This window comes from Nicotiana tomentosiformis, chromosome 10 (assembly GCF_000390325.3).
Source record: "Nicotiana tomentosiformis chromosome 10, ASM39032v3, whole genome shotgun sequence".
NCBI classification, from domain to species: Eukaryota; Viridiplantae; Streptophyta; class Magnoliopsida; order Solanales; family Solanaceae; genus Nicotiana; species Nicotiana tomentosiformis.
The window spans coordinates 31179468-31251556 of record NC_090821.1 but is presented as its reverse complement, the minus strand read 5'-3'; the positions used below and the strand labels follow the sequence as shown (position 1 = coordinate 31251556).

Genomic DNA, 72089 nt, shown 5'->3' with positions numbered 1-72089 from the left:
GCACGTGCATGGTGGTGTGTCAGTACTAGGGATATCCTAACCTAAAATGATAATACTTACTTGAAATTTTACATGTTTTAAGTTGGCATTTAAGTTGGCATTTTACATGTTTTAAGTTGGAATTTATAAACATATATGAAAATTTCTTCTTATGTTGGTTTTTCATTCCTTTACAGGGTATTTAGCCTTACATACAAGTACTATTCCATATGTACTAACGTTCCTATTGTCGGGGTTGCTACATCTTTAATGGATACGGGTGGTTCCTCAGTAGGCAGCGTTGATCCTTGATAGCAGCATACCCTCAACTTAGCGGGTTATGTTGTATTGTATTCACGTACATTACTTTTGAGGTATAGCCGAAGCCTCGTCACCGGCACTCCCATATTGTCCTCATGATAACTTAGGGGCTCTGTAGACATGTTGTGGGTTGTATTTTGATTGGGGTAGCAAACTAAAAAATGTTGTTGTAATTGTTAGATGTTTCCACTTTAAAATATGAACTTGTAATCTTTTGTTAACTCTCAATGATGCTCTCTTAAGTAATGCTTTACGACATTGTAAGCTTTATGCTCTCACTGATTTTCTCATGTCATTTATTCTCAAATCACTCACGGGAAAGTTGGGTCGTACGAATCAAGTAGGCTTGGTTGACTAGGATATTTCCGTTGAGCGCCGGTCGCGCTCCCCAAGGTTGGGGGTGACATCTCAAAAATGATGGGGCCTCTTATCAGAGGTCGTCTCTCTTGCTTGGCCTCTAATGCATTCAATCCTCCTAGCAATCTCCAGTGAAAGAAGACTCAGTCTTCATCTCTCTTGCCATCTAAACTCTGATTCTATAGGTTAGACCCTCTATGAACCTCCGCACATTTTCCCTTTCAGTAGGAATCAATATGGTTGCATGTCAAGACAAATTAATAAATCTAGTCTCTCTTTGAGTTACGGGAATAAACTTCTCCAAAAACAACTGCAAAAACTGAGCCCATGTAAGAGGAGGTACTCCTGCTGGCCTGTCCACCTCGTAAACTTGCCACCACCTCTTGGCAGAACCATGCATCTGAAAGACAATGAAATCAACTCTATTGGACTCAACTAGTCCCAGGTTGTGCAAAATCCCATGGCAACAGTTCAAGAAGTCCAGGGCATCCTTTAAGGTGCATCGCTCAAGTGAGAAGGAGACAACATGGTGAACGTCTCCAACCTCATCAACTCATCAGCTGACATCGCGGGCCTATCCCTGGGCTGTGCGGCAACAATAGGCGGAATCACCCCAACTGTAGAACTCTGAGGGTTTGATAACCATGGTCTATCTACTTTAGGGTATGAGTAGTTGGAGTCTAAACTTCTCCCCCAGCTTGAGAAGCAGTTAGTGCCATAGGAACCACCCCGGCTTAAGCAATACACTTCATGAATCCAACCATGCAGACTAAGGCATCCTGAAGCACTAGGGTATCAATAAAGCCCTCTAAGACCTGAGCCAGTCCTAGTGGCTCGACCTGCACTGGAATTGCATCATCCTGATCTAATTTCATCATCCTGAGCTATTTGGGGCTGGACTATGGGTGCCACCGCACGTGCTCTAGGCTGAACTCTACCTCTAGCTCTGCCTATCTCCTTGCCCCGGCCCCTACTCCTGGTAGTGGCTACAATCTGAGGCTCTAGCTCCTGATCAACTGCAGACGAAGCACGTGTCCTCACAATCTGTGAGAGAATACAAGAAGAAAGATTCAAACTTTATGATAAAACAAAGTGGCATGATACAGAAAGAAAGAAAGTGAAATTTCCTAAAGCCTTATATCCTCTAGAGGATAAGTACATATGTCTCCGTACCGATCCTCAAGACTCTACTATGCTTGCTTATGACTCGTGAGACCTATGCAACCTAGAGCTCTGATACTACCTTGTCATGACCCAAATTCCCAACCAAAGAAATCGTGATGGCGCCTAATGCCACTTGCTAGGCAATCCAACAAATAGCAATAATAAAGGTAATGTGAAACGTAAAGAACACGGTACTATAAATAAAGGATAGAATTCGGAAGAATTAGATCAAGTATGAAACACACAACCATCTAACATCTCTCAGAAACTGGAGTCACTGAGTACATGAGCGTCAACAGATTTAACTAAATACAAAATCAGGAATAACAATACACTAATAAAAATAAATAAGGTGACTTCAAGGCCCGCGAATGAGAGTGTGGTTCTACCTCGGGTCTTCTCTGCCAACTAGTTAGTCTGCCCTCTGAGTACCACCAAAGCTAGCATCGAAATCGACAGAAGTATATTATGAGTACAACCAATCTAATGTACTCCGTAAGTGTCGAGCCTAAACATGATAGCGTAGTGACGAGGCTATGACAAGATATCTACATATAAGCCTGTGCAGTTAAGTAATGAGAAATAATGAGACGACATAAAAAGTAAAATAGCAAGTAATATGACAAAATAAATAATATATGAGAGAGATAACAAGTATAAAAGTAAGAAGATAAAGAACGATAAAATAGAGGAAGATACATCTAAAGTAAACCACTATTTATGCTTCCATAAGAGCCTCCGACCAAGCCTTTCAAAGATAACCACAAAGAAACATAGCCAAGTCCTCAATCCGCACAGTAAAGTAAAGAACAAACACTACAAACAAATGGTACGACATCACCCTTTGTGCCTTCACTCATTCTCACAAGCACAATATAATAGCAAGCACGGAAACACACTTCGTGCAATAATATTGATATATAAAGAAAGCACGGAAACACCCTTCGTGAATACTCTCTCTTCCTCTCAAGAATGGAAACACCCTTCGTGCAATCACTCTTCCTCACCAAGCATAAACATGCAAGGAAATACCATGCAAGGTGGGAAGCACAAACAATATTAAGAAAGAGCGATTGGACATAGCTTTTCATTTAGAAAATGTTCATCAGTTTTCACAAATAGCCAAATCAACAATTAATACTTTCATTACCCCAATATCACAACAAGCTTAACACGGCTACTAACACAAACGAAAACAATCAAGGAGTTTTAAAATCTAGACAAAGCATGAAAATATAATACATGAAGCAAAAATGTAAGGCCCCGTAAAATTTCACCTAAGATAGACTTATGTGTTGATGCCAGGATAACTCGCCACGGTGCAGACTTTTTGGGTTGAACAATGCGTTGGGGAGTTAAAGACAATTTTTGGGCAGAGTAGGGTATTTCTGCGATCCATTCCGGGGTCCACTCAAGTAGAGAACTGGACAAATTTGGGATGATATTTTTGCGGTCAATTATACGGCCGTATACTCATGAGGGCCGCACATTCATCGTAGAAGCCAATGTGAGAAACTTCAGAAGGAGGTTCTGCGCTCCATTATGTGACCGCAGAACTGGTCTGCGGACCACGGAACTGCCACAGACCCAACTCGAATAGCCCAGTTTTAGGCCGCTTTTCTACGATCCCCTTTGCAAGCCGCATACCTATTTTGCTGTTCGGCCTTCGACCACAGACCCGTTTCGTAAAGTTTAAGTTTGGAAAATTTCACCCTACCCCATTTTTATAAATACAACTTGTGGGTTATTTTCGCTGGTCCTAACTGATATTTAGAGAAAAGGGAGTGGTCTAGAGTGAGAGGGAAAGTTCCTAAGGCTATTGTTCATCAACTATTGCTCAAATTTGAAGAATTCAAAAGAAAAACTCACTAAGGCTTCATCCTAGAGGTAAGATTCTACACCATGATCCTTAATTTTGAGATGTAACCAAAAATAAGTAATAATGCAAGCAATTCTTGGGTATGATAGTGTATCTATGCATGTATGTACAATCATGAGTGTGGGAAGGTAGTTGAGCCCAAATGGGTAGACCTTGTGTTGTGGGGTGAGGCAAATCCACCAAAGGAGGACCTTGAGACCTTAATGCACACTTAGTATTTGATAAAATACTCAAATGAGCTGGAACCATAAACTCCTTTCTAATTTGTGTTCAATTTCTCTATATATCTAAATAGATCGAAGTGGCTAAGAATTCCGGAACATTGTAGTAATTTAAAAAGCTCGAGGCAAGGTATGTTGGCTAAATTTCTCTTTTAGAATTGAACCCCACAATGTCCTTGTAAGTCCCAAGTTGTTCATTATAAATTGATTATTTCGAATAATCCTTTTGTTAAAAGATATATGTTCAATATGTATTCCAAATGTTCTTGTTATGTTATGTTCTATTTGAAAATGTGCTTGAAGCATGGGTTGCAGGTCTAAATGTTATAACTTCAAGTCGTGATTCAAATGAAAGCTATTATGCCAAATTGTGTAAGAAGTCTCAATGTTTTTAACATCCTTATTTGCTCATACTTCATATTCCAACTTTTCACTTTAAGCACCAAAATGGCTTGGGTTAACCCAGGACCCACCAAACATTTATAGAAGTGCAAAATCAACATACGAACAATGATCTGAGGTTGTTTACTAATAATGTTACTCTAACCATCCTCATGTTCAAAAAATTAAGTTTTCTTTGAAAATCCAAATTTAAATGTTCTGAAAATCAAAGCGGACCGCGCACGCAAGTCATAAATCATCAAATAGTGCTATGAAAGGTCTCAAATGATGAAATGGGGAGCTAGAACTCAAAATAACCTATCGGGTCATTATTGTATCGACATCAATTGCATGTAAACTAGCTCAATTATTCCTTGCAAGAAAGATATATGTGGTAAGATAAATTGTGGAAGATGAAGGTAAGATAGTTTAACCTCAATGACATAGGAGGATCCGCATGTATAAATGGTTAGCCACTTATCTAAGGGGGCGATGGTACGACTAAATACCGATGCAAAATCCTGTGTTCCACCTATAGATAAGTTTCGAGGGAGATTACAGGAAGAGTTTAGAATGTACGATGTGGAATCCACCTCCACTCCACATACATATTACGGCTCTAATTTAATAGATTTCTTGGCTTGATGTGCAAGTGTTCAGCAACTCCAATTAGACATTGGGATTTGGAAAGTTAGTATAATATATGAGGATCGCAGCTCAGAAGTAAGAGCAAATGATATAGTCTCAATGAGAAAGTTACCTAGTATGTGTATGAAACACGAATTGACTTAAAAGATTATTGATCAACATATGTAGAGCCTATTGATGGATAGTCAAGAGACCCCAGATAAATCACCATATTTTGACAAGGTACATATTAAAGATGTATACGGTTAAAACCGAGCCCACCCGATTTTACTATTTGATCGAGACCGGGAGATTGCATCGAAGGACGACCTCATAACGGAACAGACTAAATCACGAGGACTAGGTACCAAGTTTAGAATCGAGGTACCTATCGAGATCGAGGCTAGTAGAGATCGAAGCCAAACGAGACGGACATCGAGCAAGATAAAAGATAGCACAATAACAGAAAGGTGCGATATCTGTGACTGGTCGAGGATCACGGCATAAACCTAGGTGACTGGTCGAGGATCATGGCGTAAATCTCGGAACAGATCAAATCAAAAATGGTTAATTAGTTAATCATGGAATTTTCTTCTGTAATTATAATTATACCATAAGTAGAACTCCTCTACTATATAAAGGGGAGTATTAACCATTTGTAAGATACATTGTTCTCGCATAAAAAAGTTAATATAACTCTCTCTCTTTAGCTTATAATCTCTTGTCCATTAGCTTGCTTTATTCTTAACCGTTTTGGTATCAATAAATTTGATGGCATCCTAGCTCGAGGGTCGAATTTCGTTTCAAGTTCGCTTTACTTTATAGTTTATTTCTGTCATTAATCTTCATATTTATCTATTGGTATTAAGTGAAATCACATATCCTTAGAACCTCATTATAAGTTTAATTGTTATCCAATTTTAAGGGTAAACAGTTTGGCGCCCACCATGGGGCCTAGGATTATAGTGATTACTTAATACTAATTCTGATAACACACACTTCTTTACACTTGTTCTCGTAAGAAACTTTTTTTTTTCAGGATAAACATGTCAAACTCACAAGCAGCGCCTACACATGGTGACAACAGCCTCAGATTTCACGGAAAAAATGACAACATAGTCGCCTCAGGAATCGAGGTGCCACAGGCCGACCTCGAGAAAGGACCAATTGCAAATCCCGTCGATGTCAGTTCACATATCGCCCTAAATGCAAATTTGGGTGTTGAGCCCGAAGGTAGTATACGTAAGGAAGTTCTATCAGGTGGTCGAGGTATGAAGGGCAGAGAAGATAGTGGAGTTAGCCTCCAATTGATATTTGAAATGTTACAGGCTCAACATGCCGCTATAGCACAACTACAAAATCAATATCGAACACCGAGTAGGATCGAACCAGAAGTCGTTCAAAGGACCGAGCCTGTGCCAGAAAAGTCGAATGCCAACGAATCGGGGACTGACCCCGCCATTATGAAAATATTCGAGGAGCTCACTAAACGGATTGAATCGGGAGAACAGAAAATCGAGGTAAATAACAAGAAAGTAGAGACATACAACTCCCGGGTTGACCAAATACTGGGGGCACCGCCGATTCTAAAGGGTGTAGATTCAAAGAAATTTGTACAGAAACCTTTCCCTCCAAGTGCGGCACCGAAACCCATTATGAAAAAAATCTTAATGCTAGAAATTCCTTAGTACAATGAGACCACCGACCACAATAAGCATGTCACTTCTTATACATGCGCAATAAAAGGGAATAAGTTGGAAGACGATAAGATTGAATCTGTTTTACTGAAAATATTTGGAGAAACCTTGTCGAAAGGAGCAATGATATGGTACCACAATTTGCCGCCTAATTCCATCGATTCCTTTGCCATGCTTGTAGACTCCTTCGTAAAGTAACATGCCGGAGCGATAAAGGTTGCAACTAGAAAGTCGGACCTCTTCAAGGTGAAACAAAAATACAATAAAATGTTGAGGGAATTCGTATCTCGATTCCAGATGGAACGCATGGAACTACCACCAGTCACAGATGATTGGGTTGTTCAAGCCTTTACTCAGGGTTTGAACGAACGCAGTTCGGTGGTATCACGACAGCTAAAATAGAATTTAATTGAATATCCAGCGGTAACCTGGGCCGATGTACATAATCGGTACCAATCAAAGATCAGGGTCGAGGATGATCAATTGGGGACCCCTTCCGGTTCCGTTTATCCAAACAGGCCCATCGGCAGAACTCAAAGGGATATCGACAGAGAACCCCAGTCGAACAGAGATCGGTATCAACCATACAACGAAGATCATAGAAACAGAGGCCCAGGACGCAATCCCATACGAAATGATCGAATGAACGATTGAGGATAGAGCTCTCGAGGGCTCATGAGCAAAAGTGGCTTCGATAAACATGTCGATCCCACAGAAGGACCACGATTATTAGAATACAACTTCAGCATTGACGCATCAGGTATTATGTCAGCCATTGGGAGAATCAAAGATACTAGATGTCCTAGATCCCTACAAACCGATCCATCATAAAGAAACGCCAATCAAATATGCAAATACCGTCGTACACCTGGTCATAGAACCGAAGACGGTAGACAACTAAGGGAGGAGGTGGCCCGTCTATTCAACGAAGGTCACCTACGAGAATTCTTGAGTGACCGAGCTAAGAACCATTTTAGAGACAAGGATGCTAATAGGAAAAATGAGGAAGAAGAACCACAGCACGTGATTCATATGATCATTGGCGGGGTCGATATTCCACAAGGGCCCGTGTTCAAATGTACTAAAGTATCAATCACCAGGGAAAAACAAACTCGAGACTATGTGCCAGAAAGCACTTTATCATTCAATGATGAGGAAGCAGAAGGGATCTCATAACCCCACAATGATGCTTTGGTAATCTCTATCCTTATGAATAAAATTCAGGTTAAACGTGTTTTAATTAATCCAGGAAGCTCAGCCAATATTATTCGATCGAGGATTGAGGAGCAGCTCAGATTCTCAATGGCTTCAACATGGCGAGTGAAACAACTAAATGTGAAATCACCCTACTAGTAAATGCATCCAGAACTATTCAAGAAATAAAATTCCATGTGATCGAGGGTGATATGAGATACATCGCACTGCTCGGAAGACCCTGGATTCTTAACACGAGGGTGGTCCCCTCAACCCTTCACCAAATGCTGAAGTTACCAACACCAGATGGAGTAAAAACGGTGCATGGGGAACAACATGCTGCAAAACGGATGTTCACGATCGACGAAGTATTATCGGTATCGGCGCTTTTGTCAACAAAGGGATCGAAGTGCAAAGGAAAACAAAAAGCTAAATAGCAACCACAGCCACCAGCCTCGACTCAGTCGGAGAAGCATTGAACAGATGAGGATGATACATACTGGATCCTCGATCCTTTATAATCCCCGAGGATTCCGACGCCACTAAATTGACTGTCGAAGAATTGGAGCAAGTCATACTGATCGAGCATCTACCCGATCGAAAGGTATACTTGGGTATGGGTTTAACCCCCAAGCTCAGGGAAAAATGCATCAGATTTCTTATCGATAATATGGATTGTTTTGCTTGGTCCCACCTAGATATGACAGGGATCCAGTCGGAGATCACTACACATCGACTGAGCTTGGACCCGAAGTTACGCCCGGTAAAACAAAAGAGAAAGCCTCAGTCTGAGGTAAAGCATGCATTCATCAAGGACGAGGTAACCAAACTTCTCAAACTAGGATCCATTCGGGAGGTAAAATATCCCGAATGGTTAGCAAACGTAGTCGTAGTCCCTTAAAAGGGAAATAAACTTAGAATGTGCGTAGACTATAAAGATTTAAACAAAGCATGTCCTAAAGACTCTTTTCCTCTGCCGAATATCGATCGTATGATCGATTCCATGGCCGGCCATGAGATACATAGTTTTCTCGATGCCTACTCAGTGCACAATCAAATAAAAATGAACCTGAGTATCAGGAAAAGACTTTGTTCATCACTAAGTACGGTACCTATTGTTATAATGTAATGCCATTTGGACTAAAAAATATTGGTGCCACTTATCAACGCTTAGTAAATCAAATGTTCGAAGAACAAATAGGTAAATTAGTGGAGGTTTATATTGACAATATACTAGTTAAGTCCCTGCGAGCAGAGGACCATTTGACACATTTGCAGGAGACCTTCGATATACTAAGGAAATACAACATGAAGCTCAGCCCGGAGAAATGTGCATTCGGGATCGGCTCGGGCAAGTTCCTCGGCTTTATGGTATCAAATCGGGGAATCGAAATCAACTTTGATAAAATCAAGGCAATCAAAGGCATCACGGTCGTGGACAATGTTAAGTCTGTACAAAGATTAACAGGGCGCATAGCTGCCCTAGGCCAATTCATCTCGAGGTCTTCAGATAGAAGTCACAAGTTCTTCTCACTACTCAAAAAGAATAACAGTTTTGCATGGACCCCGGAATGCCAACAAGTGGGGTCCTAGTTGTACTTAGCAGTCTCAAAAATCGCGGTAAGTGGGGTCCTAGTTTGAGAAGAGCAAGGTACGCAATTTTCTGTTTACTATGTTAGTCGAACTTTAGGTGAGGCCGAGACTCGGTACCCATACTTGGAAAAATTAGCGATTGCCCTAATAAGCGCCTCTAGGAGATTAAAACCATATTTTCAGTGTCACCTGATCTGCGTGGTGACTGCGATATCGAGTATCGACCCCGAACGGCTATCAAGTCTTAAATCTTAGTAGACGTCGTGGCCGACTTTACGCCAGCCCTCGTACGCGAGGTTAAAAAAGAACTATTAATAAAGTTGGGTACATCATGTTAACTAACAATGAGGCCGAGTATGAGGCTTCACAGACGGTGCTTTGAACGTGAAGGGGTCCGGGTTAGGCATCATTTTGAAGCCACCCACGGGTAATACAATTAGACAAGCTGTCAAAACTGCTAAGTTAACTAACAATGAGGCCGAGTATGAGGCCATGATTGCAGTGTTACATCTCGCATTTTCATACGTTAAAGTTTCTTCATAAGTTAATTGACATAAATTTGGGAAGTAAGTTATTTTGAGATTACAAGTATTATGCAATTTCAAATAACGGATAAGTAAATTCGTGAAGGAGAGAGGGTAAGCGAATCGAAGAAAATAAGTTTCGTCAAAGTTTGGCAATTTGGGATAAAATACGGTCCGAGTTATAATACCCGATATTTATGGACTAGTACCATACAAAGTACCATATGACCATGATAGTAAGATGTATGAAGTATATTAAAAATGAGTAGTATTTTAAGTAAGTTGAGATAATTCGGTAGCCAACTAAAAGTTATACACATGACACTTACGTGTAAAGACCTAATGAGAAGTTTGGCATTTTGGCTTCATTTGGCCTTAAGATAATCAAGTAAGTAATCTTATCATTTTCTTCCTATTTCAAACATTACAAAACAGACGTTAACAATTCCTACAAGGATTCATAACACCTTCAAAGAGAATTCATAACATCTTCAATCAATTCCTATAAAAATTCCAACGAGATTTCTTAGCACATTAGCAACGTGAGATTTTGCGATTCTAAGGGAGTACGATGCAACCTTTTCCAAAAATATCATACGAATTTTTTCCTACTCCAGGTATGTTAAGGCTAATCCCTTTCTTAATTTTTGCATGATCTCGTAACTACATGAGTTTGATAACGATGTATAAAGAGAAGTTGATAACTACATTTGGTAGTACCAGGTGTAAGATACCTAGCTCGATACACTGCATCTTTTTGGTGGATATTACTGAGAATTATATTCCCTCTTCCTAAACCTGGAATTGTTTTTCTTGGAATTATCTCTTAATAAGAAAACAAAGATAAGTTAATTTATTTTAACTTAATGCAGGAATTGGGCTCACAAAATTGGAGGGTTGAAGCCTTTAGTTTTTAATTTACTTTTATTTAGTTGTCAGGTATCTTGAATCCTAGTATAGCGTAGTTTCCTATACAATTCTAGTCTTCTTTTCATGTTTTCATACCGGATTCATAATTGACATTTTCACTGGTAAAGGATCTTTTAATATTCTATCTAGCAATAATTGACAAGCAACATGTAAGATGACGATTAATTCGAGACAGTTAGCTATTATCTCCATTACTTGAGCCAGTGAAAGCTAAACTTCGCTGAATTTATATATATTATCCTACTCTCATAAATTACAGTATTCTCCCTTATCGGGACATTATATTCAACTGAGTATTGTCTTCTTCAAGTCAAGAGAGAAGAGGTTCCATATATATATATATATATATATATATATATATATATATATATAGAGTATTATAGTATTTTCACCACCATTGAGCTATAATCGGTGGGCAGGCCCCTATTGGGTAATCTCTGATCAGATGGGACACATTGTATCCGATGGTGGTATAAAGGTAGACACTCAGAAGATTGAGGCTGTGTAATCCTAGCCTAGACCTACCACTCTGACAGAGGTTCGTAGCTTTCTAGGCTTAGCATGATACTACTGGAGGTTCGTAGAGGATTTTTCTTCCCTTTCGGCACCATTAAGGAAGTTAACGTAGAAAGTAACTAAGTTTCAGTGGACGAAGGCTTGCGAGCAGAGTTTCCAGAAGCTTAAGAACAGGTTGACCTCAGCGCCAGTTCTAGCACTTCCAGAGGGTCCAGATGGTTATGCCATGTATTGTGATGCCTCAGGTGTCGGGTTAGGATGTAATGGTGTATGCTTCAAGGCAGTTAAGGAAGTACAAGCAGAATTATCCGACCCACGACCTCGAATTAGTTGCGGTTGTCCATGCACTTAAGATATGGCATCATTATTTATATGGTGTTCATGTTGATGTATTCACAGATCATAAAAACCTGTAATATTCTTCAAGCTTTAATTTGCGACTGAGGAGATGGATTGAGTTATTTAAAGATTACGATGTTAACATTCTCTACCATCGAGACAAAGCCAATGTGGTAGCAGATGCCTTAAGTCGCCGATCTATGGGTAGCTTAGCACATGTAGAGGCCGAGAAAATACCATTAACTAGAGAGGTTCATCAATTAGCTTGTTTGGGGGTTCTGTTAGTAGACTCTAGCAATGGTGGAGTTGTACTCCAAAATACTGCAAAATCATCTCTCATAGCTGAAGTAAAGGAGAGGTAGTATGAGGACCCAGAGTTGGTCGAGTTGAGAGAGCGAGTTCCGCAGCAGAAGAAGCCGTTGTACAGCTCAAGGGAGATGGGGTTCTTAGATACAAGGGTTGTTTGTGTGTTCCAGGTGTAGCAGGGCTACGAGACAGGATTATGTCAGAGGCACATTATTCGTGGTACTCTATTCACCCTGGGTCAACGAAGATGTACCATGACATTAAGGATGTGTACTAGTGGAACGATATGAAGAAGAACATTACTGAGTTTGTCGCTCAGTGTCCTAGTTGCCAGCAAATGAAGGTAGAGCACCAGAAGCTCGGAGAACTAATGCAAACTATAGAGATCCCGACGTGGAAATGGGAGGCGATAAAAATGGATTTTATTACGGATTTACCTCGTTCTCATCATAAGTTCGATTCCATATGGGCGATAGTCGATAGGCTTAAAAAATGAGCTCATTTCCTGCCAGTCAGATCTACATATACAACAGAAGACTATGCAAAGTTATATACTAAGGAGATAGTGCAGCTACACAGGGTACCAGTATTTATTATATATGACCGTGGGGCCCAGTTTACAACACATTTTTGGAGGTCATTTCAGAAAGGTCTAGGGAGTCAGGTGAATCTCAGCACAACTTTTTCATCCACAAACTGATGGACAAGTCGAGCGCACAATTCAGACACTCGAGGATATGTTACGAGCATATGTGTTGGATTTTAGAAGAAGTTGGGATGAACATCTACCTCTAATCGAGTTTGCATATAATAACAGTTACCACTCCAGTATCCAGATGGCTCCGTACGAGGCTTTGTATGGGTGTAAGTGCATATCTCCTATAGGGTGGTTTGATGTTGAAGAATCTGAGTTACATGGGCCAGACCTGGTTCAGCAGGCCATAGAGAAAGTAAAGCTTATCCGGAAGCGACTGTTGACAGCCCAGAGTCGTCAGAAGTCATATTCTGACATGCGGCGACGAGACTTATAGTTCGGGGTTAATAACTGGGTATTCTTAAAGGTGTCGCCTATGAAGGGCGTGATGAGGTTTGGCAAGAAAGGCAAGCTTAGCCCACGGTATATTGGTCATTATAGGATCATTCAGAGAGTGGGCCAAGTAGCTTATGAGTTAGAATTGCTGTCAGAATTGGACTCTATCCCTCCGATTTTTTACGTATCTATGTTACGGAAGTGCATTGGTGATCCTACCCGAGTGGTGCCCACGGATGATGCACAGGTTACGGAGGACTTGTCTTATGAGAAAATTTCGGTTGCCATCCTAGACCGAATAATCCGCAAACTACGGAATACGGAGGTAGCCTTTGTGAAGGTTTTATGGAGAAGCAAGAATGTGGAAGAGATGACGTGGGAAGCAGAGGAAGAAATTAAGTCTAAATACCCCCACCTATTTCAAACTGAAGATATGGCTCGAGGTGGGATACCTCAGCACAGCTCTATTCAGGCCAGTACGTCATCAGGTAAGCTCTTATTTTGTTGATTTTCAGAATTTATAATGGACAGCTGTGTGAAGCCAAGTGTTTCTATTTATAGACATTGGCCATGTATGGCATATATAGTATGTTTTCTAGCTGCGTACAAGTTGGTTTTAATCTAATGTACGGAAGAGACTATGGTAAAGTTTTCCCAAAGTCTCTAAGAATAAACACTCGAGGACGAATGTTTCTAAGGGGGGAGAATGTTACATCTCACATTTTCATACGTTAAAGTTTCGTCGTAAGTTAATCGACATAAGTTCGGGAAGGAAATTATTTTGAGACTACAAGTATTATGCTATTTCAAACAAGGGATAAGTAAATTCATGAAGGTGAGAGGGTAGGCGAATCGAAGAAAATAAGTTTCGTCAAAGTTTGGCAATTTGGGATAAAATACAGTCCGAGTTATAATATCCGATATTTATGGACTAGTACCATACAAAGTACCATGTGACCATGATAGTAAGATGTATGAAGTGTATTAAAAGTGAGTAGTATTTTAAGTAAGTCAAGATAATTCTTAATTATGTGGGTAATTGGTTAATTATTAGGTAATGGGATATTACCTAATTAATTGGGGATATATTGGATAAGAATTAAAATGGCATTATGTGGACCCCCCCCCCTCCTTCAGATTAAGTGACTCATGATCTAGATTGAAGGTGGCCAACTAAAAGTTATACACATGACACTTACGTGTAAAGACATAATTAGAAGTTTGGCATTTTTGCTTCATTTGGCCTTAAGATAATCAAGCAAGTAATCTTATCATTTTCTTCCTATTTCAAACATTGCAAAACAGACGTTAGTAATTCCTACAAGGATTCATAACATCTTTAAAGAGAATTCATAACATCTTCAACCAATTTCTACAAAAATTCCAACGAGATTTTAGCACCTTAGCAACGTGAGATTTTGCGATTCTAAGGGAGTACGGTGCAATCTTTTCCAAGAATATCATACGGATTTTTCCCTACTCCAGGTATGTTAAGGCTAAGCCCTTCCTTCATTTTGGCATGATCTCGTAACTACATGAGTTTGATAACGAGGCATAAAGATAAGTTGATAACTACATTTGGTAGTACCAGATGTAAGATACCTAGCTCGATACACTGCATCTTTTTGGTGGATATTACTGAGAATTATATTCCCTCTTCCCTAAACCTGGAATTATTTTTCTTGGAATTATCTCTTAATAAGAAAACAAAGATAAGTTAATTTATTTTAACTTAATGCAAGAATTGGGCTCACAAAATTGGAGGGTTGAAGCCTTTATTTTTTAATTTACTTTTATTTAGTTGTCAGGTATCTTGAATTCTAGTATAGCGTAGTTTCCTATACAATTCTAGTCTTCTTTTCATGATTTCATACCGGATTCATAATTGACATTTTCACTGGTAGAGGATCTTTTAATATTCTATCTAGCAATAATTGACAAGCAACATGTAAGATGACGATTAATTCGAGACAGTTAGCAATTATCTCCATTACTTGAGCCAGTGAAAGCTAAACTTCGCCGAATTTATATATATTATCCTAGTCTCATAAGTTACAGTATTCTCCCTTATCGGGACTTTATATTTAACTGAGTATTGTCTGCTTCAAGTCAAGAGAGAAGAGGTTCCACTATATATATATATATATATATATATATATATATATATATATATATATATATATATATATATATATATATATATATATATATATATATATATATATATATATATATATATATATATATATATATAGTATTATAGTATACACAGTATTATAGTATTTTCACCACCACCGAGCTATAATCGGTGGGCAGGACCCTATTGGGCAATCTCTGATCAGATGGTATTATAGTATACACAGTATTATAGTATTTTCACCATCACCGAGCTATAATCGGTGGGCAGGACCCTATTGAGCAATCTCTGATCAGATGGTAAGTTATCTACCGAGCCTTCTATGGCCGAACGCATATGAGAGAGCCTAGTTGGTCGAGATACAAAGTCTAGTCTGGCTGAGCGCCTATGAGCGAGCCTACTACGACAGAATAGTTATATATATACCGAGCCTTGAAAGGCCGGACATTTATTTAACTTACTATATTGAGAGAGTTGAGTCAGTATCAGCAGGTAAGTATACCTCCAGATCATCTTTGACTCCCAGTTACTTTCAGTTATTATATTATTAGTTCAGTTGCAGCTTTCAATTATTTTATCGCCTTGCATACTCGGTACATTATTTCGTACTGACATCCCTTTTTCTGGGGACGCTGCATTTCATGCATGCAGGTTCAGACAGACAGACGAGTAGACCTCCTCGGTAGTTGTTTTCCGAGTTCAGCTTTATCGGTAAGCTCCACGTCCTTCGGGGATGCTGGGTCTAGAGTTTTGTATACATCTTGTGTATATACGTATATAGGTTATGAATAGGTCGGGGCCCTGTTCCGATCACAGTACATCCAATTTTAGAGGCTTGTAGACATAACCTGTCAGTTAGTTTAGTATGTTGGGCTTGTAGGCCTTGAATATATATTTTGTTTGTTTGTCAGCTGTAGTAGTTAGGATGGCCTTGTCGGCCCAGCTTCATATTGATGTTAGTCAGCGTTAGTTTCCATTCAGTTTTATATTTTGCTTCGCAAATTGTCTTGCAATGTAGCCCATGACCAAAGTATGACATTATATGTTTAGAGTCCTTAGTTGCAAGTTGGTACGCAAGGATAGGTGAGGCACCGGGTACTGGTCTCACCCCCAGGTTCGGGGCATGACATGCAGGTCTCGAGCTAGCTAAAGGTTTTGGAGCAGAAGTCATCGAGGCCAAATGTGACTCCTTGCTTATGGTAAAACAAGTCAACAGAACCTTCGAGGTTCGAGAATATCGAATGCAGAGATATTTGGACAAACTACAGGTGACTCTACATCGGTTTAAAGAATGGACCCTACAGCATGAGCCTCGAGAACAAAACAGCGAGGTCGATGCCCTCAAAAAATTGGGGTCATCTGTCGAAGACGATGAGATTAGCTCGGGGACTGTCGTACAACTTTCAAGGTCAGTAATCGAAGAAGGCCACGCCGAAATCAACTCCACAAGTCTGACCTAGGAATGGAGGAACAAATATGTCGAATACCTAAAGAACGGGAAGCTTCCATCGGATCCTAGGGAATCGAGGACTCTACGTACGAAGGCTGCACGATTCACATTGGCCGAAGACGGAACACTATATAGAAGGATGTTCGATGGACCATTGGAAATATATTTGGGACCAGGAGATACCGACTACATCACACGAGAAATCTACGAGGGCACTTATGGAAATCATTCCGCTGTCAAATCATTGGTTCACAAAGTCATCAGAGCAAGATTGTATTGGGCCGGTATGAAAAAGGATACAAAAGAGTTTGTTCGAAAGTGTGACAAATGTCAAAGGTATGAGCCAATGATTCACCAACCCGGAGAGCAACTCCACTCAGTCTTATCCCCATGGCCATTCATGAAATGGGGAATGGATATCGTCGACCCTCTACCATTGTCCTCGGGTAAAGCTAAATTTATTTTGTTTATGACTGACTATTTCTTTAAGTGGGTTGAAGCACAGGCTCTCAAGAAAATTAGAGAGAAAGAAGTCATAGATTTAATCTAGGACCACATTATATGCCGATTCGGGATGCCTGCCGAGATCGTATGCGACAATGGAAAGCAATTCGTCCACATCAAAGTGACAAAGTGTCTCGAAGATCATAAAATAAAAAGGATCCTGTCGACGCCATATCATCCTAGTGGGAACAAGACCATCATTCAAAATCTAAAGAAAAAACTGAACGATGCTAAGGGAAAATGGAGAGAAATATTGCCCGAAGTCCTTTGGGCGTATCGAACAACATCAAAATCCAATACGGGGGCAACACCGTTCTCTTTAGTATATGGCGTCGAAACTCTAATCCCGATTGAAGTTGGGGAACCTAGCACCAGGTTTCGATATGCAATATAAGAGTCAAATCATGAGGCTACAAATACAAGCCTCAAATTGCTAGATGAAATACGGTAAGCGGCCTTCGTTCAGATGGACGCAACGAAACAGCGGATCAAAAGGTACTACAATCGAAGAGCCAATCTTCGACACTTTAAAATCGGGGACTTGGTTCTGTGGAAGGTCACCCTTAATCCTCAAGACCTAAACAAAGGAAAACTTGGCCCGAACTGGGAGGGACCATATCAAGTCCTCGATATCATCAAAAAGGGATCCTACAAACTTGGCACGATGAACGGCGAACAGTTACCAAACAATTGGAATATATCACTCCTCAAACGATATTACTGCTATGGTACGACCTTCTCCATTTTCATTTATATTTCATACTAACCATTTGCAGGTGTTTAATCGAAGACATCAAAGGATTCTTCAAATACAATGTCCTTAGGTCTGAAAGCACGCGTTGCACTCTTTTTCCCTTAGACCGGTGTTTATCCCAAATTGGTTTTTCCGGTGAGGTTTTTAACGAGGCAACCATTGTTCGTGCTAACTTAGAGAAATTCAATAGTATCCGAGGCTCCTTTATAATCAACCTCGAATACTGGGGGGCATAACCCTCAGATAGGAAAATACTTCATGCCGACAGGGTCTCGATAGGCAAATTTTGTAAGGGTCAAATGGTTGAACGAACCATGCCCATGTAGATTACTCGAGCCCTAATGGAAAACATGTACACATGTTAAACTATTGAAAAAAAGTTTTTTTCCTTGCTGGATATTTCATGCCTTAGAGAAATTTTTACTTTACAATATCGTGCTTGTGATCTATTGTGGAAACCGGCTTAAGGGCCGGTCACAACTAAAGTTCGAACAATTGACCCCGCACTCGGGGACCACCATCAGAAAAATCGACATGATCGAATTACTAAAACCTCGAGATTGTAAGACCTTAAAAAGGTAACCCTTGATTTTATAGGCCACGTCCACCCCACTCGGCCCAAAAGATGAGTCCCAAGCTAAAGGCTACGGCCAAATTAACACGGTTCGGAGACGTCCGATTTCCGTTATAAAACAGGCCTTCGAATATTTTTATAAACCGGTTAAAAAGGCTACCTTCAGCTAAATTACTAAAGGTCTCGATAATATCGACCCTCGAAAACCCTAATGGGGACAAAGTAGTTCGAACTCTCGAACAAATTCTTTCTTTCATGCTAAGGCACAACAGATTTTATATGATCAAAAAATAAACTTTTCAAGCCGAAAAGGGGGAGAAAGCCATTCTTTTTACTATGGCCGTATCGGCCTAATTCAAGTGCCTAAAGGGCCATTTTATTTTTGAGTTCGAGAAATCATCCTCACTCAATTAAAACCTAAGTGTCACCCTACTCCGAGTTCGAGCAAGTACTCACTCGAATATAAAAACCGCACTAGTATGTCTTCGATCAAATTGTCTAAGCCTCGAACTAATGAATAAAATTTTCATAAGGCATGAATGAAACAAAATTTTCAAAAGGAAGAAAATGAAATAAATAAAAGTTGGAAAGAGATCTTTATATATATGAGAATATTTTCAAGGTCCGATCATGATCCTACACAAAAAATCAAAAGTAAAAAATCCTAAGGTTCCTAAATTTCTCCGGGGGAAGCTTCTTCTCCGTCGAGGTCCCCCCCCCTCCGCTGTAGGACCCGCTTTTGCTCTCAGCGTCATTATCATCGGAGGAAGAGGCTAGTGCTCCAGCATCGGCTTCATGGTCTCTAGCCTTTATTATATCGTCGGTAAGATCGAAACCTCCAACGTGGATCTCCTCGAGGGTTTCCTTTCGAGATTGGAATTTAGCGAGTTCAGCAATCCAATATGCTTGAGTTGGAGCGGTTTCGGATGCCTCTCTCGCTTGGACTTGAGCGGCTTCAGCATCAGCCCGGTAGACGGCCACGATTGCATCTGCCTCGGCTTAAGCCTTTTCGGCTTCAGATTTGGCCTTTGCAAGTTCGGAAGCCAACCGAGCTTTGATCTCCCCTATTTGCTTTTCCTGAGTCGAGCTCTTCTCCTTCATGCCTCAAAGATGACTTTCGGCCGATGACAATTGGGATAAAGCAGTCTCATTTTCTGCAGCAAAGCGGTCCATACCTTCTTTCCACCCCAAGGTCTCCGCCTTCATCATATTGACCTCCTAGCGAAGCTGCTCGATCCGCTCAACCTTCTGCTGCAGCTGTGAGATTGAAATGTTAGCCACCATTCCAGAATCTAGCCCATGAGCTTTTAAGATTTTCATTACCTGCTCGATCAGGTCGGTCTGATCTTGGTGAGCCTTGGTCAACTCGGCTCAGAGGTCCTTGGTCTCCTCTTTTTCTTCCCTCAGAGAATTCTAAGGGAATTTCTCTCCTCCATAACCCTCAGAGGTCGGCCACATACCGACTCAGCTCAGCTCGAGACAGAGAAAATGCTTCTCGATGAAGCGCTGAGGCTAATACCAACAAGGGGAGTTAAGGTATACCTGATTCAGAGATTGCTGTGCTTTGTTGAAAAGGATCGATGCCTCGCCCGAGTCCTTCCTCGAGACCTCCAAGTCGCTCAGGCCGATAGTGGTAGCATCTTCGACCCTAGTAAAGTAATCACGAAAGGGATCTTCCCTTCCGTGGGCTCCTTCGATGGAGAGGGTCTTCAAGGCCCGAGCCTCTTGAATCATCTCCTCAGAAAACTAGGGTAGCAGCGGGGAGCCTCCAATTTCTATTGCCCCAAGTTTATCACTTGGGGCGTTCTCTCCATCTCGAGGGGCCTCGAGACCAGCCCCTACAGCCGCACCCACCGTTGGCTCATTATAGTGGGAGGCATCATCAATCCTCGATGATTCAGGGACTTTGCCCATGTTTCTTCCAGAGACCCCCTCATCTCGAGACGGAGTCTCTGTAATCTTCACCGATTCAGTGGCTTTTGCGGCCTCGGTGCTCATTCCCACTCGGGCCACCAGCCCGGAGTAATCTTATTCCTCTTCTTCATCTTCATCCCTTAGACGCCGAACATAGTCTTTGGTCAGGAGGATGATGTTCTTCCTCGGCTTACGAGCCGCCTTCTTCTAAGGTTTTGGATCCTCAGAGATTGAGATCTTTTTCCTCTTTTTGTCCTTCGCCAGTTTTTGTGCCGGGACCGAAGTCTCCTCCTCACCAGATAAGGGCCTCATAACAACATCTTTGCCAAAGAGAAAGTAAGAAATGCTTTAACAAAATCATCAAAGACGTGGAAAAGGGGCTTACCATGAGTTTTGGCCTCCCATCGGCCCTTTGATAAATCGCGCCATGAGCACTCAACATACGTAGAGGTCGAGGCCAGGTCCCCAACCCAGTTCTTGAGGTTAGGAATTACACCGGACATCCAAGCGATCGCTACATCACGGAAAAGGATGTCGATCAGAAGAAGTAAAGGAGCAAAACAATAAATAGGGGCTAACAGTGGGATTCTACTTACGCTTCATATTCCATTTCTTGGGAAATAGAATCTTCTCGGCCGGGATTAGGTCGAAAGTACTCACTCAAACGAACAGACCCATCCAGCCTCGGTCCTTGTCCCTGTCTATGCTCAAGAACAACACTTTGGTAGCCCGGCGTTGGAGTTTTATTAACCCGCCTCGATAGAGGCGGGGGCTGTACAAACTGATGAGGCAGGGGCTTTATCAGTTTTAAAGTCGGAAGTGAGAACGCACCCCCCGGGAACACACGCCTCAGGGCGCGGCTCCACCGTTGTTTTGTCGCTGGCCGGTCATGATGAAGAAGCATTTTCCTTTTAAGGAACAGTTTTTGACGTTTTTGCCATTTAGATTTGAAGTTAAAAATAGATGGAGATGATAAGATTTGGTGTTCTAAGAAGAGGTTAGTAGTAAAAATCGTAGATTTGCAGATGAAGAACATAAAAGATGTAAATAGCTTTGGAGATTGGAAATTTAAAAGTAAAAGTTTGAAATGGTGAAGAGAGGAGCTATTTATAGATTTCACAATGACGGTTCAAAATATGGCGGTGGAAGACCAACGACTGACGGTCATTTAATGCCTAGGTAACTGTACAGACGGGACGTTTCGGTCACTTCTGTCGCTTACATCACGAGGATGACATCATGAAAGGTCGTGGTAGAAAAATCAAAGGCTCAATTCGTTTCTTCTCATTACACTCCAAAAAATCGAGGGGACTATCTGTATACAGTTGAAACTGGTCCCACCCGATTTTACTATTTGATCGAGATCGGGAGATTGCATCAAAGGACGGCCTCATAACGGTACAGACTAAATCACGTGGACTAGGTACCAAGTTCAGAACTGAGGTACCTGTCGAGAACGAGGCTAGTAGCGATCGAAGCCAAACGAGATAGACATCGAGCAAGATCGAAGATAGCACAATAACAGAAAGGCGAGATATCCGTGACTGGTCGAGGATCATGGCGTAAACCTCGGTGACTGGTCGAGGATCATGGTGTAAATCTCTGAACGGATCAAATCAAAAATGGTTAATTAGCTAATAATAGCATTTCCTTCTATAATTAGAATTATAACACGAGTAGAACTCCTCTACTATATAAAGGGGAGTATTAACCATTTGTAAGACACATTGTTCTCGCATAAAAAAGTCAATATAACACTCTCTCTTTATCTTATACTCTCTTGTCCATCAGCTTGCTTTATTCTTAACTGTTTTGTTATCAATAAATTTGAGGGCATCCTAGCTCGAGGGTCGAATTCCATTTCAACACTAGTTCACTTTACTTTATAGTTCATTTCTGTCATTAATCTTTATATTTATCTGTTGGTATTAAGTGAAATTACATATCCTTAGAACCTCATTATAAGTTTAATTGTTATCCAATTTTAAGGGTAAACAAAAGAGGTGGTCTAAGTGCATGAGACCTCGATTTTCCAGGTGCATAGTTCACAGCATTCATGAAGTATCTCTGGAAGAAGCAAGTAGCATACTAATTCTTGTACAAGCATTTCAACTACCAATAACTGACTTGGTATTACCCTTGTCTTCATTTTTCTCTTCCTGTCTAACGTTTTTTCTTCTTTTTGCCTAGGCCTCAGCGCTTTATCGGGAAGCATTTTCTTAGTCTCGAGCTGAGCTAAGTCGGTACGAGGCCGACATTTAAAGGCTTACCGAGGAGAGGAATGCCCCCAACCTTCTTGGTGGGAAAAAAGAAGAAAAGATCAAGGACCTCCGAGCCGAGTTGGCCACAGCTCACAAAGATCAGACCGACCTGATCGAGCCGGTAATGAAAATCTTATAAGCTCGTGGGCTTGATTCGGGAACGATGGCTAACATTTCAAGCTCACAGCTGCAACAGAAGGTCGAGAGGATCAAGAACTTCCGCGAGAAGGTCAACATGATGAAGGCGGAGACCTTGGGGTGGAAAGAAAGTATGGACCGCGTTGCTGCTGAAAGAGAGACTGCTCAAGCCCAATTGTCATCGGTCGAAAGTCAGCTTCGAGACATGAAGGAAAAGAGCTCGGCTTAGGCAAAGAAAATAAAGGAGCTCAAGGCTCGGTTGGCTTCCGAATTTGCAAAGGCCATATCTGAAACCGAAAAGGCAAAGGCCGAGGCAGATGCTATCATGGTCGTCTACCGGGCCGATGTTGAAGCCGCTCAAGTCCAAGCAAGAAAGGCAACCGAGACCGCTAAAACTCGAGCATATTGGATTGCTGAACTTGCCAAATGCCAATCTCGGAGGAAAACCCTCGAGGAGATCCACGCTCAAGGTTTGGATCTTACCAACGAGATAATAAAGGCTAGAGAGCATGAAGCTGATGATGGAGCACTGGCCTCTTCCAATGATGATGTTGATGATGGCAGCAAGAGCGGATCTGAGAATGGAAAGGACCTCGATGGAGAAGAAGCTGCCCTTGAGGAAACTTAGGAATCTTAGGCTTTTTCTTTTTTGATTTTTTGTGCGGGACCCTGATCGATCCTTGTAAATATCTTCGTATATATAAAAGATCTTTTTCTGTTTCATTCATACTTTATGAAAAATTTGCTCATAAGTTTGAGGCTTAGGCAACTTGATCGAAGCAGGACTAGTGTAGTCTTAATCGAGTGAGTACTTGCTTAAACTCGGAGTAGGATGAACCTTATGTTTTAATTGAGCGAGGATGATTTCTTGAACTCAAAAATAAAATGGCCATTTAGGCTCTTGAATTAGGCCGATACGGCTATAGTAAAAAGAATGTCTTTCTCCCCCCTTTCGGCTTGAAAAGTTAATTGTTTAATCATATAAAATTTGTTGTACCTTAGCATAAATAAGGGGTTTGCTCGAGAGTTCGAACGACTTTGTACCCTTAGTAATTCAGCAGAGGGTAGCCTTTTTAACCGGTTTATGAAAATATTCGAAGGCCTGTTTTATAACGAAAATCGGAGGTCTCTGAACTGTGTTAATTTGGTCGTATCCTTTAGCTTGGGATTCGCCTTTTGAGCTTGTTTCCCTGTTATACTTCGAACTTGTTCGAAGTATCAGTCCCCGAGTGTGGTGGCCGTTGCCTATAAAATCGAGGGTTGCATTTTTAAGGTCTTACGATCTCGAGGTTTTAGTAATTCGATCATGTCAATTTTTTGGATGGAAGTCCCCGAGTGCGGGGTCAATTGTTCGAACTTTAGTTGTAACCGGGCCTTAAGCCAGTTCCCACAATATATCACAAGGACGACATTGTAAAGTAAAAATTTCTCTAAGGCATGAAATATCTGGCAAGGAAAAATACCTTTCTCGATAGATTAACATGCGCACATGTTTGCCATTAGGGCTCGAGTAATCTACTTGGGCATGCTTCGTTCAACCGTTTGACCCTTACAAAATTTACCTATCGAGACCCTATCGGCACAAAGTATTTTTCTTGTAACTATCCGAGGGTGATGCCCCTCCAGTATTCGAGGTTGATTGTAAAGGAGCCTCAGATACTGTTGAATTGCTCTAAGTTAGCACGAACAATGGTTGCTTCATTAAAAACCTTGCCGGAAAAACCCATTTGGGAAAAAAACCGGTCCAAGGGAAAAAGAGTGCAACGCGTGCTTTCAGACCTAAGGACTTTGTCTTTGAAGAATCCTTTGGTGTCTTCGATTAAACACCTGCAAATGGTTAGTATAGTATAAACGAAAATGGAGAAGGCCGTACCTTAGCAGTAATATCGTTTGAGGAGTGATATGTTCCAATTATTTGGTAATTATTCACCGTTAATCGTGCCAAGATTTTAGGATTCCTTTCCAATGATATCTTGGACCTAATATGGTCCCTCCCAGTTCGGGCCAAGTTTTTCTTCGTTTGCGTCTCGAGGATTGAGGGTGACCTTCCTCAGAACCAAGTCCCCGATTTTAAAGTGTCCAAGATTGGCTCTTCGATTGTTATACCTTTCGATCTGCTATTTCTGTGCGGCCATTCGTACGAGGGCGGCTTCCCGTTTTTCATCTAGCAATTCGAGGCTTGTATTCATAGCCTCGTGATTTAACTCTTTCGTTGCATATCGAAACCTGATGTTGGGTTCCCCAACTTCAACCGGGATGAGAGCTTCGGCGCCATATACTAAAGAGAACGGTGTTCTCCCCGTACTAGATTTTCACGTTGTTCGATACGCCCAAAGGACTTCGGGCAATATTTCTCTCCATTTTTCCTTAGCACCGTTTAATCTTTTCTTTAGATTTTGAATTATGGTCTTGTTTGTCGATTCAGCCTGTCTGTTCCCACTAGGATGATATGGCGTTGACACGATCCTTTTTATTTTGTTATCTTCGAGAAACTTTGTCACTTTGCTGCCGATGAATTACTTTCCATTGTCACATACGACCTCGGCAGGCATCTTAAATTTATTGAAAACAAGTTAAAGTTGCTTACCTATGAATTTGAGAAGAAGATACTCTTCAAAAATTGCCTTAATAGAGTTTAGGGTTCAAAAATAGTGTAAAATGAGCTAAGCCCAAAATTCCCACAGTTTACCCAACTGCATATCTCGCAATTGCAAGCAATGTTCGCAAATGCAAACCACTGATCGCAATTGGGATCCGTGTCTCAGTTCCTCATATGGCACATTTGTGAAGGCTTCCTAGTCAAGCCTCTAGTCACAATTGCGACTCCTCTATTGCAAATGTGATACATCTCCATATTGCAAAAGCGAAAGTCTCTTCGTAAAAGCAAAGTTGCCTGCTCCATACTCCCCCTTCGCATTTGCGAGCCTGATACCGCAAATGCGAGGCTTGCAATTGCGATCAGGTTTTAACAAATGCAAGACCTGCAAGTTTAACACACAAGATTTTGCATCTGTAGTTCAAACTTTCAAACACACATCTGAAACTCAACTGAACCCCTCGGGCTCCAATCCGATCATTCAAGCAAGTGTAATAACATCATATAAACTCACTCTCTATCTTAAATCATTAAAATAACATCAAACATCAAGAATCGATCATCAAAACTCAAGATTTTCAAGTTTAGAACTCAACTTTCTAATTTTCACATAATGCGCCAAAATGCCTCAGGTCACCCGATACCCCAACAAAATATGTGTGCAAGTCCAAAAATATTATACGAACATACTGAAATTGTCAAAATACAGATCCGAGGTCGTTTACTAAAAATGTTGACTGTGGTCAACTCTAATAGTTTTTGAAGCCATAAATCATATTTTCTTTAAATTTTCACATATGAACTTTCTAGAAAACAACATGGACTACGCATGCAAGTCATAACTTATCAAATAAAGCTGCGTGAGGTCTTGGAACACAGAAAAGGGAACTCATACTCAAAATGACCTATCGGGTCATCAACCTGCGAGGAATATGCGCATCTGTAGAGTCGCAGATGCGATAGTGGTGTCGCAGATGTGAAGGACGATTGGTGAGGCAGAAGCTCACATATGTGAGCCTTGGACCGCAGAAGCAGTATCACATATGTGATGATTTTGTCCGCAGATGTGAAATCACCAACATACTTCATATATTTTGAGGGTTAGCTCAGTTTTCACTATTTTGAGTTTTGAAGCTTGGTAAGAGGCAATATTTGAGGCGACTTTCACCACTACTTTGTGGGTAAGTGATTTTCACTTGGATTTGACTGTATATCTTGAATAACCATGAGTTTATACAGTTTAATCATGGAATTTTGAAGGAAAATTTGGGGGTTTTGTCTACAACTTAAGAGGGTGAATTTTGGGGATTTAAGGGTTGATTTGGACTCGGTTTTGGAATCTAATCACATAGTTAGATTCGTCGGGTTATGGGTCATCAAGATCTACCCCTTGACTCGGGTTTTGACCATGTGGGCCCGAGTTAACTTTTAGGGATTTTATTAAAGATTGAAAATTTATTATTTAGAATTGATTTCTATAGCATATTTGACGTTACTGAGTTGTATTTGATTAGATTCGAGGCATTTAGAGGTTGATTTGAAAGGGAAAGCTATTTTAGAAGGTTAGAACTCTTTACTAGGCAGAGGTAAGTCCTTTGTCTATCCTTGTAAGTGGGAATTTTTCTTGTAGGCGATTTATGTGCTATTTGCTACTTTATTTAGGTGCTTCGTATATGTGAGGTGACGAGCGTATATGCTTGGTTAGTTTATGACCATAACGGGGCTTATATTATGCCTTGTTGAGACTTTAGAAATTATTATCCATGCTTCATTGATTCTTTGACCACGTAATGAATCTTAAATCATTCGTAGAGACTATATTAGAATTATGACTTGTTGATTTGAATTTGACGAACTTCTTTCACCATGTTCGGCTTTCTACTTTAGCCATATCCATACAATTACCAATTTGCTCATGTTTGATATCATGATCGGGCTTAAGAATGATAAATGAACAAATTAAACTGTTATGAAAAATTGAATTACATGATTAGCCATAGCTATCTCTTATTCATGTTAATATTCATCCATATTCTATTATTTTGTCTTGGTGCATCTTTATTACATCATCTCATATGCATTTACATGAGTTGGAGTGTTGGTTATTGAGGAAAGTTGAGGATTTTCACACTACAAATCAAGCGGATATTGATTATGGACTTCAATATTATCAGTGATCGGGTTGCACACCGCAATATCGCTTGGATATGGATTTTTTCCCGCTAGGTGATTACCCATGTCACTTTTGGCCCTGTGACTATGAGCACAAACACAAAAATTGGTACTAGTTGGACACTTGGTCAGTGTCGGGTCTATGGTATGGTACTGTGAGGTGTTTGAGATTTGATCATGAACATGTATATGCATTCTGGATTTATGCAGTAGCTTATATTGATTATGGACTTCAATATTATCAGTGATCGGGTTGCACACCGCAATATCGCTTGGATATGGATTTTTTCCCGCTAGGTGATTACCCATGTCACTTTTGGCCCTGTGACTATGAGCACAAACACAAAAATTGGTACTAGTTGGACACTTGGTCAGTGTCGGGTCTATGGTATGGTACTGTGAGGTGTTTGAGATTTGATCATGAACATGTATATGCATTCTGGATTTATGCAGTAGCTTTCATATATATATATATATATATATTATCCGCTTGATAATATATATATATATACACACACGTGTGTATGTGTGGTTTATATCACGATTTTGGAATAATATTTAGATATTGCCTTGTTTTGTCACGACCCAATTTCTCCTATAGGCCGTGATGGCGCCCAACATCGCCGCTAGGCAAGCCAACGGTGAACTAGCCTTGTATTTATTCTTTTTAATAATTTCAAAGTAGTGGATTTATATTTATTAAGTAAAAGAGAAGTGAAAAATTTAATAAAGTAAGTGTAAGCTCATAAAGGAGCAAGCACAATGATATAAATACCCAAAAACCATCAAATGTCTACTAGCATGTTTTCAAGACCCGATGTCACAAGTGAATGAGCAACTTGTAGAATATACAAAACACTAAGCTACTGTCTGAAATAGAGTAGACAAAAAGTAAATACAAAAGAGAGACTCCAGGTGCTGCAGAACGGACTCAGAAAGCAGCTCACCACTAAGCCTCGGGATAATGGGGGTGCGCGCCTGAATGACTACTAGATGCACCTGCCTCAGATCCTGCACGATTAGTGCAGAAGTGTAGCGTGAGTACATAAACAACATGTACCCAGTAAGTATCCAGTCTAACCTCGAAGAAGTAGTGACGAGGGGTCAACATCAACACTCACTATGGGCCAACAATAAAATACATAAATTCTAAATAGGCATGAGATTTGTGAATAATAATAATAACACGATAGCAAGCAGTGAATAAATGATTCTTTAATTGATAGTAAATTCCAAAAATCTTCAACTAACACATACTAACTCTAGATAAAATTCAGGCCAATAAATGAATTATAACCCCTGATTTCATAAAAATAATAATATCAAGTGTATTCGGGCCCCAAGCATTTCACACGCACGATTTATGCCAAGGTCGTATGACCCGATCCAGAATAATATGTACACTGCCAAGGGTTGAGCGACAAGAACCATAGATGCATCTATTATAGTGCCGAGGTGTTCGGCCCGCTCCATAAGAAAAGAGAATACTCTATGAACATCCGATTTAAAAGCTATTACAAGACTAATACACAAGGAAGCACAATTTTCATTAACGGTCAAGTAACCCGCCAAAACTCAAAGTAAGTGAAATTCGGTCATTACGAATCCTTTATCAAGTTTCAATATAATGTAAGCACTTAAATTAACAAGTAGAGTACAAACAATACAAATATTTCATGATTTGGGTCCTAAAACTATCCGGACTTAAGCATAATTAGTAGCTATGCACAGACTCTTATCACCTCGTGTGTGTATAGCCCCCACAATTAGAAGCATTTAGAAATTTAAAATACCTATGGGGTAAATTCCCTCTCACAAGGTTAGGCAAGAGACTTACCTCGTCTCAAAGCTCTCTTTCCGGCTCACGAACTCACTCTAAAGTCTCAACTTGGTGCCAAACGATCCGTAGCTAGTCAAATATTATATAAATTAATCAATATACACTCACAAGTTCGTAATTTAGCTATTAGAGTAATTACCCAACCCAAATTGAAAGATTCTTAAAATTCACCCAAGACCCACGTGCCAAGATTCAAGAAATTTTCGAACATAAATGTTACCCATAACCTCACGAACACAAATATATAATTTTCACCCAATTCCCTAATTATTTTCGTGCTTAAATCCCATTTTTATCAAAATCTGGATTTTTCAACTAAACCCACAATTTCTACAATTTATGTGTTAAGAATCTACCCAAAAATGCATGTACTAAACTCATATGGTATAGAAATTACTTATCTCAAAGTGCTAGGTGAAAACCCCTCTTCAAGAGCTCCAAAATCGTCCAATAAGTGAAAGAAATAAACCAAAATAGCCTAAGTCCTGATCTTAAATGAACCTCACTACCTTAGCGATTTTTGTTTCTGCGGGTCCAGGGGCGCACCAGCGGAAAATCCATCGCATGTGCGGTCCTAGCCCAGGCTACCTCCCTTCGCTTCTGCGGACGGGCTCCCGCTTCTACAGACTCGCTTTTGCGGAAGATCTGTTGCACCTGCAACCTAGGCCTGGCCGGCTTCTATTCACATCCACGACCCTATCATCGCAGAAGCGAGGCCGCCTCTGTGGGCCACTGACCATCAATCCAAGCCCGCTTATGCGATCAAAGCTCGCACCTGCGACCATAATCTCGCAGGTGCGGATGCACCAGAATTGGTATACAAGCAGTCCTTCATGCAACTTTTCGAGTCCGATTCCAATCTGTTTAGCATCCGAGGCCCCCGGGACCCCATCAAATACCACTCACACATCCAACAACATAATACAGACCCGCTCGCGCGATCAAAACACCAAAATAACATTTTGAAATACGAATCAGACGCCAAAACACATGAATCAAATTATAAAACTCAAAAATTTCTAGAAACACTCCCGCGCGTCCAATTCTTATAAAATCAACTCGGAATGACGCCACAACGGACCTCGATAACAAAAAAACCTACTTCAAACAAAATTTAAAGAACTTGAAAACCTCCAACGTGCCAACTTTCATTATTAAGCACCGAAACACGTCCAGGTCATCCGAAATATGATACGACATACGCCCAAGTCCAAAATCATCATACGAATCTATTGGAACAATAAAATCTCGGATCCGGGGCCATTTACTAAAAATGTTGACCCAAACTAACTATCCCTGCAAGTTATAAAAGAATAAAAGCACATATGGGGAGTCTTATTTAAGCGAACGGGGATCTAGAAAGCAAAACGACCGATCGGGTCGTTACATTCTCCACCTCTTAAACAAACGTTCGTCCTTGAACTGGTCTAGAATCGTACCTGGAGTGCTGAATAAGTGTGGATATCTATGCTGCATGTCATCCTCGGTCTCCCAAGTCGACTCCTCTACTGTTTTACCCTTTCATTGAACCTTTACCGCAGAAATCTTCTTGGACCTCAACCGGCGAACCTGCCTGTCAACAATGGCAATTGGCTCCTCCTCGAAACACAGGCTCTCATCTAGCTGAACTCTGTTGTAGTCTAACACATGTGACCTGTCGGTATGATACCTCTAGAGCATAGACACATGGAAAATCGGATGAACTCCCGATAGACTGGGAGGCAAAACAAGCTCATAAAAAAACCTCCCCAACTTGTCTCAACACCTCAAATGGACAAATAAACCTCGGGCTCAACTTTTCCTTCTTCCCGAACCTCATGATCCCCTTCATCGGCAAGACTTTCAAGAGAACCTTCTCGCCCACCATAAATGATAAATCACGTGCCTTCTGATCTGTGTAACTCTTCTGTTTGGACTATGCTGTGCGAAGTCGCTCCTGAATCAACTTCACCTTCTCCAAGGCATCCTTCACCAAATCAGTACAATATAACTTAGCTTCGCCGGGCTTGAACCATCCAATGGGCGAACGACATTGCCGATCATACAAAGCCTCAAATAGAGCCATCTCAATGCTGGACTGATAACTGTTGTTATAAGAAAACTCGGCCAAAGTCAAGAATTGATCCCACTGCCCTCCGAAGTCAATCACACATGCTTTGAGCATATCCTCCAAGATCTGAATCGTCCGCTCCGACTACCCCGTCGGTCTGCGGCTGAAAGGCTGTGCTGAGCTCTACTCGGGTCCCCAACTAACTCTGTACTGCCATCCAGAAATGCAAAGTAAACTGAGGGCCTCTATCTAATATGATGGAAATAGGCACACCATGCAACCGAACAATCTCCTGAATGTAAATCTGCACCAATCTCTCTGCAGAATACGTGGTCACAACCGGAATAAAGTGTGCCGACTTAGTCAATCTGTCGATAATGACCCAAACTACATCAAACTTACTCAAGGTCCATGGCAACCCAACTACGAAGTCTATAGTGATGTGCTGCCATTTCCACTTAGGTATAACCATCTGTTGGAGTAGGCCACCTGGCCTCTGATGCTCATACCTAATCTGTTGGCAATTCAGGCACCTCGCTACATACTCAATTATCTCCTTCGTCATCCGCCGCCACCAATAATGCTACCTCAGGTCGCAATACATCTTCATAGCACCTGGATGAATGAATACCGAGAGTTGTGTGCCTCCTCTAGAATCTTTTCCCTCAATCCATCAACATTAGGAACACATAGACGGCCCTGGAGTCGCAAAACACCATCCTCACCGATAGTAACCTCCTTGTAACCACCCTGTAGTACCGTCTCTCTGAGAACCAACAAGTGCATATCATTCTACTAACGAGCCTTAATCTGCTCGAATAATGAAGACTGAGCGACGACGCATGCAAGAACTCGGCAGGGCTCTAAGATATCCAACCTCATAAGTCTGTTAGCCAAGGACTGAATGTCCAAAGCCAATGTCCTCTCCTCTACTGAAATGAATGCCAAACTACCCATACTCTCCTCCTTTCTACTCAAGGAATCCGCAACTACATTCGCCTTGCCCGGATGATAAAGGATGGTAATATCATAACCTTTTAGTAACTCAAGCCACCTGCGCTGCCTCAAATTTAGATCCCTCTACTTGAATAAATTTTTCAAGCTGCGATGATCGGTGTAAACCTCACATGACACCCCGTAAAGATAATGCCTCCAGATCTTGAGAGCATGAGCTATCGCGGCTAACTCCAAATCATGTATAATGTAATTCTTCTTATAGGGCTTCAGTTGACGTGAAGCATATGCAATACCACGCCCCTCCTACATCAGTACATAACCCAAGACAACGCGTGAAGCGTCGCAATACACAGTATACATCCCTGAACCGGAAGGCAAAACTAACACCGGTGTTGTAGTTAATGAGATCTTGAGCTTCTGAAAGCTCATCTCGCAATCCTCAGACTTTCAGAGCGGAGAGATGAGAAGCCCTCTATAAATCGGCAATAATAACCTACTAACCCCAAGAAGGTCCTGATCTCGATCGCTGTGGTAGGATGAGGCCAACTCTGAAATGCCTCGATCTTCCTAGGATCTACCTTAATACCCTTGCCTAATGCAACATGCCCCAAGAATGCCACAGAATCCAACCAGAACTCACACTTGGAGAACTTAGCATATAGCTTTTGTTCCCGCAAGGTCTGAAGCACCACTCTCAAATGCTTCCCATGCTCCTCCATGCTATGCGAGTTGATCAATATGTCATCAATGAAGTCAATGATAAACGAGTCAATATATGGTCTGAACACCCGGTTCATCAAATCCAGAAATGCTGCCAGGGCGTTAGTCAAGCCGAAGGACATCACTATGAAATCATACTGGCCATATCTAGTCCCGAAAGCCGTCTACGGAACATCTGAATCACGAATCTTTAACTGATGATACCCCGATATCAAGTCGATCTTACAGAACACCCTGACACCCTGCATCTGGTCAAACAAATCATCAATATGCGGCAACAGGTACTTGTTCTTAGTGATAACTTTGTTCAATTGGCAGTAATCAATGCACATCCGCATAGTTCCGTCCTTCTTCTTCCCGAATATCACCGGTGTACCCCAAGGCGACACACTCGGTCTGACAAACCCCTTTGCTAGCAACTCCTCAAGTTGTTCATTCAACTCCTTCAACTCTTTTAGAGACATGCGGTACTGTGGAATAGAGATAGGCTGGGTACTTGGAGCCAAATCAATACAGAAATTGATATCACGATCTGGTGGCATGCCTGATAGATCAGAAAGAAACATATCGGACCCGGACCATAGGCACTAAATCAATCGCCAAAGTCTCTATAGTAGTATCCCGAACATAAGCTAGATTAGCAAAACAACCCTTCTCAACCATGTGTCGAGCCTTCAGAAAAGAGATAACCCGGCTAGATGCATTGACTGACAAACCCTTCAACTCCAATCTAGGCAGCTCTGGTATCACCAAGGTAATAGTCTTGGCATGGTAATCAAGGATGGCGTGATATGGAGACAACCAGTCCATGCCCAGGATAATCTCAAAGTCGGTCATATCGAGCAACAGAAGATCTGCTCTAGTCTCATAACCATAAAAAGTCATGATACAGGACCTATAGATTCGATCTACCACAACCGAATCACCCACTGGCGTAGACACTTAAACAAAAGTACCTAGGGACTTACGAGGAACACCCAAAAAATGAGCAAACAAAGATGAAACATATGAATATGTAGACCCTGGGTCAAATAGTATTGAAGCATCACTACTACATCTGGTCTTGCTAGAAAGGCATAGAACCTAGATGGAGTCCCACCTGACTGGCCTCCATCTCTAGGACGGTCCCTACCCACCTGGCCTCCTCCTCTGGGCGGCCGGGCGGCTGGTGTGGCAGCTGGTGCTGTAATTATAGGTTGCTGACCCTGCTATTTTGCCTTGGCCTGAAGCCTGGGGCAGAACCACCACACATGACCAAAATCTCCGCAATCAAAACAACCTCTCGGTACGGTGGACTGATGACCTGAAGTCTGACCCTGATGGCTTGAACACCCACTAGAGGAACCCTGAATAGCTGGTGGATGGTATGAGCTCTCTGGAATGGCACTGAAATAGGGCCGTACTGGAGCACCCCGAGGAGGCGACGGTGTTGAATATATGGGCCTACTAGACTGACCCTTCACAAACTAACCTCTGCCCCCAGCCGGAGCACTAGTGAACCCTCTAGAATATCGAAACCTCCTGTCCCTCGACGTCTACTCTTAGCTCCGATGACAAACACCCTCGATCAGCCAATCTATCTCCACAATCAGCTCGTAAGAAATCCCTATCTCAACCTCTCGAGCATAGTGGCCTGGATACCAGAGTGCAAACCCGCAACAAACCTCTGCACTATCTCTGCATCAGTGGGAAGTATCATAAGAACGTGGAGAGATAACTCAGAGAATCTCGCCTCATAGTCGGTCACTGACATCTGGCCATGCTGGAGCTACTCGAATTGAAATCGCAACTCTTTCCTCTGAGAGGGTGGAATATATCTATCTAGGAAGAGGCGTGTGAACTGATCCCAAATCAAGGGAGGAGAACCTGCTGGCCTGCCGAGAAGATAGGATTGCCACCATCTACGGGCCCTGCCCTCCTATTGAAGGATGGTAAAGTCCACCCTGTGGGACTCCAATATCTTTATGTTGCTCGGTCTGTCCTTGCAATGATCAATAAAGTCCTGGGGGTCCTCATGTCACTCACCTCCAAAGACGGGAGGATGTTGTCTGGTCCATCTATCCAATAGCTTCTGCGGCTCGCCGACCGGAGTTGGTCTGGGCTTTGGTATAGCCGTTGCAACTGGTTGAGCTCCGCCTACAAGTAGTGCACCAGGGGTCTGATATACGGCAGCTTCAGATCCTGGAGCCTGAGCGGTAGGGGTCTGTGCTCCCCCTCTCACCTGAGATGTGGCTGGGTCTACTGGAAAAAAACCAGCCTGAGTCATAGAATCCATGAACTGCAACATACGGCCTAGGACCTCCTAGAATCCTGGTGCGGACATGAAATCCATTAGGGCTGGCTCTACTGCAAGCACCTTGCCCTGCTCCTCAATAGCAGGATCCTCCACTGAATCCACTGGTGGCACAACTGGAGCAACTCTAGGACGCCCTAGTCCTCTACCATGAGCTGGAACCCTCCCTCGGCCTCTAACAACAGGGGAGCAGCTCCTCCATGGTCGGGTACATCTGCTGCGCGTGTTCTCACCATCTGTGAGAGAATAAGAGAAAGACACTTAGAACAACCTCAACTGCATGATAGTAGATGAAGAAAGAGTACTTTCCTAACACCCTATAGCCTCTCAAAGATAAGTTCGGACGTCTCCACACCGATCCGAAAGACTCTATTAGGACTGCTCATAACTTGTGAGACCTACATGAACCTAGTGCTCTGATACCATTTTGTCACGGTCTAATTTCTCCTATAGGGCGTGATGGCGCCCAACATCACCGCTAGACAAGCCAACGGTGAACTAGCCATGTATTTATTCTTTTTAATAATTTCAAAGTAGTAGATTTGTATTTATTAAGTAAAAGAGAAGTGAAATGTTTAATAAAATAAGCGTAAGCTCATAAAGGAGCAAGTACAGTAATATAAATACCAAAAAACTATCAAATCTCTACTAGCATATTTCTAAGACTCGGTGTCACAAGTGAACGAGCAACCAGTACAATATACAAAACATTAAGCTATTGTCTGAACTAGAATAGATAGAAAGTAAATACAAAAGAGAGACTTCAAGTGCTGCAGAACGGACTCAAAAAGCAGCTCACCACTAAGCCTCGGGGTAACGGGGGTGCGCGCCTGACTGACTGCTAGATGCACCTGCCTCAGATCCTGCACGATTAGTGCAGAAGTATAGCGTGAGTACATAAACAACATGTACTCAGTAAGTATCCAGTCTAACCTCGAAGAAGTAGTGACGAGGGGTCGACATCAGCGCTCACTATGGGACAAAAAAAAATACAGGAATTCTAAATAGGCATGAGATATGTGAATAATAATAATAACACGATAGCAAGCAGTGAATAAATGATTCTTTAACTGATAGTAAATTCCAAAAATCTTCAACTAACACATACTAATTGCAGATAAAATTCGGATCAATAAATGAAATATAACCCCTCATTTCATAAAAATAATAATATCAAATGTATTCGGGCCCCAAGCATTTAACACGCATGATTTATGGCGAGGTCGTACGACCCGATCTAGAATAATATGTACAGTGCCGAGGGTCGAGCATCACGAATCATAGATGCATATATTATACTGCCGAGTCGTTCGACCCGCTCCATAAAAAGAGAGAATACTCCATGAACACCCGATTTAAAAGCTATTAAAGACTAATACACAAGGAAGCAAAATTTCTATTAGCGGTCAAGTAACCCGCCAAAACTCAAAGTAAGTGAAATTCAGTCTTTACGAATCCTTTATCAAGTTTAAATATAATTTAGGCACTTAAATTAATAACTACAGTGCAAACAATATAAGTATTTCATGGTTTGGGTCCTAAAACTACCCGAACTTAAGCATAATTAGTAGCTACGCATGGACTCTCATCACCTTGTGCGTGCGTAGCCCTCACAATTAAAAGCAAATAGAAATATAAAATACCTACAGGGTAAATTTCCTCTCACACGGTTAGGCAAGATACTTACATCGTCTCAAAGCTCACTTTCCGGCCCACGAACTCATTCTAAATTCTCAACTTGGTGCCGAACAATTCGAAGCTAGTCAAATATTATATAAATTAATCAATATACACTCACATGTTAGTAATTTAGCAATTAGAGTAACTACCCAACCCAAATTGGAAGATTTTTAAAATTCACCCCCGAGCCCACGTTCCCAGATTCCGAAAATGTTCGAACATAAATATTATCCATAACCTCACCAACTCAAATATATAATTTTTACCCAATTCCATAATCATTTTCGTGGTTAAATCCCATTTTTATCAAAATCTAGGTTTTTCAACTAAACCCACAATTTCTACAATTTATATGTTAAGAATCTACCAAAAATGCATAGATTAAACTCATCTTGTATAGAAATTACTTACCTCAAAGTGCTAGGTGAAAACCCATCTTCAAGAGCTCCAAAATCGTCGAAGAAGTGAAAGAAATAAACCAAAATAGCCTAAGTCCCGACCTTAAATGAACCTCACTGCCTAGCGATTTTTGCTTCTACAGGTCTTGGGGCGCACATGCGATGCCGCACCTGCAGATAATCCATCGCACGTGCGGTCCTATCCCAGGCTGCCTCCCTTCACTTCTGCGGATCAGCTCCCAATTCTGTAGAAGATTTGTCGCACCTGCGACCTAGGCCTGGCCGGCCTCTATTCGTATCTGCGGCCCTATAATCGCAGAAACGAGGCCGCTTCTGTGGAACTCCATTTCGCTTATGCGGGCCACTGACCACCAACTCAAGGCCACTTCTGCGATCAAAGCTCACACCTGCGAGATCGTACCTGTAGCCAAAATCTCGTAGGTGCGGACGTAGCAGAACTGGTGCACCTACAGTCCTTCATGCAAATTTCCAAGACCGATTCCAATCCGTTTCGCATCCGGGGCCCCTGTGACCCATCCATTAACACTCGCACATCCAACAACATAATATGGACCTTCTCGCACGATCAAAATACCAAAATAACATTTAGAAATACGACTCGGATGCCAAAATACATGAATAGAATTATTAAACTCAAAAACTTCTAGCAACACTCCCGCACGTCCGATTCCGATCAAATCAACTCGGAATGATGCCAAATTTTGCGTGCAAGTCACAAATCACCAAAAAGAGCTATTCCTAGGCTCGAAATCCCAAATGGACCTCGATAACACCAAAATCTACTTCAAACCAAATTTAAAGAACTTGAAAACCTCCAATGGGCCAACTTTCAATATTAAGCACCGAAATGCTCCGGGTCATCCGAAATTCAATCCAAACATACGCACTCATACTACACTTCTGCATATTTTGTGCAAATTCTGAGACCAGTACCGGTCATACCCATCATGCTATACAAAGAATTGCTTTAGAGACTTTGTGGTGAGCTGTCTTATTGTCCGATCCGCAGCTCATGTAGTTCCCCTCTCTTGATTATCTAGTTATGTCTTTGTTTCTTTCAATCAGCTATTGCTATATTGTTAGACACAATTTAATCTAATTATTAGATGCTCGTGATGTTATAATACTGGGTTTTGGGCTTTGCTAGACACTTGTGGTTGTCTTTAGACCTTGTCTCAAATATTTATATCTTATTGTTAGTTTTGAGACCATTTCCATTTTTATGTTTTATTATCACTCTGTTAATAACTTAATAAATTGACTTTTATTATGGCTATTGGGTACTTTCTTTCCTAGCAAGTATGTTAAGTGCCATCACGATCTTTGGTGAGATTTTGGGTCGTGACAGTTTGAGTTGGAGCTTCTGAAACTAGACTAGTGGGTGCTTCATCTAATTCATCTTCTTCAGTTTATTCTTCCTCATTAATACCAAAACCATTCCAAGTTGTCTTTCTAAAGTTTTGTTTTCTAGTGGCTTCTCCAATAGGATTGCTACTAGAACTAGCATATTTAATACTTTTTTTTAGAAAATGGTTTGGATATGTCTAATATCTTTTTAAGATTCATAATTTAAATATGAAAATTAAATATGAAATTTAAGAGATTGAATGAGTGCACCGTAAATAAATATTAAAACTTAAAGAACTGGCCCAATACTTGTTCCAAATACTTTAGAATTAGTTAAGGAGCATGAAGCTTGTTCCAAATATTTGGCCAAATACTTGAAACTTAGATGATTAGGAAATTTAGAGAGAAAGAATAATATTATTAGAGAATTGTGAGATAAAATAAAGAAAAATGAAGGGTATTTATAGTTAAATTATATTAATAAACTTGAGGGCTAAAATATAAGCTTTAGGGTGGGTGGTTAGGTAGGGGCTGTTAAGAGGGGTGGGATAAGGGGAGGGGGGATAGGGGTGGGGGCCATCTATCCATTGCCAATAGCTTTGTTTAAAAACTATTGCCAGGTTACCGGGACATATTACTAGGACCTTCCTGTCTCACGTCCCACATCAACTTCTATCCCATTCCCTTACCCTCACCCAGACAAGGACGGACCAGGCCAGTACCAGGCTGATATCGGGACGGGCTGGGACGTTCCATCCCATTAAAGAGCCTTGCACATAAAACTATGATACAATTGTAATCATGGTATACCAATGTGTAGTGTACCAAGAATATTATGAATACCAGTTAACATACTCAAACAAAGTATATCATGATTCAACAATAATCATGGTATACTATAAAATATACTATCTAACATAATATATTTAACGTACCGATAATCACAGTATACCAAAAATATTGTGAATACTTTGGCGAAAGTTGAAAAGTTGAAGGTTTGGAAGGTTGAGAAGTTTGACTGAGAGTTGACTTTGTTGATATTGGGCTCGAATTTTAGTTTCGGGAGTTGGAATAGGTTCGTTGTGTCATTTATAACTTGTGTGAAAAATTTCAGGTCAATCAGAGTTGATTTGATATGGTTCGACATGAGTTTTAGAAGTTGAAAGTTTAATAGTTTCATTAGAACTGAATTGATATGTGACTCGTGGTTTTGGTGTTGTTTGATGTAATTTGACGCTTCTAGTAAGTTTTTATTGTATTTTAGGACTTATTGATATGTTTGGACGGGGTCCATGAGCCTCGAGTATGATTCAGGTTAAATTCAGATTTATTTTGGATATGGTGTTATTGCTGAAGCTTTATGGATTTTGGAATGATTGCATCTGCGATGGGTTTAGCCGTAGATGCAGAGCCGTAGGTATGGCTGAAGGATTGAAGAAACGAAGGAGGCTGAGACCGCAGATGCGGATGAGGAGCTGCAAATGCGGAGCCGCAGTTGCGGCCTTTGGGTCATATGAACGAAGGTGAGGCTGGAGGAGGTTGTCCGCAGATGCAGAAGATTTTTTGCAGAAGCTTTATCGCAGATGCAAGTTTTATTCTGCAAAGGTGGAAGGACGGATTTTGGAGGGAGCCGCAGATGCGGCCAATATTCTGCAGAAGCGGGATCGCAGATATGGATTCACTAGTAGTGTTATATTCGAAGGTTTCATTATTTTTCTCATTTTGAAAGTTATGGAGTTTGGATAAGGGTGATGTTTGGAGTGCATTTTACCATAATTGACGAGGTAAGTGAAGTTTATTCAATTTGATGATAGATATTGATTACCTATTAAATATTACGCCTAGTTTATGTGTATTTGAAGTGAAATTTTGGGGATTTTAGGGTATGTTATTAGAGAGTGAGATTTGATAATTTTAGGGTCGATTTGTAGTTGGAATTGGAAGATTTTGGTATGGTTGGACTCGTAGTTGAATGGGTGTCCGGAATTTATAAATTATGTCGGGTACCGGGATGCAAGCCCGGGGTTAACTTTTTTACTTGAGTTAAAGATCTTAGCTTTATCCTTTAGAATCACTTCTTATGGCTTTTATTTTTGGTATTAAGTTATTTTTACTAGATTCGGATCATCCAGAGGTTGATTCAGGAGGGAAGGGCTTCTTAGAGTACTGATTTGGATTGCTTGAGGTAAGTATCTTACCGAAACTTGGTTAAGGCACTAGTTGCCTGAGTTATTTATGATAGCTATGTGCTATGGGTGTGTCCATGCTCGGGGTAGTGCTTACGCTGTGATATGCCTTGTATTGACTGATAATATTTAAGCTGTGATGTTTCGTTTATTTGTAACCTTGTTGTGAACTATTTCATCCATGTTTGAGGTTACATAGAGGCTAATTCCCTGAATGAACTTGATATTTGCTACTTATGTGATGAAATTGATGATTTTAGCTATGATAGCACATTTTACACATGCCTACACTTTAGCATGTCATTGATACCAGTCCATGACCATAAAATCTGATATTCATTCATCATATACATGTGTTATTGTATATTTGCTTATGTGTGATATGATTTGTACTGGGTGACTGTGACCATGCCAGGCGGATTCTGTTGATATACATGTGACCACGCCGGGTGGATTGTGTTGATATACATGCGACCACGCCTGGCGGATTATGTTGTTATTCCTGTGACCACGCTGGGAGGATTGTACGGTTATGCCTGTGATCACGCCGGGGCGGATAATGATATTGAGTCTGTGACCACGCCGGGCTGGTAGCACGTTGAATTGGCCGTGCATGCGTATGGATATGGATCCATCCCCTTAGGGTCACCCTCTCATATTTCTCTTTTGATAGTGTACACGTGAATTTGAGGAAAACTGATCAGTGGTTTGGTACAGGTATGGAATATTGAGGAAACTCTGGCTAGTGTTTGTTATGGATTTTGCATTTTATCTTTACTTGCAATTTTTGTGGTTATTATATGATTTATTTGCATTTCATCTTTATATGATGGATCATTAATTGGGCACACCTGCAGATGGTTCTTTCTGTGCTTTATGACTTTATCACATGACTGTTCTGTACTCATTGAATTATGAAACTATACAGGTTATAGCTTGTATCATTTATAACTCTCGCTACTTTTTCCTCGTTGTAGTTAGTTATGATACTTGTTGAGTACATTGGGTCAATTGTACTCACGATACATTCTGTACTTTATTGTGCAGATCCAGGTGTCAGGACCAATCAATAGTAGCGGGGTTACTTATTGAGCTGAGCATCGAGAGACAAGGTAGAGGTGCATTCTCATGCGTAGTTGTGACGTCTCTTTTCATATGTACTGTTGTCTTTATTTCGGACAGTATTGTATTTGGTCATTTGGGATTTGTATTTCGGTATTAGAGCTCATGACTCTATTTACCAGATTTTGGGGGGATTTATCATGTATTAGCAATATTGTGCTATATTAAGGTTTCAAACTCACAGTATTTCTTTCTTTTGTACTGTTATGGTTTATTATTTTTATGTCCGGCTTGCCTAGCAAGTGTGTTAGGTGCCATCACGACTGGTTGGATTTTGGGTAGTAACAAGTTGGTATCATAGCCCTATGTTCATAGGTATTACGAGTCATGAGCAATTTTAGTAAAGTCTTGTGGATCGGTACGGAGGCGTATGTACTTATCTTCAAGAGGCTACCGAACTTTTAGGAAAGCTTCACTTTCTTGCATTCTTGTCATATGGATTTGTAATTCTGAAGTTTGAACCTTTACTTTTCTATTCTCTCACTGATGGTGAGGACCCATGCATCTACATCAGACGGATGGGCACTAATACCACCAGCCAGGGCCGCGAGAATCTGAGCCTGAGGTAGAGGCCGAGGTGGGGCTCACACTACAGCGAGGGCAGCACTAGTGGAACCACCAGTTGTTCCAGTGGAAGCAAGTACCAGATGTTGATCCCGTGGGACCAGCCTAGACACCGACGGTATCTATTGTGATACCCAGAATTCAAGAGGCTTTGGCTTAGATCCTGAGCGTGTGCATGAGCCTGGCTCAGGAGGTTACTATACCAGTTACACCAGCTACTTCACATGCTAGGGGATGAGCCCAAACTTCCGCCGCCGTACTCTGGAGTAGCTACCTTAGGGCCATCAGACACAATGAGTGTTACCAGTGTAGCCAGTTGTTGCTGCTCGGGCCAAGATTGATCCATCTATGTCTGATGCGGAGCGGAAGAGATTGGAGAAGTTTAGGAAGCTTGATTCTCCCGAGTTCGACATAGGAAAATTAGAGGATGCTTAGGATTTTCTGGATCGGTGTCATCGAATTCTTTGCACCGCGGGTATTGTGGATATCAGTGGGTTGCCTTCACTACTTTTCAGCTGACAGGGGCAGCCTACAGATGGTCGTGAGATTATGAGTTATCCAGTCCTGCTGGCGCAGCACCACTTAAATGAAATGAGTTCTCAGTTCTCTTCTTAGAGAAATTTGTTCCAGAAACTCGCAGAGAGGAGTTGCGTAGGTAGTTTGAGTAGCTACGCCAGGAGCGTATGACTGTGACCTAATACGAGATGAGATTTGCATATTTAGCATGACATGCGGTATGGTTGGTTTCCACTGAGAGGGAGAAGATTAGGAGGTTCATTGACAGCCTCAACTATGGTTTACGTTACAGTATGACTTGAGAGGTTGCGATGGATTCTAGGTCTGACCAGGTGGTCAAGATACTTAGAGAAGGTTCGCAAGCTTGAGCACGAGGAGTGGGAGGGAGAGAGGCCTGTGGTTCAAGTGGTTTCAGTGGTTCCTCATCTAGAGAGAAGATGTCCCGTATCGGCTAGCTCGTCATAATCCTCATGGTTCCTCAGTTAGCCACAATTCTTACAGTGCTCTCCCAACTGAGTCATCATTCAATGCGATGCAAGTACAGAGTTCCTACTATGATCTATCTATTCAGGGTTCTACAAGCAGCAACTCAGGTTAACAGGTTCCTCCGAGGCAAGGTTGTTACGAGTGTGGGGACTTGAGTTATTTCAAGTGGGACTACCCCTGACTTCTTGGCAAGGTTCCATAGCAGAGTTTGCAGCCTATGATGTCAGTACCACCATCTTCACCACCCGCACAACTGGCTAGGGGTAGGACTCAGGCAATTCGGGGTCGCCCATGAGGGGGAGGTCGATCAAGTGGTGGGTAGGCCCGTTGCTATGCATTCCTAGCCAGACTAGAGGCAGTTCCCTCTGATGCCGTAATTACATGTATTGTTTCAGTATGCAACAAGGACGGTACTATGCAAATGTGTATTGATTATAGATAGTTGAACAAGTTACAATAGAGAATAAGTACCCTCTGTCATACATTGATAACTTATTTGATCAGCTTCAGGGTGCTAGAGTGTTCTCGAAGATTGATTTGAGGTGGGGTATCATCAGTTGAAGATCTGGGATTCAAATATTCCGAAGACGGCATTCAGGACCCGCTATGGTCATTACGATTTTCTGGTTATGTCTTTTGGCTGACCAATGCCCAGCAGCCTTTGTGTACTTGATAAACACTGTATTCGAGTCGTATCTTGATTATTCATCCTTGTGTTTGTTGACGACATATTGGTGTACTCACGCAGTCGAGAGGACTATGAGCAACATCTAAGGATTGTACTCCATACTTTGAGGGAGAAGAAGCTATATGCTAAATTCGCCAAGTGCGAGTTTTGTCTTGATTTAGTGATGTTCTTAGGGTACGTGGTGTCCAGTGAGGGGATCAACGTGGATCTGAAGAAGATTGAGGTAGTTTAGAATTGGCCTAGACCGTCTTCAGCTATAGAGAATCGGAGCTTCTTGGGTTTGGCAGGTTATTATCGCCGTTTTGTGGAGGGTTTCTCATCCATTGCTGCACTTTTGACTAGATTGACCCAGAACGGTGCCCCATTCAGGTGGTCTGATGAGTGTGAGGAGAGCTTTCAGAAGCTCAAGATTGCATTGACTACAACCTTAGTATTGTTGTTGCTTACTGGGTTGGGATCTTACACCGTGTATTGTGATGCATCGCATATTGGACTTGGCACATTATTGATGTAGGATGGTAGGGTGATTGCCTACGCGTCTTGGCAGTTAACGGTTCATGAGATAATTACCCTGTGCATGATTTAGAGTTGGCAGCTACTGTTCACGCATTGAAGATTTAGAGGTACTATCTATACGATGTTCATTGTCAGATCTATATCGACCATCGGATCCTCCAACACTTGTTCAAGCAAAAGGATCTTAATTTGCAGTAGTGGAGATGGTTAAAGTTGCTAAAAGACTATGATATCACCATATTATATCATCCGCGTAAGGCCAATGTGGTGCCCGATGCATTGAGTAGAAAGGCTGAAAGTATGGTCAGTTTGGCATATTTACCAGTAGTAGAGCCACTAGCCATGGATGTTCAGACTTTTGCCATTCAATTTATGAGATTGGATGTTCGGAGCCTAGTCGGGTTCTTGCTTGCGTTGTGGCTCAGTCATCATTATTGGAGCATATCAACGCTCGCCAGTTTGATAATCCCCACTTGTTGGTGTTAAAGGACATGGTGCAGCGGGGAAGTGCCAATGAGGTTGTGATTGGTGATGATGGGATTATGTGGCTTAAAGGACGGATTCGTGTTCCAAATGTGGATGGGTTGAGAGATTTGATACTCGAAGAGGCTCACAGTTCACGATATTCCATTCACCCAGGTGTCACGAAGAAGTATCGTGACTTGAAACAACACTATTGGTGGTCGAGAATGAAGAAATATTTTGTTTCTTATGTCTCTCGATGTTTGAATTATCAACAAGTAAAGTATGAGCATCAGAAACTGGGAGGGTTGATTCAGAGATTAGAGATACTGGAGTGGAAATGGGAGCACATCAATATGGATTTTGTGGTAGGCTTACCACGGACCTTGAAGAAATATGACGCAGTTTGGGTTATTGTGAACCATTTGAGTAAGTCCGCATAATTCATTACGGTAATGACTTCCTATTCTTAAGAGCGGTTGTCTTAGATCTACATCCGGGAGATTATCCTCCTACACGGTGTGCCCATTTCCATCATTTCTGATTGAGGCACGCAGTTCACATCGATGTTTTGGAGAGCAGTGTAACGAGAGTTTGGCACACGGGTTAAGTTGAGTACAACATTCCATCCCAGACAGACAGTCAGTCTGAGCGCACTATTAATATATCAGAGGACATGTTACGCGCATGTGTTATGGATTTTGGGGGTTCATGGGGTCAGTTTCTCCCGCTCGCACAGTTTGCCTATAACAACAGCTATCAGTCCAACATCCAGAAGGCTCCTTATGAGGCCTTATATTGGAGGCGATATCGTTCTACGGTAGGTTGATTTGAGCCTGGGGAGGCTAGCCTGTTCGTCACTGATTTGGTACGTGATACTATGGAGAAGGTTAAGGTGATTCAGGAGAGACTTCGTACAACACAATCCAGACAGAAGAGTTATGTGGAACGGAAGTTCCGACATGCAGCTTACATGGTAGGTGAGAAGGTTCTACTCAGAGTTTTAGCCATGAAGGGTGTGATGACGTTTGAGAAGAAGGGCAAGTTGAGCCCTCAGTATATTGGCCCTTTTGAGGTGCTTGAGAGAGTTGGAGAGGTGGCCTACATACTTGCTTTGCCTCCTAGTCTATCGGGAGTTCACCTATTGTTTCATTTTTTGATGCTCCAAAAGAATTATGGTGATCCACCTCATGTTTTGGAATTCATCACGGTACAGTTAGATGGGGATTTGACTTATGATGTGGAGCTGGTGGCCATTTTGGATCGGAAGGTTCAAAAGTTGAGATCAAAGAATATAGCATTAGTGAAAGTTCAATAGAGAGGTCAGCTGGTCGGGGAACCTACATGGGAGACCAAGCAGGAGATGTGGACCAGATATCCTCAACTTCTTGAGACTCCAGGTAGGATTTAAGACCCGTTTAAGGATGAAAGTTTGTTTAGGATAAGGAAAATGTAACGACCCAACTGCTCGTTTTGTGTATCGTAGCCCCATTCCCCTGTTTATTGCTTTTTCTATGTTCATTTGTGGTTATGTGACTTTCCGGGGTGGTTGGATTTGGTTTCGGGATGATTTCAGAGTGAATTAGGACACTTAGTCCCAAGGTTGAAGTCTTAAGTTGAAAGAGTTGATCGGAGTTTGACCTTTGTGTAGATGACTATGGAATGCAGTTTTGATGGTTTCAATAGCTTCGTATAGTGATTTTGGACTTAGGTGTATGTCCGTATTTTGGCGAAAGTTGGAATGTTGAAGGTTTGGAAGCTTGAAAGGTTTGACCTAGAGTTGACTTTGTTGATATTAGGTTTGGATTTTGGTTCCGGGAGTTGGAATAGGTCCGTTGTGTCATTTATGACTTGTGTGCAAAATTTGAGGTCAATCGAAGTTGATTTGGTATGGTTTGGCATGAGTTTTAGAAGTTCGAAGTTCAATAGTTTCATTAGGCTTGAATTGATGTGTGATTCGTGGTTTTGGTGTTGTTTGTAGTGATTTGAGGCTTCGAGTAAGTTTGATTTGTATTTTAGAACTTGTTGGTATGTTTGGATGGGGTCCCGGGTGCCTCGGGTGTGATTCAGGTTGAATTTGGATTCATTTTGGACTTGGTGTTATTGCTGAAGCTGTATGATTTCTCGTGTGATCGCATCTGTGATGGGCTTGGCCGTAGATGTGGAGTTGCAGGTGCGGCTGAAGGATCACATAAGTGAAGGAGGCTGGGCAAGGCTAGGACCGCAAATGCGGATGAGGACCCGCAGGTGCGACCTTTGGGTCGCAGGAGCGAAGGTGAGGCTGGAGGAGGTTGTCCGCAGATGCGGAAGATTTTGCACAGAAACGCTATCACAGATGCGAGTTTTATTCCGCAAAAGTGGAAGGCCGAGTTTTGGAGGGAGCCGCAGATGCGGCCAATATTTCTCAAAAGCGGGACCGCAGGTGTGGATTCACTAGCAGTGTTATATTCGAAGGGTTTCATTGTTTTTTTCATTTTGGGAGTTGTGAAGTTAGGCTTAGGGCAATATTTGGAGTGAGTTTCACTATAGTCAAAGAGGTAAGTGAAGATTATTCAATTTTGATGATAGATATTGATTACCCGTTGAATATTACACCTAGTTTATGTGTATTTGAATTGAAATTTTGGGGATTTTAGGGTATGTTATGGGAGAGTGAGATTTGATGATTTGAGGGTTGATTTGTTGTTAGAATTGGATGATTTTGGTATAGTTGGTCTTATAATTAAATGGGTATCCGAAATTTGTGAATTTTGTCGGGTTCTGGGTGTGAGCGTGTGGTTGACTTTTGGGTTCACTTTTTGACTTGAGTTAAAGATCTTAGCTTTATCCTTTGGAATCACTTAATGTGGATTTTATTGATGGTATTAAGTTTTTTTTACTAGATTCGGATCGTCCAGAGGTTGATTCGAGAGGGAAAGGCTTCTTAGAGTACTGATTTGGCTTGCTTGAGGTAAGTATCTTACCTAAACTTGGTTGAGGCACTAGTTGCCTAAGTTATTTGTGATAGCTATATGCTATGGGTGCGCACATGTGTGGGAATTCAACACATGTGCGAGCAGCGGGGTATTTATCCTTGCTCGGGGTAGTGCTTAGCCTATGATATGCCTTATATTGACTGATAAGCTTTAAGCTATGATATTTCTTATATTTGTAACCTTGTTGAAAACTAATTGATCCCTGTTTGAGGTTACATATAGGTTAATTCCCCGGATGAACTTGATAATTGCTATTTCTGTGATGAAATTGTTGATTTGATCTATGATAGCACACTTTACATATGCCTACACTTTAGCATATTATTGATACCAGTCTAGGAGCATGAAATCTTATATTCATCCATCATATACATGTGTTGTTGTATATTTACTTCTGCGTGATATGATTTGTACTTGGTGCCCGTGAACACGCGCGGGAGGATTGTGTTGATATTCATGTGACCACGTCATGCGGATTATTTTGATATGCCTGTGACCACGCCAGGCAGATTGTGTTGATATGCCTACGACCAAGCTGTGCAAATTATGTTGTTATGCCTGTGACCACGTCGGGTGGATTGTACTGTTACGCATGTGACCACGTCGGACAAATTATGATATTGAGCCTGTGACCATGCCGGATTTGTAGCACGTTGAACTGGCTGTACATGCGTGCGGATATGGATACATCCCCCTAGGGCCACCCTCTCGTGTTTATCTCTTGATGGTGTACACACGGATTTGAGAAAAATTGATCAGTGGTTTGGTACTGATATGGAATATTGAGGAAAATCTGGCCAATGTTTGTTCTGGATTTTGCATTTCATCTTCACTTGCAATTTTCGTGGTTATTATCTAATTTATTTGCATATCATCTTTATATGCTGGATCGTTAATTGAAAAGATTATCTGAGTAATTGTGCACACCGGATAAGATTTCTACAACAATGGTTTGTACAGTTATGCGAAAAATATAAAGAAGAAACAAAAATAGAAAGAATATTAATAAAAAACTTAAGATGTTGTAAAAATAAAACAGCACCACAATTCGGATGTACAGATACAGATAAATATAATAAAAAATAGAAAACAAAGAAATATAATAAATATAAGTCTAACCCAAGATATAGAATATATAGAATATATATTAGAAAGCTTAAAAGAAATAATTAGATTAATTCCACTACAAAAAGAATATTATGAAAAAGCTTTTACATCTGACTGAATTATAAATGAAATTAAATAAAAATAGAAAGGGATGAAGAGATACAGATAATAAGAAAAACAGCTAGTAGTCAGCAGCATGACCCAAAAAATACGGAGATAAGATGATCGGAAGTCTCTAAAATTCCAGAGCTAGAAGGTGACGTTGAGAAACACCTAAAAACTCATAACAGTTTGCTAAATACAGTTGCAGGAAGCAGCACAGCTAAACCATATATAGTTTACAACAGATTTATTGTAAGAACAGATAATACCCAAGTAAAATGGTGGATAACCAGAAAAGTACAAGATTCAGTTACAACAAAAGAAATACGTAGACTGGTACTAAATATATTAAACTTTACATTTACAATTGAAATAATCACTACTAACAAGAATGTTGTTGCAGATTACTTGTCAAGACAAAGCTACACTTAGGTTATGAACACATATCCAAACTTGTTCTTATAATATGACTTAATTGGGATGTGTGCACTCTGTGATACATATGTGATCCTTTGTATGACTATTTGAACTTGGTTGCTATAATTGATTTAGCCATAGTCATGCTTTATCCGTATTTTATTGCTATCATGTTCTTGTGTGCTTTATTGATTAGTTATGAGGATATGCCTCTTGATGACAAAAAGTTATCTTGCATTATTGTGATAATTGTGGCACATGTGGACATGTTGTGCGGGTTAGTTGTTGATGTGTGGATTATAAGGGTGGCATTTCACCATTGATGTTGTGTAGAGTATAAGGTATCATTTCACTATTGATGTTGTGTGGGGTATAAGGGTGGCATTTTACTGACGAAATAAGGGTAGTGATATGTGCATGTGGAGACTTAAGGGAGGTATTTTATTGTTATGTGCATGCGGTGACATAAGGGAGGTATTTCGTTGTTATATGCATGCGGCAAAATAAGGGTGGCATTGTGAGGATGTTATGTGATGGACTGAGGGCAATTTTTATTATTTATGTTTATATGGTGGTACGAGGGTGATATTCTTGAATAAGCATGTGACTTGTGTGTCATGCATTTTTATATGTTTTGTTGTGTTGCATTTAACATGATAAGCTATGCCTTTGTTATTACTTGATGATTTGTTTGGCATGATGGATTTACTTATGTGGAGTTGATATCTCATATTTTGTTGAGTTGTTGGTAGTATATCATATTGATGGGATGAGAAAATTATCATCATGCATTAATATATTTGATTCTTGAAAGTTCTCTTGAACGTGTTATTTGGCAATTGATTAGAAATCGAATTTATATTGTGGCACGAGGCCTTTGTTATACGAGGGTAATTGATAATGTGGGCACGAGGTCCCACATGTGTGCTATTCTACTTGATGACTTGTTGTTGATGTCGAGCCTTTACTTATATTGAATTGTTATCACTTGTTTTGATAGGATTATAGTTATTATTTTTCTAGCATACTTTATGTTGCCAGTATTTCATATATTGCACAGGTTAATTGACTAGTGAGTATATTTTGACTTTAAAACCTCGTCACTACTTTTCTGAGGTTAGTCAAGATACTTACTTAGTACATGGGGTCGGTTGTACTCATACTACACTTCTACACCTTGAGTGCAGATACTGGAGCTGAGTAGCTGTGAAGATGGAGCTTTGCAGTGGAGACGTACCCGCGTGCCGGATTCATGCTACCTTTTGTTCATGGTAGCTTAGGATTTTGTATCTGTTTATATAACTTTCAAACAGATGATGTATTTATTCCTTTCACCAGCTTTGTAAGTTTGAATCTTAGTGGCTCATGACTGGTACTATCAGTCTTTGGGGTAGTTGTGTTAAATTATTTTGCAGTCTTATTTATTATATTGATGATTTCTCATTGTAGTAGTAAATATACAGTTTGGCTTACCTAGCGGGTTGAGTTAGGTATCATCACGACATTGGTGTGATTTTGGGTCGTGACCATTAGCATATCAATATATAATTAATTTAGGTCTATAGTTAACAAATACTTTACCCAAAATTTCCAGTAATAGGTGATATCACAGTTGCTGACAGTTGCGATCGCCAACGTGTTAAAAATAGGAAAGAATAAAAAAAATTAAAATGTTTTTCAAAGCCGAAAGGAAAAAGTTTGGTTTCAAAATCCTCTTCAGCTGGTACATTAGAAAACACAGACCAATATTATTGTATCAACATTGCACTTAAAGAACTTACCTAAATAATCAAAATTCAGAAGTGTGCTCGTATGTAGAAAGGGAACATTGGCACGCAAATAGTTCATGTCTTTTTACAAAGAAAATTTGTTATTAATCTATAATAAAATTACGGTATATTGTGATTACTTTCATGTTATATTGTATTCACTATATTTTTTGGATATTGTGCAGTATATCATGACCATAGTTAAATTATGATCTACTGTGATTACTGATATGTTAATTGGTGTTCACAATATTTTAGTATAATGTGTAATATGCCATAATTACAGCTGGATCATGATATACTGCAAGTACTGTTGAATCATTTTGTACTGTGATTACTGATATATAAATGGTATTCATAATATTCTTGTTATACTATAATCATGGTATACTCTTATTATTGTTGAAGGATGATATATTATAATATTGTGTAGTATACCATGATTATATTTTAATAGTGATATGTTGTGATTACTGGTATATTAAGCGGCATTCATAATATTCTTGGTACATTGTATAACATGATTACAACGAATCGTGGTTTATTGTAAATACTGGAACATTATGTGCTTGTCACGATCCAAAACCCAACCAGTCGTGATGGCACCTAACACACTCACTAGGCAAGCCGTACATAATAATAATAAACTACAACAGCAGCAAAGACAGAAATAGCATGAGTCTGAAACCTAAATATAGCACAATACCGCTAATACATAATAAATCCCCCAAAATTTGGTAAATACAGAGTCATGATCACTAATACGGAAATGCAAGTCTGAAATGACCAAATAAATATTGAATGAAATAAAGACAGTAGTACATAAGAAAAGAGACGTCAAGACTCCAGACAAGAATGCAGCACTACCTCGTCTCTCGATGCTTAGCTCAATAAGCAAACCAGCTACGGCTGACAGGTCCCGACACCTGAATCTGCACAATTAAATGCGGAGTGTAGCATGAGTACAACTGAATATGGATGAAAAACCTAGTACATCAGGTGTAAAAAATCCAAAAGGATTAAACCCAAATTATTATACGGTTAACTATGAACAATTTGATAGAAATAATACACTATGGGATAGTAGACTAAACAGGAAATGGACACCAAAACCAATATCTGAACAATATAATTTTTTAGATTTAGATTGCGTAGCAGATATAAATAAAACAATCCAACTATGGATAGGATATTTATCTAAACAATTGGTAGATAATAAAATAGGAATGGCAGAAACACCAGGATATAAAGAAAGAACACTCATAGGAACAGTAAAATTATGGTTGCACAATTTAACAAAAGAAAGTATAGATACCTTAAGAAGTAATAAAAAATTTAATGGTGAAATAGCAACAACAAATATAGAAATATTATATAAATATGAAATAGCCATAAGAAACGAATTTAGTAGTATGACTACAGAAATTGAAGAACAAAATAAGGAAAACAAACAAATAGAAACCTAATAACAAAATTAGCAATATGTAATATGTGCTATATAGACGAATATACTTGTGCATTTAGAGAATATTATTATAAAGGAACATATAATACAGAAGAAGGCAAAGAAATAAGAAAACTATATTTCACAAAATTACCAGAACCTTTTAATTCTAAAATAATAAAAGACTGGAATGAAGCAGGAGTAACAGATACTTTAGGAGCTAGGATAAGATTTCTACAACAATGGTTTGTACAGTTATGCGAAAAATATAAAGAAGAAACAAAAATAGAAAGAATATTAATAAAAAACTTAAGATGTTGTAAAAATAAAACAGCACCACAATTCGGATGTACAGATACAGATAAATATAATAAAAAATGGAAAACAAAGAAATATAATAAATATAAGTCAAAATATAAAAATAAAAAACCAAGAAAAAGATACTATGTAAAAAATTATCATGCTAAAAGACCGTTTAGACCAAAAAAGAAACTAACAGAATGTACTTGTTATAACTGTGGAAAATTAGGACATATAGCTAAAGACTGTAAAGCACCTAGGAACTTAAAGAAAAAATAAATAACTGAAATCATAATTAATGATGAAGAATATATGCAGATGGAATATATAGATTATGAATTAGATAGTGAAGATAGTGTATATGAAATATCAGATATAGAAGATGAAATAGAAGATGAAATAACTTAAGAATATGATGAAACCTAATGACTGAAAAAGAAATAGAAGTAATAACACGAGAAGAATATAAAGATGAAGAATCCTCAGAACAAAAAATTATATTTGATAATAATATATTTGAACAAATAAAAGAAAAAGAATTAGACCTCAGTGTCGGAAAAATATTTAAAGTACCTACAATAAAAAATTGGTTCAAAAGACAAAAAGAAGAATATTACGTGGTTAGCTAAAAAGAACATATAATTGACTATAAATATACAAAAGGAAAAGCCAAAATACCAATAATAAACAAAAGAATAATAAATAAAGAAATACAAGAAATAAAGGTAAAAAATCCAATTAAATATGTACACTTAGGAGGAACTGAAATACTAATAAAAGCATATTTTAGGGAAGGAATAGATACCCCTATAGAAATATATTTAGCACATGATAGAATAATTCAACCTATAGAAAAAAGCATAATAAGTGCAATAAAAGGAAATCTCATATATCAAAAATTCAAATTCATAATAAGTGCCAATTATTCAATAGCAATAAACGATAAGAATATAGACAAATCATTAGTATTATACTGGAAAATGTCAGGAATAGAATTAACACCTGGAAGTAAAATATTTACAGCTAGATGTAAAAATCTATACGTCTTAACAACAAAACATAAAATAGCAGCAAAAAATAAAATTAATAAAATCAAAATAGAAAACCCGTTTGAAAGAATAGTTACAGTTATTGACAATAATGAATATAGTTATAAAAAAATTGACATGGAAGAAGATTTAGAAATAGTAAAAGAAAGATTAAGTACATCAAGCATACCAAACCAATTAACTTATGAAACACCAACATCATCAAGAATAAGTACATCAAGAAGAGAATATATAATCCCAAAAAATTTAATAAGAAACACAAAAGAAAAAATAAATACATGCCACTACTATATAACTGGAATCATGGAACAAAGAAAATATCAAATATTAATAAATACAGGACAAGAAGAAAACTATATTACAAGAGAATTAGTAACAGAAACTGAAATAATAACTACTGAACAATTATGCCCTGAATTACCTAAAGAATTAATAATAAATGAAGAAATAACAGAAAAAGAAATAATTATTGGAGGAATACCTCTAATAATACAATTTAAAATATATCAAGAAAACGAAAATGAAAATATTACACTAGGAATAAAATGGTTAGAAAAAGTAATCTTTGCACAAGTAATATCAATAATGATGTAAGAAGAATAATCTATGAGAAATTACTTAAAGCTGAAATAACAGAACTAATGAATCAAAATTGGACAGAATTAATTATACCAGAAACTATACACCAATGATAGATACAGGAGCAGAAGCTAATATATGTAAATATAATTGTTTACCAACGGATAAATGAAAAAAATTAAAAACACCTATGGTAGTAACAGGATTTAATAATGAAGGTAGTATGATTAACTACAAAGCCAAAAATGTAAAAATACAAATATGGGATAAAATATTAACTATAGAAGAAATATATAACTTTGAATTCACTACAAAAGATATGTTACTAGGAATGCCATTTTTAGACAAATTATACCCACACATAATAACAAGAACACACTGGTGGTTTATCACACTATGTAAAAATAAAGTAGGAGCAAAAAGAGTAAATAATAAACAACGAAAAACTACAGAATGGATACGAGGAAATGAAAAAATCACACAAAAATTAGAAAATATAAGTAAAAATACAACTACCCAATTAGAAATTATCATATTTACAATAGACAAAGTAAAAATAATCCAGAATGAATTAGAAAAATTATATAATGATAACCCTCTAAAAGGATGGAATAAACATAAGACAAAAATAAAAATAGAATTAATAGAAGAAAATAGTATAATAACACAAAAACCCTTAAAATATAACTTTGATGATTTAGCAGAATTTAAAATGCATATAAAAGAATTATTAGATAACAAGTATATACAAGAAAGTAATAGTAAACATACAAGTCCAGCATTTATAGTAAATAAACATAGTGAACAAAAAAGAGGAAAAAGCAGAATGGTTATAGATTACCGAAATTTAAATGCAAAAACTAAAACATATAATTACTCAATACCTAACAAGATATTAAGAATAAGACAAATCCAAGGATATAATTACTTTAGTAAATTTGATTGTAAATCAGGATTTTACCATCTAAAACTAGAAGATGAATCTAAAAAACTAACAGCATTTACAGTGCCACAAGGATTTTATGAATGGAATGTTTTACCATTTGGATATAAAAATGCACCAGGAAGATACCAACATTTTATGGATAATTATTTTAACCAACTAGAGAATTGTATAGTATATATAGATGATATATTACTATATTCAAGAACACAAGATGAACATATAAAATTATTAGAAAAATTCATACATATTATAGAAAACTCTGGTATAAGCTTAAGCAAAACCAAAGCAGAAATTATGAAGAATCAGATAGAATTTTTAGGAATACAAATAGATAAAAATGGAATAAAAATGCAAACACACATAGTACAAAAAATAATCAATCTTGATGAAAACATAGATACAAAAAAGAAATTACAATCATTTTTAGGATTAGTAAACCAAGTAAGAGAATATATACCTAAATTAGCAGAAAACCTAAAACCTTTACAGAAAAAACTAAAAAAGGATGTAGAATATGGGTTCGATGAAAAAGATAAGGAACAAATAAGGAAGATTAAAATATTGTGTAAGAAACTTCCAAAATTATACTTCCCAGATGAAAATAAGAAATTTACTTATATTGTAGAAACAGATTCGAGTAATCATAGTTATGGAGGAGTTCTTAAATATAAATATGATAAAGAAAAAATAGAACATCATTGCAGATATTATTTAGGATCTTATACTGAACCACAAGAAAGATGGGAAATAAATAGAAAAGAATTATTTGCATTATATAAATGTTTATTAGCATTTGAACCATATATAGTTTACAACAGATTTATTGTAAGAACAGATAATACCCAAGTAAAATGGTGGATAACCAGAAAAGTACAAAATTCAGTTACAACAAAAGAAATACGCAGACTGGTACTAAATATATTAAACTTTATATTTATAATTGAAATAATCACTACTAACAAGAATGTTGTTGCAGATTACTTGTCAAGACAAAGCTACCCAAACCGACCCAGATATAACAATGAAAAATCTACTCTTAGCCATGACTACACTTTGTAAGAAAGTGGAAAGTATGGATGAAGAGATACAGATAATAAGAAAAACAGCTAGTAGTCAGCAGCATGACCCAAAAAATGCGGAGATAAGACGATCGGAAGTCTCTAAAATTCCAGAGCTAGAAGGTGACGTTGAGAAACACCTAAAAACTCATAACAGTTTGTTAAATGCAGTTGCAGGAAGCAGCACAGCTAGTAGTACATCTGCAAAGAAGAAGGAAGAAATTAAACCCAAATACACAAATATAAATATGAACAATCTATTTTCAAAACCATTCACACAGAAAATCAAAAATACCCAGAACGAAATATTCCTACCACCACAAACAAACACCTACAAAGAAAGTCTGAACCAAACCAAAAAGACATACAACCATATAACCCGTACATACATAGACAACATATATAAAATACAAAACTTTCTAAACAAAAACCCAAGATCCCAAACTACCCAGAACCAAAATGAAGATTACATTACCCATTATCTAACAGGATACAATAAATTAATAGCCCTACCAAATACAAATGCAAAACTAGTAGCCACTTGCTACAATTATGGATTACTAGATACTGTATACACACAAACAGGACAGGAGATAGCTACCATACCGGAGTTACACAGAGCATTTATGCAATACAGAAGAATAACTAAAGGAACGTTATTCTATATACGATTTTATTCAGCTACAGCAGAGATATTATATGAAGAAATAAAGCCTATCATACAAGTTATCAAGATCGGACTTACAAGAGAAATGCTCATACCAGAAAGAATAGAAGAACAAGAAGAGATAGAAAAAATAAATATTCCAGACTTTTATGCAAATAAAAGGATTATTGGAATATCCACTATACTAAATGAACTAGCAAACAACTACCTAAATCAGAATGTGATTTGGAGTTATTATTCAAGAGAACAAACAATGATATATTCAAATTGCAGAGAAATACGAGAAGCAGATATGGAGGAATTAAGACAATGGGTCTTAAGTCTTTTAAAGCCAGAACAACCTACAACTACAAGAGCTATAAGGACGAATTTCATCTCTCCAGAACTGTTAACAAGATACTGCAAACTAATCAGTCACAAATACCCAGACCACATATGTTCAAAATGCAAAGGAGAAGATAACATTGTTCCAGACATACAACTGGAATAATCGAGAAGAAGACGACAAGCTAAACGACAAAAACTATAGCAGACAAGATAAAGTAAAAGAATTAGATTCTTAAAATAATGTTATTTTATTTTTTGTAAAAGTCGTAAAGTAAATAGTTCTTTACTTTACAAAAGTAAGAGTCAGTCTCATGAACAGTAAAGGTCGTTCATGAATAGTAAGAGTCAGTCTCATGAACAGTAAAGGTCGTTCATGAATAATAAAAGTTAGTTTCATGAACAGTAAAGGTCGTTCATGAACAGTAAGAGTCATTTTGTAATCTTTAAATAGACTTTCAATTATGAATAAAAAACAGGCTACATCTTCAGGCCAAGGGATTCTCTCTCCTCTCTCTCTTTCTTCTCTTACTAAATATACTCAAAGATAAAATACAGGGAAGCTATGGATAAACAAGAAGATATGAAAGCTATGGATCAACAAGAAGATATCAAGAACTTACAAAAACAGGTATGTCACACTATAATCATGAGTAGCTAAATTAATATATTCCTGATAATCTCTTACATGTAAATTATAATTATCCATCATATAATAGTACTGTTATAGAAATCATCTTGAGTAAGTTTGCCATGAAAATATGCTAAGAATAAGTAAGCCCAGACTATGCATCCTAAGGTTGAAACCGGTAGGCAGAGAGGCCGTTTAGGGAAGTAAACAAAGTTGAAGCGCTGTTAGGGTAACTGATTGAAGCAAAAAATCATGGTAGTGACCAGAAAAGATGATTAAAATAACTTATTATAATATGATGAATAAGGATAATAGACATAGAGATTAAAAGGAATATGTTTAGCAGATCATATGATAAAATGAATACCTACTTAATAGATGACGATCTTAGCTATAAAATACTTATACTATATATACTAAAAGATATTAATAATGATGTAAGAAGAATAATCTATGAAAAATTACTCACCTTTGAAATAACAGAAATAATGGACCAGAATTGGACAGAATTAATTATACCAGAAATAGATTTATATGAACTAGATTTATATTTCGATAACACATAATGAATAATATATACCTACAATACTGGCAACAAACTACCGACAGTATAAAATTACTAACAAATCTAGTAAAAACTAATATAGAAGAATGTCAAAGAACCCAAGATATAGAATATATAGAATATATATTAGAAAGCTTAAAAGAAATAATTAGATTAATTCCACTACAAAAAGAATATTATGAAAAAGCTTTTACATCTGACTGAATTATAAATGAAATTAAATAAAAATAGAAAGGACACTAAAAATAAAGAAAGGACCGTAAAAGCATGGGACTTGTTGAACTCAATACTCCAAAAGATTCAGTTCTTTTATTGTAACTGAATCTTGTACTTTTCTGGTTATCCACCATTTTACTTGGGTATTATCTGTTCTTACAATAAATCTGTTGTAAACTATATATGGTTCAAATGCTAATAAACATTTATATAATGCAAATAATTCTTTTCTATTTATTTCCCATCTTTCTTGTGGTTCAGTATAAGATCCTGAATAATATCTGCAATGATGTTCTATTTTTTCTTTATCATATTTATATTTAAGAACTCCTCCATAACTATGATTACTCGAATCTGTTTCTACAATATAAGTAAATTTCTTATTTTCATCTGGGAAGTATAATTTTGGTAGTTTCTTACACAATATTTTAATCTTCCTTATTTGTTCCTTATCTTTTTCATCGAACCCATATTCTACATCCTTTTTTAGTTTTTTCAGTAAAGGTTTTAGGTTTTCTGCTAATTTAGGTATATATTCTCTTACTTGGTTTACTAATCCTAAAAATGATTGTAATTTCTTTTTTGTATCTATGTTTTCATCAAGATTGATTATTTTTTGTACTATGTGTGTTTGCATTTTTATTCCATTTTTATCTATTTGTATTCCTAAAAATTCTATCTGATTCTTCATAATTTCTGCTTTGGTTTTGCTTAAGCTTATACCAGAGTTTTCTATAATATGTATGAATTTTTCTAATAATTTTATATGTTCATCTTGTGTTCTTGAATATAGTAATATATCATCTATATATACTATACAATTCTCTAGTTGGTTAAAATAATTATCCATAAAATGTTGGTATCTTCCTGGTGCATTTTTATATCCAAATGGTAAAACATTCCATTCATAAAATCCTTGTGGCACTGTAAATGCTATTAGTTTTTTAGATTCATCTTCTAGTTTTAGATGGTAAAATCCTCAACTGAAGGATCACCTCCTCATCAGTTATTATATACTTGGATTTGTCTTATTTTTAATATCTTGTTAGGTATTGGGTAATTATATGTTTTAGTTTTTGCATTTAAATTTCGGTAATCTATAACCATTCTGCTTTTTTCTCTTTTTTGTTCACTATGTTTATTTACTATAAATGCTGGACTTGTATGTTTACTATTACTTTCTTGTATATAATTGTTATCTAATAATTCTTTTATATGCATTTTAAATTCTGCTAAATCATCAAAGTTATATTTTAAGGGTTTTTGTGTTATTATACTATTTTCCTTTATTAATTCTATTTTTATTTTTGTCTTATGTTTATTCCATCCTTTTAGAGGATTATCATTATATAATTTTTCTAATTCATTCTGGATTATTTTTACTTTGTCTATTGTAAATATGATAATTTCTAATTGAGTAGTTATATTTTTACTTATATTTTTTAATTTTTGTGTGATTTTTTCATTTCCTCGTATCCATTCGGTAGTTTTTCGTTGTTTATTATTTACTCTTTTTGCTCCTACTTTATTTTTACATGGTGTGGTAAATCACCAGTGTGTTCTTGTTATTATGTGTGGGTATAATTTGTCTAAAAATGGCATTCCTAGTAACATATCTTTTGTAGTGAATTCAAAGTTATATATTTCTTCTATAGTTAATATTTTATCCCATATTTGTATTTTTACATTTTTGGCTTTGTAGTTAATCATACTACCTTCATTATTAAATCCTGTTACTACCATAGGTGTTTTTAATTTTTTCCATTTATCCGTTGGTAAACAATTATATTTACATATATTAGCTTCTGCTCCTGTATCTATCATTGGTGTATAGTTTCTGGTATAATTAATTCTGTCCAATTTTGATTCATTAGTTCTGTTATTTCAGCTTTAAGTAATTTCTCATAGATTATTCTTCTTACATCATTATTGATATTACTTGTGCAAAGATTACTTTTTCTAACCATTTTATTCCTAGTGTAATATTTTCATTTTCGTTTTCTTGATATATTTTAAATTGTATTATTAGAGGTATTCCTCCAATAATTATTTCTTTTTCTGTTATTTCTTCATTTATTATTAATTCTTTAGGTAATTCAGGGCATAATTGTTCAGTAGTTATTATTTCAGTTTCTGTTACTAATTCTCTTGTAATATAGTTTTCTTCTTGTCCTGTATTTATTAATATTTGATATTTTCTTTGTTCCATGATTCCAGTTATATAGTAGTGGTATGTATTTATTTTTTCTTTTGTGTTTTTTATTAAATTTTTTGGGATTATATATTCTCTTCTTGATGTACTTATTCTTGATGATGTTGGTGTTTCATAAGTTAATTGGTTTGGTATACTTGATGTACTTAATCTTTCTTTTACTATTTCTAAATCTTCTTCCATGTCAATTTCTTTATAACTATATTCATTATTGTCAATAACTGTAACTATTCTTTCAAACGGGTTTTCTATTTTGATTTTATTAATTTTATTTTTTGCTGCTATTTTATGTTTTGTTGTTAAGACGTATAGATTTTTACATCTAGCTGTAAATATTTTACTTCCAGGTGTTAATTCTATTCCTGACATTTTCCAGTATAATACTAATGATTTGTCTATATTCTTATCGTTTATTGCTATTGAATAATTGGCACTTATTATGAATTTGAATTTTTGATATATGAGATTTCCTTTTATTGCACTTATTATGCTTTTTTCTATAGGTTGAATTATTCTATCATCTGCTAAATATATTTCTATAGGGGTATCTATTCCTTCCCTAAAACATGCTTTTACAACAAAAGATGGGAAAGGCTTTTTGGAGTATTGAGTTCCGCGTTTTAAGGTAAGTAACATATCTAAACTTCGATTTGAGGGGAATATCCCTGAGAACTATGATATTTGAGATGTGTTGGTGATGACACATGTGCTAGGCGACAGGCGTGTGTGCGTGCACTGGCGTAGTCATGATTCAGGTGGACTTAGACTATTACCGGACTTGTTTTGCAATCATGCCTCATTATATCCATGTTTTCTTTACTTGTACAATTATTTGAGTTTTGATTCATGTTAGAAATAATATCTAGGCTACGTGCTTATTTGGTTGAGACATAATATGGCTATTTTTGCTATTTTGAGTTGTTTGCTTTAATTATAGTTATATCCTCAGTCATAATTCTTCATTTGCATGTCATATCTCAATCTCCATACAATATTTGTTTTTACATCACATGTTGTTGTCATTTTCCATGTGTGATACTATTTGGGTTGAGTTCTATGAGATTGTGAGCCCTTGAGACATGAGAGGTTGATGAATGATGTGGGCCATACAACCGTTTTGTGAGTGATATTTGAATTGGGTTGCACGCGGCAATGGATTGATATTTGGATCGGGTTTCATGCCGCAATGGATTGATATTTGTATCGGGTTGCACAACGTAACAGATTATTATTTGGATCGAGTTACACACAACAACATGTTATATTGACTATTGATTAGCGCTTGGCCCAGGATCCGCCCCTCTAGATCCTGATATTACAGTGAGTGCAGGCACAAAGATATATGTGCTTTAGTGTGGGACATTTATGCCAGGCACCTGTACAGTGCTGAGTGTAGTTGTGTGCGATTATGAGGGGCATTGTGCCAGGCACCTTGAGCATGCTTAGTGTGGTTATTCTTGATGGTTTCATCGTGATGATATTGACTTGACATGTATATTTGACATGTGGGCATAGAGATGTACTTTTCTCATGCTAGCTGATAAATGAAATTTCTTATCTGTGTTGGGCTTTAACTATTATACTTGGGAAGCATGTCTAAATTTCTGTAATTTTGTACGAGCGGAACATGGTATCATTGAATTATTTACTTATAATGTTTCCTTTATATCCTGAGTTATTACTGATGATTTATGTTGGTCACTAACTATTATTTCCAAGCTCGTCACTACATTCAGCTAAAGGATATGCTTGTTACTAATTGAGTACATGGGGTCGGTTGTACTCATACTACACTCTTCACTTCATGTGCAGATCCAGGTACTTCTGGGAGTGGCGATTGCTAGAGTTCGCATGGTACCAGTTGAGGAGACTATGAGGTAGCTTCTTTGTTGTTCGCAGACCTTGGAGTTCTCTTTCATTTATTTCTGTTATTACTGTTCTAATGGTTAAACTATTGTATTGAGGATTTGACCTTGTATTTTGGAATTCAGTAGTGCCCATGTACTCGTTGACACCAGATCTTTGGGAGTTTGTAGTAGTGTTATCGCAGTTCTTCTTAGATATTACATGATATTTCTGTAGTTAAGATTATTAAGTTCTGTTTATTGAGCTTATTATTATTGTGAAACTGCTGGCTTTCCTAGCAAGTAGCGTTAGGCGCCATCACGGCTCCGGTGGGAGTTGGGTTGTGATAAGTTGTATCAGAGCCCTAGGTTACCTAGGTCTCACGAGTCATGAGAAAGTTTAGTAGAGTCATGCGGATCGCTATGGAGACATTTGTGCTTATCTTTGAGAGGCTACCGAACAATTAGGAAACTTCACTTTCTTGTATTTTTGTCATGCGGATTTGTTAATTCTAAAGTGTGAACCTCTATTCTTCTATTCTCTCACAGATGGTGAAGACACATTTAGCTGAGCAGGCACCAGTACCACCAGTCAAGGTCGCAAGGGCCCGAGGCCGATGTAGACGCTGAGGTGGGGCATGCACTACAACTAGAGCAGCACCTGTGGAGCCACCAGTTACTCCAGTGTAGGAGTAGGTTCCAGATACTGTGAGCTGTTGGGACCAGCTCATACACCGGTGTTGCCTATGACTATGCTTGCTCTTTAGGTGACTTTGGCTCAGATGTTGAGTGTGTACACGTGTTTGGCTCAAGTGGGTATGATATGAGTGGCACCAGATACCTCATAAGCTAGGGGAGGAGCCCAAACTTCCACTTCCCGTACACCGGAGCAGCTTGCTCAGGGTTATCAGACACTAAGGGTGTTACTAGCTCAGGTAGTTGTTACTTCTCGGGCTGAGGTTGGTCCACCTATGTACGATGAGGAGCAGAAGAGGTTGGAGAAGTTTAAGAGGCTTGACCCTCCCGAGTTCAGTAGAGCAGAGTCAGAGGATGCTCAGGATTTTCTAGATTGATGTCAACGGATTCTTCGCACAGTGCGTATTATGGACATGAGTGGATTTGCATTTACTACCTTTCAGCTCATAGGGGCAGCCTACAAATGGTGGCAAACGTATGAGTTAGGCAGGCCAGCTGACACATCACCACATACATGGAATGAGGTCTTAGTTCTTTTCTTAGAGAAGTTTGTTCCATGGACTCACAGAGAGGGGCTGCGTAGGGAGTTTGAGCAGCTACGTCAGGGAGATATGATTGTGACCCAGTATGAGATGATATTCACGGATTTGGATTTCCATGCAGTACGGTTGGTTCCCATCGAGAGAGAGAGGATCATGAGGTTCATTGATGGCCTCAATTATGGTCTATGTTAGAGTTCGGCTCGGTGGCCGAGATGGATACTAGGTTTGACCTGGTGGTTGAGATTGCTAGGCGGTTGGAGCAAGTTCATAGGCTCGAGTGAGAGGAGAGGGAGGCTAAGAGGCCTTGTGGCTCTGGTGGTTTTAGCAGTGCCTCGTCTGGAGGCCAGCCATATCACAACAGAGGTTGTCCTTTTAGGCTCACTCAGGCAGCTTATCTGATTCCTCGTGGTTCATCAGCTAGCCATAGTTCGTATAGCACTCGGCAGGTTCAATCATCCTTCAGTGCACTCCCAGCTCAGAGCTCGTACAGTACTCCATCAGTTCAGGGTTCTTCAGCATCGTGTTCTTCCAGTGGTTATTCTAGTTCACGGGGTCCGGTTCAGGCCCTGCAGTCATCCCTAGGTTAAGGTTGCCACGAGTGTGAAGAGTTGGGTCATGTGACAAGGTATTTCCCCTATCCTCTTCGAGGTTTGATATAGCAAGGAGGTCAAACTATGACTCCCGAGCCAACTCGGAGTGGAGGTCGTACAGGTCGAGGTGTTCCTAGAGGGGGAGGTCAGTCAGGCGGTGGTCAAGCCAGTTGCAATGCTTTATCCAACAGGCCAAAGGTTGTTGCTTCTGACACCGTGATCACATGTATTGTTTTCGTGTGCCACAGAGATGCTTCAGTGTTATTTGACCCGGGTTCCACTTATTCATACGTGTCATCATACTTTGCTCATTATTTGGATACACTTTGTGATTCTTTAGTTATGATTGTTCCTGTATCAACACCGGTGGGTTATTCTATTATGGTAGACCACGTATATCGGTGGTGACCATTGGGGGTTACGAGACCAGAGTTGATCTTTTACTACTTAGCATGGTTGATTTTTATGTGACTTTTAGCATGGATTGGTTATTGCCATATCATGCTATTCTTGATTGTCATACTAAGACCGTGACGTTGGCAATGCCAGGATTTCCAAGGTTAGAGTGGAGAGGCTCCCTGGATCATGTTCCTAGTAGAGTGATTTCATATTTGAAGGCTCAACAAGAGAAGGGGTGTTTAGCATATTTGGCCTTCGTGAGGGATGTTTGTGACGATACTCCTACCATTGAGTCAGTTCCATCAGTGAGGGAGTTCCCAGATGTGTTTCCAGTAGACCTGTCGGGCATGCCACCCGATAGGTATATTGATTTTGGTATTGACTTGGTTCTGGGCACTCAGTCCATCTCTATTCCATCATATCACATGGCACTAGTAGAGTTGAAGGAGTAGAAGGAACAGTTCCAGGAGCTACTTGATAAGGGTTTCATCAGGCCTAGTGTGTCACCTTGGGGTTCACTGGTACTATTTGTGAAGAAGAAAGATGGTTCTATGAGGATGTGCATTGACTACAGCCAGTTGAACAAGGTCACTATCAAGAATAAGTATCCACTACCGTGTATTGATGACCTATTTGATCAGCTTTAGGGTGATAGGGTGTTTGTGAAGATTGATTTAAGATTGGGATATCATCAGTTGAAGATTCAAGCTTCAGATATTCTAAAAACTGCATTCAGGACCCGTTATGGCCACTATGAGTGTTTGGTGATGTCATTTGGGCTGACCAATGACCCAACTAATTCTATGCACTTGATGAACAACGTATTTCAGCCCTATCATGGTTCCTTTGTCATAGTTTTCATTGATGATATATTGGCGTATTCGCGCAGTCAGGAGGATCATGAGCAGCTTCTGAGGATCGTGTTTCAAACCTTGAGGGAGAAGAAGCTAAATTCTAAATTCTCTAAGTGCGATTTCTTTCTTGATTCAGTGGCATTCTTTGTCCACATGGTATCCATTGAGGTGATTAAGGTAGATCCGAAGAAGATTGAGGCAATTCAGAGTTAGCGCAGATCGTTTTTTGCTACTGAGATCCGGAGTTTTCTTGGTTTGGCTGGGTATATCGCCATTTTGTTGAGGGACTTTCACCTATAACAACCCCATTGACTAGATTGACACTAGAGGGTGCCCCATTCAAGTGGTCTGATGAGTGTGAGGAGAGCTTTTAGAAGCTCAAGACTACCTTGACTACAACTCCAGTTCTGGTTTTGCCTCCGGGATCAGGTTCTTATACAGTCTATGGTGATGCTTCACGGATTGGCATTGGATGTCTGTTGATGCAGGAGGTTTGAGTTATTGCTTATGCTTCGTGTGAGTTGAAGCCCCATGAGAAGAACTAAATTGTACATGATTTGGAGTTGGTAACCATTGTTCATGCGCTGAAGATGTGGAGATACTATCTCTACGGTGTGTCTTGTGAGGTGTTCATGGATCACAAGAGTTTACAACATTTCTACAAGCAAAAGTATCTGACCTTGAGGCAACGGAGGTGGTTAGAGATACTAAAGGACTATGATAATACAATTCTTTATCATCTGGGAAAGGCCAATGTGGTGGCCGATGCTTTGAGTAGGAAGGCTGAGAGCATGGGGAGTCTTGCATATATTCTAACTGGGGAGAGATTGTTAGCATTGTATGTTCGGGCTTTGGCCATCAGGTTCGTGAGGATGGATATTTCGGAGCCTAACAGGATTCTTGGTTGTGTTGTATCAGGGTGTTCTTTGTTTGAGCACATCAAGGCACGTCAGTAATCACTGTATCATGAATATTATGAAAACCATTTATATATTAGTAATAAGAGTACACAATGATTCAATAGTTCTTACAGTATATCATGATCCAACTGTAATTATGGTATACTATACAGTATACTAAAATATTGTGAATACCATATAACATATCGATAATCATAGTATACCATAATTTAACCGTGGTCATGATATACTACATAATATCTAAAAGACATACTGAATAACATATAGCATGCAAGTAATCACAATATACCATAATTTTATTATACATTAATAACGAATTTTCTTGTAAAAAACATGAACTATTTGCGCGCCAATGTTTCCTTGCTACATGCGAGCACACTTCTGAATTTTGATTATGTATGTAAGCTCTTTAAATGCAATGTTGATACAATAATATTGATCTGTGTTTTCTAATGTACCAGCTTAAGAGGATTTTGAAACCAAATATTTTCCTTTCTGCTTTGAAAAACATTTTAAATTTTTTTATTCTTTCCTATTTTTAACAGGTTGTTGATTCAGTTCAACTGCCAGCAACTATGATATAAGCTATTACTGGAAATTTCGGGTAAAGTATTTGTTACCTATAGTCCTAAATCAATTATATATTGATATGCTAATGGTCACGACCCAAAATCCCACTAATGTCTTGATGGAACCTAACCCAACCCGTTAGGTAAGCCAAGCTGTATATTTACTACTACAGTAAGAAATAATCAATATAATAAATAAGTCTGCAAAAGAATTTAATACAACTACCCCAAGGGCTAGTAGTACAAGTAATGAGTGCTAAGATTTAGATTTACAAAGCCGGTGAAAGAGACAAATATAACATTTGTTTGAAAGTTACATAAACATATATGAAATCCTAATCTACCATGAACAAAAGGTAGCATGAATCCGACACGCGGCTACGTCTCCACTGTAAAGCTCCATCTTCACAGCTACTCAGCTCCAGAATATGCACGCAAAGTGCAAAAGTATAGTATGAGTACAACAGATCCCATATACTAAGTAAGTATCTTGACTAACCTCAGAGAAGTAGTGACGAGGTTTTTAAGTCGAAAGATACTCACTAGTCAGTTAACATGTGTAATATATGAAAGACTGGCGACAAGAAGTATACCAGAAAAACAATAACTATAATCTCATCTAAATAAGTGATAATAATTCAATACAAGTAAAGGATCAGCATCAACAACAAGTCATCAAGTAGAATCGCACACATGTGGCACCTCATGCGCACATTATCAATTGCCCTCACACGACAAAGTCCTCGTTCCACAACAAAAGTCTTACCTGCACGGCAAAGACCTAGTACTATATTATAAATCCGATTCCCAAACAATTGCCAAATAACACGTTCAAGAAAACTTTTTAAGAATCAAATATATTAGTGCATGATGATAACTTCCTCATCCCGTCAATCCGATATACTACCAACAACTTAGCAAAACATGAGATATCAAATCCAGGTAGGTAAATCCATCTTGACAACCAAATCATCAAGTAATAACAGAGGTATAACTTATCGTGTTAAATGCAACGCAACAAAACATGTAAAAATGCATGACAAAGGTAAGGAAGTCACATGCTTATGCAATAATATCACCCTCGTACCACCATATAAATATAAAAAATTATAATCGCCCCTATTCTATCACATAACATCCCCACAATGACACCCTTATTTCGCTGCATGCACATAACAATGAAATACCTCCCTTATGCCGTTGCATGCACATAATAATGAAATGCCTCCCTTATGACACCACATGCACATATCGACACCGTTATTTCGCCAGTGAAATGCCACCCTTATGCTGTATAAAACATAAACGGTAAAATACCACCCGTATACTCCATACATCAACAACCAAGCCACGCAACATGTCCATATGTGCCACAATTATCACAATAATGCAAGTTAACTTTTTGTCATCAAGAGGCATATCCTCATAACTAATCAATAAAGTACACAAGGATATGATAACAATAAAATACGGATAAAGCATGTCTATGGCTAAATCAATTATAGTAACCAAGTTCAAGTAGTCATACATAGGATCACATATGTATCACAGAGTGCACACGTCCCAATTAGGGCATAATACAAGAACAAGTCCGGATGTTTGGTCATATCCTAACATGATTTATTATAATGACCCGGCCAGTTATTTTGAGTATTTTATCCATGTTTCCCCTATATGATGCTCTCCATATGTGCATTTTTGGCTATGTGACTTGCCGGATAGTTGGTTTGGTTTTGGGGAGGTTTTGGAGTGAATTGAGACACTCAGTCCCAAGGTTGGAAGCTTAAGTTGTACGAGTTGACTGGAGTTTGATTTTTACGTAGACGACTCCGGAATGGTATTTTGATGATTCCAATAGCTTGTTATGGTGATTTTGGGACTTAAGCATGTGTCCGAATTTGGAGTTAGAGGTCCGTAGTTTGGTTAGGTACTTTTTGGCGAAAGTGGAAAAGTTGAAGGTTTGGAAGATCGATATGTTTGACCAAGAGTTGACTTTGTTGATATAGGGTTTGAATTTTGGTTCCGAGAGTGGTAAAAGAGCCATTGTGTCATTTGGGGCTTGCATGCGAAATTCTAGGTCATTTTCGAGTTGGTTTGATGTGATATGGCATGAGTTTTGGAAGTTGGAAGTTAACTAGTTACTTAGGCTTGAATCGTGGTGTGATTCATGAGTTGGATATTGTTTTATGTGATTGAAGGCTTCGAGTAGGTTCGTGTTATGTTTTGAAAATGGTTGTTATGATTGTACGGGGTTCCAGGGGCCTCGGGTATGTTTCGAATTTATTTTAGATCATTCTTGGTCTTGGTTGAATTGCTGAAGGCATCTGATTTTTGGTGTTTTTGCACCTACAACATATGGACTGCAGGTGCATGCCTGTAGAAGCCGATATGGGTCTGCATATGCGATGATGGGTGGAGTCCGGATGGGAGCATAGATGCGAAGTTATTTCGGCATCCGCGAGTCCGTATAGGGGGACAAGTGGGCGCAGAAGTGGACTTTGGCTGGAGCTAGGTGTTTCATATCTGCGAGGTGAATTCCGCATATGCGGATCCGTAGACGCAAGTTTGTGACCGCAGGTGCACTTGGTCAGGAAAATTTTAGGTCATCAAGATGCCAGCTTTTGACCGCAAATGTGGCACCGCAGGTGTAATGAATTGGACCGCAAATGCGGGATTGCTAGACATAATATTAATAGCGAGTGTTTGGTCATTTTCTCATATTTGGAATTGTGGAGCTCGGTTGGAAGTGAATTTTGGGAGGATTTTCTCTACAATTGAAGAGGTAAGTGAAGTTTATTTAATTTTGATGATAGATATTGATTACCCATGGATTATTTCATCTAGATTATGTGAAGTTAAGGTAAAATTTTGGGATTTTAGACTATGTTATTGGAAAGTGAGATTTGATGATTTGAGGGTCGATTGTGATTGGAATTGGATGAAACACTTATATTTGGACTCGTACCGGAATGGGTGTTCGGAATTTGTAAGTTTCGTTGGCTTGCGAGTGCGGGCCCCTAGGTTGACTTTGCATAGTTGAATAAAACCATAGCTTTATTATTTGAGATTGTTTCCTATGGCATCAATTGTTAATATTAAGTTGTTTTGACTAGATTTGAGTCATTTGGAGGTCAATTTGAATGGTAATGGCTTTTTGGAGTTTTGGGTTCCGTATTTCGAGGTAAGTAACATATCTACACTTGTATATTAGGGTAATTATCCTTGAGAACTATGACATTTGAGATGTGTTAGGGGTGACGCACGTGCTAGGTGACGAGCGTGTGTGCCTGCACTGGGGTACTCATTATTCGGGAGGACTTAGATGATTACCGGACTTGTTTTGCTATCATGCCTCATTATATCCTTGTTTTCTCTACTTGTAGGATTATTTGAGCTATGAGTCATGTTAGAAATCATGTTTAGGCTATGTGCTTATTTGGTTGAGACATAATGGAGATATTCTTGATGTTTTGAGCTGTTTGCTTTAATTATAGTTATATCCTCACTCATAACTCTACATTTGCATGTCATTTCTCAATCTCTGTACAATATTTGTTTAGTATATCACATGATGTTGTTGTTGTTTCCCATGTGTGATGCTATTTATGCTGAGTTCTATGAGATTGTGAGCCCTTGAGACTTGAGAGGTTGATGACAGATGTTGGTTATAGAGCCGTGTTGTGAGTGATATTTTAATTGAGTTTCACGCTGCAACGGATTAATTTTTGGATCCGGTTGCACGCCGTAATGGATTGATATTTGGATCAGGTTGCACGCCGCAACGGATTATTATTTGGATCGGGTTGCATGCTGCAGCAGGTCATATTGACTATTGATTAGCACTTGGGCCAGGATCCGCCCCTCCGGAGCCTAATATTAGAATGAGCGCAAGCACGCAAATATATGTGCT

At 38.9% G+C, this 72089-nt stretch overlaps 1 protein-coding gene and 1 long non-coding RNA gene across 2 annotated transcripts; both read left to right on the top strand.

The window, feature by feature from the left end:
• Nucleotides 1-14371: 14371 nt before the first annotated feature.
• Nucleotides 14372-42346, top strand: LOC138900520 (uncharacterized). The gene is made up of 4 exons (XR_011411584.1): nt 14372-14543; nt 15847-15906; nt 41466-41767; nt 42098-42346. It is a non-coding gene; the product is annotated as an uncharacterized lncRNA (long non-coding RNA).
• Nucleotides 42347-57113: 14767 nt separating this feature from the next.
• LOC138900592 (uncharacterized) lies at nt 57114-58307 on the top strand. Its single transcript, XM_070187682.1, has one exon. It carries the CDS (start codon nt 57114-57116, stop codon nt 58305-58307), a length of 1194 nt encoding a protein of 397 aa, XP_070043783.1.
• Nucleotides 58308-72089: the final 13782 nt, after the last annotated feature.

What these genes read in the sequence shown, in the direction of transcription:
- LOC138900592 (XM_070187682.1), top strand. Translation starts at nt 57,114, where the DNA reads ATGAAAAATCTACTCTTAGCCATGACTACACTTTGTAAGAAAGTGGAA.